We start from the raw sequence: 72,089 nt of genomic DNA, 5'->3' as shown, positions 1-72,089 counted from the left end.
GCTCATGGAGCCCAAATGTTATGACTCTAAGGCAGCCCTACTGATAATGTGCTTTCTTGTTTCTTTTTACCCATATATCCATCCAGTTTTGTTTTGTTACAGCTGAAGCTAGGACATTTAAACTTATGGGTATTGGGTTGTTAGACAAAAATTAGCCAAATACAGTAAGCAAATAATCAACGTTGGTGAAGTTGATGGGACAAACTATCACTTCCGAGGCGATCTGGATGTAGCTATCTTTCCGAAGCGCAGCTGAGGAAAGACAGCGTACACATTCAGATTGCCGAGGAAGTGATAGTTTGTCTCATCGCCTGAAATTAAAAGTTGATTATTTGCTTTATATTCCACATCTAGGGTCCTAGACGTTCCCATTTCATTCTACATCTGAAACCATTTTAGCTGTCTTTAGTTATCCTTAGGCCTTAGGCTATGTAGTTTACTTACCAATCATGTTGTTGCTAAAACGATGTCCAACGTTAGTTGTAAATGTTCACAACGCAGTTGTTAAACTGAAATGTCGCATTTCTGTTCTGGTTCTGAACTTGCACACTTCTGTTCTCAACCGGAGGCTGAGCAACAAACATACTAGTGTTTTCCACTGCAGCTAGCAAACGTTCCACTTGACTGTTTGAAATATCCAAAAAGTCATCGATATCATCATCAATATTACTACTATTATTACTAACTTTAGCAGCTTGTGTTTGGTTTTGTGTGCATCGCTGGTCTTGCTGGCCGTGATGAGATGGACCTGGTTCTTGTTGTGCATGGCCAAGTGCACTAGATATTGCTTCACTCATTTTCATTTTTTGTTGGTCGCTTGTTTGCGTGTAATGTTTGATGCTTGTTTCAGATCTATGCCCTGAAACAGTCATTATGTCCCTTGAAGGAAAACCGGCATGATCAAGAGTGGTAATGGATGTTGCTCTTAAACAATGATTAGTGTAGTCAGTCGAGCATCCTGCTTCCCTGCTAATTGTTTTCATCATACTTCCAAGAGTGTGAATTCCAACTCGAATGTTGTCATACCAAGGTCCATCACCATATCGTCCAGCTCCTTTCGGTTTTTGCGAAAGAAATGGCGATTTGGGATTTAGTTTAGATTTGTATTTCAGGAGTGTTTCCACAGGGCACCTATTACTCCCAGGTATTTCAAACATACATCCTCCTTGGCTGTTCAAGTTGTCAGGGAGATTCCCTGTAGCTTTGTCGACGATGCGAAAATAACGGTGACCATTTTGTTCACTAAGAATAAAGTCATCAGCCTTCATATCATGTCAATTTTTTTCTCCTCGGTTAGCAAAATGGGTCATAATATCCACAAATACTTTACGCTGTAATCCACGCAGAGTGTCCAAGTCCAGACTGTTTTTTAATTTTGTTCATGTCGGTTTCACTAACAGATTTGTGATGTTTTACGCTAGCTTTTCCTTCCATTTTGAGCTTCCGAAGAACAGTTTTGAACACACGACCAGATTTCGCAAAATTGGTGTCCTTAATAATGTCTATGTCTCGCAAGTTCAGAAAATGCTTCTGCAAACCATACCACAAGGCCTGCATTGACTTTTTACTGTACGACTCACCACTATGCAATTTCACACCTGCGTAAAATTTTCCAAGCAGTTGATCCAACGCTTTCAAGTCCATGTCCGCGAGCTGGTCGAAATCGAAGTCCCCTAGTGCAACGCAAAAATCCTTAAATATTCCAAGGCTGAACTTCAGCTGTCGCTTTGTATTTTTGCTTTCACTGTCTTGCAGAAAATCATCAATTTCAGTTTTGCTAAGCAGGTCAAATCTGATTTCTACGGCCATTTTATTGATTGAGCTACGATCGACGCGATGCTAAACAAATTACGTATGTAGCTAGATGTCTATGTGTAGATTAAGGCCTCGTCTACGTTTTACGTCTAGAATCTACACAGTATAACATTACGAGTCAACTTTAGTAGTATGGGCGATACGCGTAGCTGACAAAACAACGAATTTGCATTGCGCACCGCGGCACCGAAGTAAAAGTGCGTTGCATTGTGGACTATCACTTGACCTAGGTCACATGATAGTCCACAGTGCAACGCACTTTTATTTTGTGCGTACTCATCATGCGTTAGGACTGTGTGGACTGAAGAGATCAGCGAAACAAAAGGGCCTATCATCATAGAGTGTAACAAACTTTTCTTCTCAGGTGATGTGATGGGCAAAACTACGCTTCATCACGTGATCAGCTCTTGGCCAATTCTGTTGCAACATTCTTAGTATGTGGAATATAATGAGAAATATTACTTCTCTGTTTAATACATGTATCGTAATGTGTATGGCATGTGCATGTGTATGGCATGTACACAGGCAAAATATGTACATGTATTCAGACCCTCGGATGTTGAACACCCTAACACACACAAGTGAACATTTTGTCACACTCTGAATAATACAGCATTGGTCAAGCATTGTGTCTTACTTGGAATTAGTATCAACACAGCCATCTTCTGGTTTGTTTTGTACTTCTTTTTTATTTCAGTGATAGAGAAGTTGTCTACTACAGACAACCCCTGTTTTTAACAAAGTCATCTGGATCTGTGTTCATGCTCATTATATTAGGAGTTCACAGTGCAAGTCAGCATTGAAGTTATATTTAAATCATTATAAAAGCAAAGTGCAGGGTTACTGCCTATGTTTATCTCATCAAACTGCACATCCTGTTGTATCAACAGCATATCTTCCAACTTTGAGGAAGGAAGATTACTTTCATTTTTATCTTTTCCTGTTAGTTTTGGCTTTCTAACATGGTTCATACGGGCATGTCAAAGTACTTGCAACACTCCATGGCATTCATGTCAGTCACAACACAGGTGCTCGATAACTGTATCCAGTGGTTGATGCTGTATCAAGATGTGATAACAAAATGTAGTGCAATGCTTAAATGGCATGGCAGTGTAGGAATGTCTTTCCAGAGTAAGATCAACAAGTGATATTCATAGATCCTCCTAGCTGACTAGTAGCCTTGAAGTTTCTGAATGAAGTCTAGATTACTGTGAGTGAATTCAAGCATGAGAAAACCAATGGGATGACACAGAAGTGGGTCACATGACCTCCCAGACACTGGCACTGACCCCTTTCAAACAGCGCTTTGCTACAATTGACACGTTTAACTCTCTGATACTACAAAGGTAGTAGACTCATGGATGTCTGTGTATTGATGATGGTGAAGAAGCACAACCAAAGGGCTATTTATTGAAGCAAACATGACAACTCAAATGTGTGCTTAATTTTCAATACTGCCTAAGTTCATGCTTCAAGTCAGTATTGTTTGCAATGTCTTGAAGACAGATTGAGGTTTGATGATGGTAATGATGATGATGATGACAATTGTTATTGATCATTTCATTATTTTTTTTTTTTGGTATGGATATCACTATTATCATTATTGTTATGTTTATGGTGATGATGATGATGATTATGATTACTTAATTGTTATTGTTATTGTTATTCATATCATTATAATCATTATTGTTATTGTCACCATTATGGGAGAAAAATTAAGTGTCTAATTCAGAAGAGGAGGCTGCTTGCGGAGTGGAAACAGCCAACTTAATATATACATATTACCTACAGGTCTTTGTCCACTCTAAACCTACTTAAAAATTCTATACACAAGTAAATGGTTATAACTTGTTTACAAGCAAGCAACCAAATTGAGAAATGACATATGGTCATTTTGTGTAGGTCACTGGTCTTTGATGAGGGTTACGTCAGATGGATTTTACAGAGAGTGTTCATGATGTATAGTAGAATTGTTTCTGTATTTCCTTGATGACTTGGGAACTCTCTTTGGGGGCATTGTGAGTTACCTCATGTTCAGAAGCTTGTATATTGCATTCAAGCTTTACAAATGTATCTTAGGGCATTGTGTAGTTACCTTAAAACACTGCAAGTTCAAGACATTAAAACTCCTTGAGGGTACATTCATGTTTAAATTTACTTCTGATCAACTTCCCTTTTTTGTTCATGTATTTGCCCTAAATTAAAGATACACCCACCACTCCACCAACCATTTTCCGGAAAACTCCAAAATAATCCGCACTCAAAAGTAATTCAGACACCAGTTGGAATTCCTTACTGAACAGAATCAAACAGTGCACCTCACTTCATTCTTTTATGAGGGCATTACTGAAGAAAAAGTAAATATTGTGCCCACAACTAATCACCTCAATTGCAAGCCTGGTACTGTAATTCTCTTCTTATATCTCTGACACAATAAGCTGAAAGGGGAGTCTAAGACATCAATTTGATATGCACAAAGGGCTACAGACATCCTCACCCTATTCTCACATACGTAAAATTTGTTCAAGCATAAATCCAAGTACCTATATTCCAACAAACAAACAAATCAACAACAGAACAGTTTCTATTAAAGTCAGATGTGTGCAACATAATCTGGCTTGTACAGTGTTGGATAAACCGTACATCAAGAGTGGGAATGAACTAACCACGACAGGATCAAAGTCTCATATTTCATAATTGATTTCTGTACCAGCAGGCTGAAAGAGGAAGTGCAGAATAAAATGTGTTTTTTACTCAACTTTGATTATGTTTACATCCTGCTAAACATTGCATTGCAATAAATGGTAGTGATACCAGTCCATGCATGGCATTTGGCTTAGCTAGTAGGATTATTTTAAAAAGAGTATTTAATCCTTCATGTTGCGTCAGTTGTTCTTGCCAAATAGTGCATTGCAGAAGGACAAATGGCGCTCTGTTGTCAATCATGTTTCATGGTGCAATACAAATGAAGCTCTGAATCTGTGAATGTTCCCTTGACTTGTCTTTTCTAGTATAGTGTATGCAAGCTTGCATGTGTGTCATTGGTGTGTGTGTGTGTATATATATAAGTCTGCTTGTGTTGTGTAGAAGATTGTTTCTGTAAAAAACTTCAATGTGGCACATACCGTGCATATACTGTTGCTTATTCTCACAGAACATGCTTTGCTCTGTGTGTGTTTGTGTGTTTGTGTGTGTGTGTGTGTATGTGTGTGTTGGTAGGAAAATGTGTGAATGTGTGTGTATGCGTGTCTCTCTCTGTTTTGATTTGTTTTGTTGTTGTTGGCTTGTACGGTTCTACCTGTTTGAAGGGATGTACGTCCAGGATGTACACTGTATCCCTTGTCACAATCTACCAATGTTTTCAGTACAGTCAGCCATCTCTGCCCCACAAAAAAGGTGATATATTTTACTGACAAACAGAATGTGAATGCTGTGCCCCATGAGCAAATCAGAGATTCAAGCTTTGATTTATGTGTTTAACCATCTCAGTACCACTTTCATCAAACATCTTCAACATCATATACAATCCTTTTTTCTCTCTCTCTCTCTCTCTCTCTCTTCATCAGGATGGGATTTCCCTTAAAATACAGCTGTACCTACTGTTGAGCCAGACTTAAATGGTAATGGTGGTCAGTTAAGTAATACTGTTGATTGGTTAAAAAAAAAAAGAGAGAAAAGTGATGAACACAAGGAATATGAGAATTGTCAAGTAGACCTACTCATTAGTTTCCTAGAATACCATGAATTATTTTTCTATGTCATGTTCATGAAATATGAATGTAGAATTGATATGTTCTTGTCTTCTTCTATGTGTTCCCTGCAGAATCTTTTTTCCCTCCAGATCATTTTTTACACTGGTACAACATTCCCTGCATGAGGAGATTCCAACCTTTGGAGTTTAGATTCAGGACCCCTCCCCCCCAAAAAAACAAACAAACAAACAAACAAACAAACAAACAAACAAACAAACAAAACAAAACAAATCAAAAGACAACAACAACAACAAAACAACAACAATGCTGATGATAACAAACAAAACCAAACAACAGAAAACAACCTACAGCTATGAACAACGCCACCATTACAGGAAGTGACATCAGTGGGAGACATTCCTGTGTAACGGACCATACACAAAGATGTTTGCTTCCATGAATGGTGTCTGTGTTGCTTATTCATACAGGAGCTATTGCTCAATGTGTCTCGATCATACAGATGATATGACAGTGCAGTTTGTATGCACTCTATAATTGGCATTGAAGAGACCACAGTGGGGTTATTTCTGTGTGCACGAGGCCTTACTTCATTCAGTGGAAGTGACATTGTCATATAATTACCTGGCTTCCATGAGCACCAATTAGTACACAGCACCATGCTGTTCATTTCCATTGGTCATGAATATATTATTGATTGCACAGACAGAGAGAAACAGAGACAGACAGACAGACAGACTGACTGACAGAAAGATTGGCCCAATATGGCCAGTTTGGCCAATTTTTTGTTGGTGTATCTATAAATTTATGGCTTAACATTCCTTAACATTAACATGCGAGCGTTTTGTATGTGTGTGTGTGTGTGTGTGTGTGTGTTAGCATGTTTATGTGATTTATTCCTTTTTATTTACATTTTCCATAATATTGATCAAGCTCTTGGAAAACCTCAGATAATATTTTCCAAATGGTTATAATGACAATAAAATTATCATAATGGTAATTTAATTCAGTGCAATTTTTATACATGCAAAACCTATACCTTTTTAGTTTTGTTTTGTTTTGTTTTGTTTGTGCATATATATATATATATATACATATATATATATATATATATATATATATATATATATATATCCCTAGTTGGCACCTTAGGGAGACATATTGGGGGGAAGTGTCTTCATTAGGGAGACAACTGGTCATTAAGGAGACAATTTTCGTGTCTCCATTGCGTAAACTGCCATTGAACATGTAATAATAAATTTGCATATAAAACAAATGGAAATGTCTTCCAAATGACCCATCTAGGAGTATATATATATAGATATATATATATATATATATATATATATATATATATATATATGAAGGGGTCGGTGCATTATAGTGTTAACCCACACTTTGGTGAAAAATGAGTTACATGCATTCACACCATCCTGAATCACTGCTCTATAATCCCTAAAAATGTCATCTTGAAATTTAAACAATAAATGGGTTTTAAATGCAGGCATCTTTTTGCCTCGAAAATTAATCACATCTTATAGGCAGGAATATAATGCTAAGCCACACTTTTCAAGATGGCGACCTCCATGGTAGCAGACAGAAGGGTGCCATAAAAATATCTAAATCTGAACAGTGAGGAAAATTTTTCATCTACAAAAATGAGTGATTCTGATTCATAACATAACTTGTACTCTTCTGCCAGTTATGAAAATGGAGATGAGATAAACATTAATGAAATTTTAAGCATTTAATGAGTATTTTTTGTTAATTTTTGTACTGTTGGGGTTAGCACTATTTTCATGCTAATTCTACTGATCATGACATTTTTCACCAGTTTTTTATTTTTGTTGAACTTATCAGGAAAATACCACAATCACTGGTTTTAGGAGTATTTTAGCATTGTGCAGTATGACCTATAAGAAAATTAATCAACATTCATGGTCTGTCCCAGCACCTTAAAGTTTCATTAGTGGGTTAGCACTTTATTCATGCTGACATTTCGCTTCAAAAGGAAAGCTTCCTCAAAATTAATCAGTAGTTAAATAATTGATGAAATATATTCAAAATATAAATCTTCATTTGTTATGTGTGTTTTTTTTTTCATCGTAATGGCTTATTGTAATAAGTGTATTGTCTCTAAATTTATAATTTTTTTCCCGATGCAAGTGTGATCTGAAAACATTCATATGGGTAAAAAAAAAAAAAATGTACGGATAGCTGGATGTTTGGACATGTGCCTTATATGTTGGTAATTCTTACAGAGTTAGATCTCTAGTGAAACAACATTTGAAATTGTCATTGATTAATTTGTAACTTCTTTTGAATAAAATGCAACTTTGCTATGCTTTCACAGCCATATTTAGGGGGATTAGCTATAGACAGTAGAAAATGGATGAAAACAAAATGCATTTTTAATATCGATTAATTTACCTCAAATTTTCAAAAAAAAAAATCCTGCCGCTCTCAATACAGCTGTGCTTCCCTGTGTTTTCTTACATAACCGAGACACGATACTTACATGTTTAACATCCTTTGAAATGATGTTACATTTATGATATAACTGCAAACATTATTTTTCAAATCTAACGCTGTCGTATAAAATTCATAGTTCCACGTTGTTGATACCTCTATACGGTTTCTCAATTTAAATCAATAAACGTTGAAAGCAATCAAAGCGGAATTTAAAGCATCAATGCTGATAGTATAGTGTTTTTAAACGTAATTTTATTGTGAGTCAATAGCTCCCTTTTTTCCACTACTGAATTTACCCTTTAAACTCGGTATTTATCATGCATTTTTATGAAGAAGTCTCCATGTTGGAAAGAAAATGTATTTGAGGTATTCTGTTACAAATTTCAGAGTTATTTTCGTTTTCACATAAAGCAGGGTTGTTCTCAAGATTAATTTACAAAAAAAGAAAGTTTCCTTCAAATTAATTTGGAGATTTGTGATTGATAAAACTATTGAAAGCATATAGATTTTTCACTTTTTCGTGTATGTTTTTGTCACCGTAACAGCTTTGACATGAGAACATTTTTTTTTTCTTGTTCCTAAATGATCTGCATGATCCAAATGTAGTCTGAAAACGTGCATATGGGGTAAAATGTATGTGTATAAACACACCAACTTGGTATAGTACGTAGACTATTTTGGTCTTATTCGGCACATTGTATTTCAGCATGTATAGTCTGTCCGAATATTCGAAATCTATAAGTGTTCAGACTTCCAAAGATATTTTTCCCAATTTTTAAAAATGTTCTTTTCATGGATTTTTGGCCATTAAGAGTTAATCATTCATTTTGTGATAAGAACTTTCCTGCATAATTTCACACAGCCTGCATTTACCAACGAACATGGAGGAGGAGGATTCATTGAGGCATGTACAGTCATAATTCTCATGCAACAGTATTTTTTTGGTAAATTTGTTGTCATACAAAGAAGGATTTTAGAGTACTATTGGTGATTTTGATACCCTAAACAAGAAAACCAATATAGCTAAACAAGGCCTTAATGTCTACTTTATGGTATTTTATTCCCTTTAACAAAAGACATGATAATCTCTGGAATAATGTTGATATGTACCATTTTACTTTATTTTCTGTGATCTAGATACTCTAAATTCAAAATGCGTTATATGCATAATGCTGAAGAATGGACTCTTTCCCTGCTTTTAGGTACACGGAAGGTGTAAAATCCTCAATGAGATATACCCCCCCCCCCCCCCGAACAAATCATATTATTATTTTGTATGACACTGAATGCTTTGTCTTTTAAAACTTGAATTGTTGAAATTGTTTAATATCCACATTTCAAGATGTCTTTATGCGTATATGATTGATTCTGTGCGCGTGTGTGCGTCTGAAATATTTGCAAAGTTTGTCTTCATAATTCACACAGATTATACAATACAGACAGTTAAAAACAAGTATATCTTATTTTAATTTCACGTCACAAAGGAGGGAAACTCAAATATTACATTAATTTTCCATTTTTATCGAAGAGATATTGATATTTTGTGAGTTTTCAAAAAATAAAGAGTATTTGTATACACGATGGATTTGGCTGCAATAAAGTGCTAAGCCACAAATTCAAAATGTGACTTGAAAAATCCTCTTGAATCCACCAAAATATCAGTGTAGTAAATTTCCCCAAGACACAATTTAATCTTGAGTATGTAAAGGTTCATATACGAAAAAATTGGCCTTCTCGAGTCATTAACCTGATTTATGGATTTTTTTCAAACTTTCAAAAGCGATTATCTCAAAATGAACATTGTGTGGGTTAGCACTATAATGCACCGACCCCTTCATATATATATATTTACATGCATACATATATATGCCAGACCAAAAAAAACAAAACAAAACAAAGAGCTAGGAGCCACTTAGCTGGATAAATGGCAAATGAATGGATAAATCAACAGGTGAAAAGGCAAATCAATGAATATGAGTAATAAAGTAAATCATTACATTAATGCAACATAAGCAGCAATAAGTGAGTAAGTGTGTAATACAAACTTCCAGATAGAAAAAAAAAAACAGATAAGAGAGAGGGAAAAGAAGAGAAGCAGCGAGAACTTTCAGTCACCACAGTGTGTACCAGTGTCTTTATGAACCCCCCCCCCCCCTTTCTCTCTCTCCCTCTCTGTCTTCACCGTCTCTGGAATATTGTGACACAAACCACATCAAGGAACGAAGTTATATCCGCTATATCCAATCAACAGGTGGGTAACAAATCACAGTCAGTGACTGATAAAACAATGAGGATCAATGATCGTAGTACACGTGCGACAATCTCATTGGTTACCCGTCTGCCGTGCCTTGAAACGTATTACAGTCACAGCAGAGTACATGGTTATTTGGTAAGCTTTGGTACATGGTTCTCAATGTTCAACAGGACGGAATTAGTCGTTAAAATGCTTAAAGTGAAACCTGTTGCTCCTTGTCCTCAATTTCACCTGTCGTTGTCATGCGGCGCAAGCTGACCGGGACAAGAATTAAGGGGGGGGGGGGATGTTCGGAGCACTTCGGGCGTGTTAGAGAAGATTTTTTTTTTCAAGTTTCAAGTTTAAATACTCTGTCTCCAATGCCTTGAGATCGTGTTCTCTGACCCTGTAGAACGATCTTATGTAATAACAAGGATCTTCAAACACTAGCGATCGATATACCCCACAGACGTCTATTGTCTAGCGCTCCCAAGGCTTACAAACTGAGGTCTTCTATGCTTATCATTTCGTTCCCGTCAAGCTTTTACACAACGTCGCGCAATATTGTACGTGCATAATATAAGTCTGTACCATCCTGTTCCAAATGATAAAAGCAATAACTTCGCGTACCGTTTAGCGATAAGGTTGTGGAATATACGTTCCTGGGTTATCAATGAAAGAATGCTCACGTATTCGGGCATATGCTTGATACGTAACCTCCTAAAAAATTATTACCAGCATATTACAGAAAGCTGTTCCAAGTCGCGCGTTTCATACAAGCCATGTAGGGACCTACAGTATGAAATGTTTGCATTGTCATTAGGCTGGAAAATCCTTTCAAATTTAAGGAATGAATGGCACATATTGTAACGTGCTAATAATAATAAAATGAGGAAGTTACGAAATAGAGAGTGTATACGGAAGTTTCATATCATAATCATGGCTCGGGTTGTTGGAGTATAGCCTCATTATACCAAAACAACGATCTTTTTGTTTACAGCCAGTTTGCCCTGCTCGCCTAATGCCTCCTTGGTTTACCTGGATCGAAAGCAAACGAAGCACCCATATTCACAGTGCTAAGGCTTCTTCGGAAGGATCCACAGGATCAGTGGCGGATCCAGGCGGGGCGCACCGATGGAAATGAGCGTCGGGCCCACATATTAGTTTATTAATGCTATAAACAAGTATGATATTGTCAACACCCCCTCCTCCCTCAAGAAATGAGCCGCGTGCTGGGATGTAAGGATTGTTGAATACGAATTATCATTTTGGTCAAACTTAATGGAACTTCGACCGGCGTTAGCCACAAAGACACAACTGTATTAAGTCATTTAAATGCTATACATTCTTTAATAACGCAAGCCCTTGTAAAAAAAAAAAAAATAAAAAAAAAATATATATATATATCTCCACAGAGCCTTAGTAAACTGTTTATGATATATGGTTAATGAGAAGCATACATGAAATTAAGGAATTATCCTAAATAGTCACGTGTTTTCACGGAGCAATGATATCGGTCGCAACATACTGTTTATGCAATCAAGGTGATGATGTAATCGCGTCACATGTTATATTGTTTCGTACATAGATACGAAAAACAAAATGGTCGTTGATTTCACAGACACGCCCTCATCTTTCTTTCTCGAAAGTAAACAATGCAACAACAACAAAAAAATCACGTTAGTTATCATGTATAGGGCTTACTATATATTATCTTTCATTTTATTGAAAAATGATGAAAAATGTAGTGAAGAGCCATGCTTGGCATGACATAAGTGCCTCACCTAATTTGCATGCTATAATTTGCAACATAATTTAACGCTATTTATTAAAGTCCACTGCGTCATTGTATTATCCATTGCGTCATTATGATATTTACGCCCGATAAAACTGAAAGTTCTCAGTTGCTTTGTTTGTTTGATAGGTTTTACTCTACTTGATTTAAATACACTATTATAAGGAGTGGTTGAAAACACATGTACTTAAAATAAAATACAATATTCTACCCGTGTGTCTATGGTGCGTGTGTGTGTACGTGTTTTATATGGGAATGCACTACCAGCAGTTATACATATATATATATATATATATATATATATATATATATATATATATATATATATATATTATAAAACTGCTGGTAGTGCACTACCAGCAGTTATACATACATATAAATATATATATATATATATATATATATATATATATATATATATATATATATATATATATATATGTATATTATAAAACTGCTGGTAGTGCATTCCCATATAAGAAAGGAAGAGAGCAAAAGGAGGGAGGGGGTTCCCATGTTGAGGCAGAACAGAGATCCCCTATAAGTACTTCAAGGATTTCGTATTATCGATACTTGGTAATAAGATACCACTGCCTGCATATTCCAAACATTTTACGACTGGTATAGGGCCTGCCCCTACAGCACAAGACGTTTCGTGTGAGTAAACTGAAAACCTACTCACGCTGAATTATGTAACTGTATATATATTGCGCGTGTTAGATGTGAAACATAAGACATAATACCATAAAAAATTTGTGCTTACCTTTAATGTGGTCTTTATCCCGACGATAGTTATGTTTGTTTGTTTGTTTGTTGCAGTTTTTGGACGGTATTGAGACATACTTTGGAAGATATCTATATTTTTCTCAGATATTTCAAGCAGACCTCAATACCTGTAAGTATGGGTAAACTGGAAAAAAAAAATGCCTATCTCTATCGACTTCATTTTTTATGTTGCTCTAGATTTCCTCATTCTAATAAAGCGTGTTGTTCATTTTGATTTGATGACCCCATGTCTATATGGGCCGGGCCTGATTTTTTTTCTCTTTTTTTTCTCGGCGACGATTCATAGGTTAAAGAGAGAGAGAGAAAAAAAAAACGCAAAACAAAAACACGTAATGCATGAGTTGGTGCACCCGTGACTTGTCCTCACGCGGTTTTTGTCATAGTGGTCAGGGAAGTTGTTCATTGCATCGCTCTCACTTTACACGCCCTCCTGGGTTCTCGATATAGGTAGTGGAATCAATTGGGCGGAAATATGTTTGTGTGACGTCACAAAATATATATCATTCACACTTTTTTTGTTGTTGCTGTTTTGCGTACAACGTTCACGAATTTAACAAAATCAATGCCGAAAGAAATATTCACGAAAATTGCAATTGAAATAGGTTCAACTGCAATACATGATAAGTACCACTGGTATTTGTGTGATTTAAAAAAAAAAATACTTGTGTGTGTGTGTGTGCGTGTGTGTCTGTGTCTGTGTGTGTCTGTGTCTGTGTCTGTGTGTGTGTGTGTGTGTGTCTGTGTGTGTCTGTGTGTGTGTCTGTGCGTGTTTAACAGTCTCAGTTCCTTTGCAGGATGAAGGACAATTACTGATGCCTTGAAAATGTACTCTTGTTATGTTAGCAGCACTTGTGTTTCGGAGAGCGCATGTCAGCAGTTGAAAGTTAGTTTGCTATCGCATCGCGTGACTTTGCTGTGTTTGCAAAAAACATGAAATCTGAGTTTACATGAAAGGATCAGTTCCATTTTTCTGGAAGTGCCATGATAATAGATGTGATTGATATAATTTCTAATGTCTTCAGAAAACTTTAGCCTACAGAGAATATTTACCGGAAATTACCAAGTCGAGGCAAGTTCATTTCAGAGAGTGTCCCTTTAATATCTCATTAGCTTTCAATGAAATTCTGTAAAACATAGAACAAGAAATATTCTAATTTCTTGAACCTTTCAGTGTTTGGACCATTAGTGTAGGCCCGGCTGTATGTCTTCATCGAAATCGTGGTGTGTTATAGAAATTTAGAAGGCTCTAACTGAAAATATACGTTTCATCTTCAATCACTGAGCGTGCATTTTAAATCTGCGTATAACTAGGAATCTACTAAAATATGTGAAAACGCAATAGTGCAATATTTCCAACGAGGGATTAGTAAAATTGACTTATAAAACTGTTCTCTCGAATACGAACTGTATGAAACATTCGTAGTCTCATTTTATTTTACTCAGTTGGATCTGGTGTCAGTTCAAAAGCTGTATAAAGGTGCATCAAACAAACTTTGCCCTCTCAAAGTCTAACAGTATATAGGCCCTTCTACACCATTTTCATGGGCTTTATCTTTACAATAAAAAATGCAGTCACTTTCAAAGCATCTTTATAAGATATTCGACACCCATTTTCTGTCACGTAATCGCTATTAATTTTGAAGCACGTGCCAAAATAAGAGCACTGTGACATTATTAGGCGATTGCACGTTCTCATGCATTGTGTTTTTCGTCGCCTGTGTAAAGACAAGTCAAGTAGGCACTAGAGAATGACGTGACATAAGATTGGCAGCTATTGGCAAGCCGTTAGCTTTGTCATGCTGCTGGTTTAATATGGCCAATCACAAGGTTAAAGTCCATAAAGGTGCGCGCCCGCCCGCCTCGGCGAAGCAAGTTGTTTGGGGTGAATCGACATGATGGCCTTGTTTCTCATAAGAGGATCCAGAGGGGAGCGCCCCGGGCGCGACCCCCCCCCCCCCCCATTTTTTTTTTAAACAAAGGAAATAAAATGAAAAAATGAATTTTGGTTTTTTTGCTTGTCAGCCGATGAAACCCGGAAGTGGCACCAGAAATATTTTTGGCGCCCCCCCCCCTTTCAGAATTCCTGGATCTGCCCCTGTTTCTGTTTTTTTTTTTTCACGTTCTTTTATGGTATCACACCAGCTGAAGTTCGTGCTCGAAACGGCCTGTGTTTTTTACGCCTTTTGTGACAGAAGGTGGATCCTACAGTGTAATGTGAAATAAAATCGGCGCCGCCCCTCGCCCCGCGTACTCGGTATCCCTCCTCCCCCATCGATCGACCGACTGCGAATATCAGTGGTGTGTGCTTTTTACTACGTTTATCTTCTCCTTCTAAAGCTGCACTGATATGTAACATTTTGCTATGCACAGCGAAAATGATTACATCATAGATGCACATCAAACCAATGACTATCAATGGATGTACGCATGCAAGTATTGTATCCTACATAGCATACATTATTACGCAAACATGTACAGTTACATGATTATAACATGTAGGTATATACAGGGTATAGATAGATAGATAGATAGATACAGACTGTAGATAGATAGATAGATAGATAGATAGATAGATAGATAGATAGATAGATAGATAGATAGATAGATACAGACTGTAGATAGATAGATAGATAGATAGATAGATAGATAGATAGATAGATAGAGTATAGACTAGTATTACATCGATACCGCAAGCAAAGTGTCTAGCATCGAGGGATTCCAAAAGCGATATTGGGTCCATATCATATTCGTATATCCTCGAGTACATACATGTATGTACATGCACGAGTGCAAGGACACTGGTGCCACCCTGTGCAATGTGGTTATATAGGTCCATGCTTCAGTGGAATGTTCCGACTGTCGGCCGAGTAAATACCTAGCCAAAGTTCATAGTCTGACTATACGACCGGCTTAAACGTGTTTGGAGCCACTTCATAAAATCCGCCCACAATGTGGGCCCACAATTTAAGCAAGTAAACCCTTTAGCTTAAACTTCAAACCTCGGATTAGGGCACAATGCATGTGAACAAGTATACTTGATATTATAGGCAAGCACACAATGCCATAACATCAGGATGGTTTCACTAGATAAGATTACAGCTTCCATGACGTGACGTCATTCGACCGCTACAGCAACCATTTCCATGGGCGATTTTCTTCACGTGCTGCAAACATGTTACTGGTAGGAGTAACATGTATGACATAGTAACATGTATGACATGAAGGCGACTGGCGTGTGGTACGTGGATAACGTGTGCCTGTCTAGCATTAATCTATGTCATTTTTCTATTACTAACCTTTCACTGCACACATCATGTTATGTGGTAATTGCCACACCGGGGACTTTACACCAACGTCATTGTGTCAGACCAAATTAAAATTTTGGAGACATACAAAGCCAAAACATCGGCCATGTGTTCAGTTTCCTGCTTTTTCTTAATTTTTTTTATATATATATTTTTTTTTTACATGTTTTACCTTCTGGACCCCCAATGTATTTTGGTTAAGTCAATACATGTTGTATACAAGGGACTACTTTCAGTTGTTGTACATGTTCTGCATTTGGAGTCCATGCATTATCTGATCAAAGTGAGATGAGAAGTAATGGGGGGGGGGGGGGGCTGAATTGTAGCACTCCCTCTTGTACATTATACATTCACCCTAGTTACATGTATTGAGTTTCAAAAACTAAATTACCCGTAAATATTGTACAATTGTATTGTCACTTCAATTCTCAATTGTGTGATTTGTTTCTCCTGGACACTTCTCTAAAAATCAATACACGTAATAACCTCTGCAAAAACACAGACCCACATTTTAACCACTTTCCATGAACACATTGACAAACACACACATACATGCACACACACACACACACACAGATTTACTGCTGGGTAAAAAAAAGCAAAGAGAGAGAGGCAAAGTCTAAGGGCTGCAATGACATTGTAAAATATGAAAATAACACACATTACACAGAGCACAAATAAGAATCAGTCCACATGATGTAGTAACTTAGGATCAATAAAAAATTCCTGCGGATGGATACTTTTACTAACTTCCAACAAGTGATGTCCACTATTTGCTTTTTAAAATGGTGACAGGATTTAAATTCAGTGGCAGCCATTTTTGCAAGATTCCCAGACCAACACCAGCTCAAAGCTAGCTAGACCGTACACACGAAAGAATTACAATGCAGCAGAACACAGTCAAGCGGTCATTAATACATGCACCAGTCAATATAGTTAGAGGTCATTAATACCAGTCAATATAGACCCACAGTAAAATGTAAATATGGGCCATAAGGCAAAATCACATACTGGTCATGTGATAGCTCTCAGTGATTTGATTTGGATCCCCATCACCATTTTATAACAGACTACATTTCACATTCAAACACACAACACATCACACAGGCAAATTCCTTACTTCAATAATAAGCATTAATGAATGACACACCATGATGAACAAAAGCATCACTACTGACAATTTTATTTTAATTACGTAACTTTATGTATACAAGCTGTGCAAAAACTGCCAAAAGATCACATACAGCAATTCAAAGGAATAATTTGTATGCTCTTTTTTTTTATTTAAAACAATCTCCAACTTGCATTTTTTTTTCATCATCCAGTCACCAAATAGTTTTATGTCTAGCATAAGATAAAAGCTATTTATCCATTTCTTAAAGATCCCATTCAGATTACTTTATTGTTCTCTATTCCTGTGATACATAAAACAAAATGTAAATCTGTTATGCTGTTTGCACAAAACAAAGGAAGTGTAGATGAAACATGACTTAGAAATATATTATGGTTCCAATAAATTATCTTTAACTAATTTACAAAACCGTAAGCTTGACAAAGATGAGATGCATATACTTCAAGTCGCTTTGACCAATTCACTGGAGTTTAACAAAACATGCTAATGACCACAATATGTATGTTAAAACATTACCAGTAACAAAGAAAAACAGGACATTCAAGCCACAGCAAATGTGGGGTCTGTTGAGCAACCCTTAATTTGAAGCGGTGGTTTGAGAAACATTATGTACACACTGCAGAGCTCTTTCTATTTTTCTCATGGCTGGCCCTGCCCATGACTTGGCGATGCAAGTCTAGGATTAGATGTTGTATGCCATGAAGAAATGATCACTGCTCTGAGGCAGCAACTCGTGTCCAGGCGGCATAGTCTCGAACCCCATGAACTTGAAGGTTCGCATCAGTGCGGCTGGAGACAGCAAGACAGACGGAAAGAAAGGGAGAAAGTAATGATTAGAGAATGGGACTCCAGGGCCCATGGGATCACAATGTTCAAATAAAAACACTGTTTTGACAGGATCTGCCTGAACTCCTCCAAAAATGTTAAAATATGCAAATGTGCAAACTGCAATCTGCATTTGCTAATTCACTTCTGTAAAGTACACATTACAGTGTACTCCCATTATAACGAACATGGTTATGACAAATTCTCATTACAATGAAAAAATCAAGGTCCAAAAATCATCACCTATATGTCTTTATATATATACTTGACTGCACACAAGCATGCAGTGTTTGTGTTAACAGCAGCTAGTTAAATACAGTGAATCCCAACCTATCATTTGAATCAAAAGCTTCTTGCATAAAGCATGCAAGCAGCACTGTTCATTGCATCCTTTTGTGATGAAAAGCAACACTACAAATCAAGCTCTGATTTGGAGAAAAACATTCATAAAGGAGTGTAATTCATGTGAGCTCTCCCACTTGACTCTCTGAAGACTTTGTCCTATATTTCCCATTGCTACATGCTTCACCTAAAGTGCTTCCTCTAAATATATGTCTAATTGATTCAAACAAAAGGGTAATTGCACAGAAAGTGCTCGGCATTAAGATTTGACATTAGGACACCAACAACTCTCTAGAGAAACAAGGAAAAGCATTCTAAACATCTCAAATCCTGTGAACCAAATGTAAAATCAATTTTGCATGGCATGCCGTAAATAAATGGTGACTTACCAACATCCTGCCTGTTCCTGCTGAACATGATGATGACTTGCTTGCATTCCAACTGCTCCTCAGCAATGTCCAACAACTCCACAAGGCTGCAAACAAAACGAGAGAGCATCTTCTCATGAACAGATTGAAATATCACCTTACCTGATCCACAGTTATTGTATGAGGCATGCAGGTGCCTCGGAAATGGCAAACATGACTAAATAATAATAATAAAATCTGCAGTATAGTGCAATCAGAATAAGCATGAGAAAAATTACAAACTGCAGTCTTTTCTTTTTTTCATCATTATTTACTCTTTAATTAAGAGTCCCTTTGAAAAATCATCTTTAGTTCAGTACACTTTTTTAAATTATCAGTCACATCATCAGTTATGGTCCAGCTATTTCTGAATGACAGACATGGTCACAAGTTGCTACCATGGAAAAAGAACCTGTTTCTCTGCTCTGACAATATTTGATATTCCTGCCGTTAGGATGGCTCACCTGTCTCTACTCCCTTGGTGTAGGCTGTCCGTTGGCAACTGGACATAGAGACGCGAGTTGTGCAAGACACTCTCCCACTTTACCAGCAAGTTGTCCGTCAAATGATGCAGGAAGCGCAGGTAGCTTGTGTCACTGGGGCCTCCTGCAGTCGACATGTTCTGTTCATAAAACGCGACAGAGAAGAAGAGATGGGATCAATTTGCCTTTCTCCACACCGTGCATGGCTTTCACACAATATAAATCTTCATTTCTTCTCCTTTTTGTCCATTCACTAAATCATGATCTTCATGCCTATTTTAAACACTTATTTAGTCATAATAAGAATTTCTCCATTTGGTGACACTGGCATGGTCTGCTTTCCAGCTTGCCATTAAAACCAGGGCATTAACTTTCAAAAAGGCACAGATTTGTTTGCCAATGTGATGCCTGTCTTTTATTTAATGTCCTTGTTGTTACATAATAGATTACAACAAAATACATGACTCAATGTAAGTTATGTTACCACTGGCTCCACTTAAAAGAAAAAGAAAGTCATCTTGGCAAGACATAATTGAGAATTCAAATATTTTTCTCACAAAACAAAATTCACATAAACGAATTATAGGTCATCAGAAAATAAATCTTCTGGCATCAACAAGACAGCGTCTTTGGTAAGAAAGTAATGGACACTGCTCTCTGGATACCTTGAAGAACTTTGAGGCCAATATGCCCGACTTTTCATCTTCCTCAGTGACACTTTGAAGGATAAGACCATCCTCTGATCCCGAAGGAACATCAGGAGCACTGCTGAGGCGCCCTTCCAAGCGTGAAGATGTAGTTCTTTCCGGACTCCCTGCATTCAGGAAGAAAGAGAAAATCACTTGTCAGCAAGAATGTGGTACAAACTTGTAAGTAATGAAGCATGTAATTAGTCAGCATCTAGGCCAAATGGGGATCAACAACTACAGTATGTGTATAACTGGCAAAATACCAACCCTACATTGAACTCATCAGACTCTACTCGCTGTAATCATCACTGCATTGTCTACATGAAACTAGCCGGTCACTTGCTATTGTCAAGATATGTTGTTATCTACAATGCTCCTGGAACTGAACTACTGTAAGATAATTGCAGCATTTCCCCTTAGTAAATTATGATTTGTTCTCTCCTTCACCCTCTCTTTTGGAGTGACAAGAGGGGGAGAGAGAAAAAAAAGCATCAAACAATTTAAAAAACACACAAACACAAACCTGGTAACACAACCTTCAAGCAACACATACAAATGTACAATTTTAACAACCCGCCAAGGCCAAGGGTAAATTGATACCAAGCAGAACTGATATTTGTTGCTTTTACATGCACTTGCTCTGCAATATTTATTGGTATAATTCCATTATCTACGGCCAAAGTTGCATGGTAGCAACATAGAAATTGAAATGTGAGAATAGACCTTATGCATTGACGTCATCACTCACTTGACAACCTCGCGCAACGCCATCTTAGAGGGCAAGCGAAGTCCTTGACATCGCAGAGGCGTGCAGCTAGTTACGTGCTTTTCCTATGCGCGCTAGCGGCGATCGCCTCAATCGCCGCCAGTCCCCAGGCTAATGGCAGGGTTTTTTTTTACCATCAAACAAGTTTGACATGACATGACACATTATGCAGCAATATTTGGTTAATTTTCTCACATTGTGCAATCGAAATACTCACAGTAACTACAGAATTCCTAGGTTATATCGCAGAAATTTGTATCCTTAGCGCAACATCGCCGTTCGCTTTATGTATGTCGCCATTTTGAATTTCATTAGCCAATCACATGCGAGGTACGTGTTTTAGTAAAAAACACGTAGAAATCTACCTCGCATGTGATTGGCTAACGGATTCGTAGGTTGATGAGCTGTTACGACCGCTGGTAGTTGCATCTTTTTTCATGAAAATTGTGCCAAAATGTTGGATATATCATTAACCTGGTGAGTGCAATGCATACATCAAATGTCGATTTTGCTATACAAGCTTGAATTTCCCGATCTAGGGCTGTAGATTACATGCAGTAGAAAAGACAGCAAAAGAAACACCGATGTTGTGTGTAAATGCCCATTGCCTCGCGTGTAAAAGCACGCTCTAGTAACGCATCGCTTGCCCTCTGAGGGAGGGCGCCCTTCAGTTAGTAAGACCGTGTGACGTCATATGCATAAGGTCTATACAAAACTGTAACAAAAAGTTGAGTATCAAATGAAAGTCTTTTCACCTTTATGGCCCCTAAATGGAGATAGAAAGAAAAAAAAAAAATCCTTCTCTGGGAAAAACATTGACAGTAAATGACACCTGTACCTGGACCATACACGCATGTCATAAAATAAAATCTTTTTGACGCTTTTTCTTTAAATAGATCTAAATGTGGGTAAGGCGTACACTACAAGTCATACGGAGAGCAGCCCTCCTCCTGATCCTGTATATGTTTACTCTCATAATGCCTGTGCATATTAAATATTAAACAATCATGCAAGTGGGTAATAAACTTTAGGGCCTACAGAGTAAATTTAATATTAGTTTATTAAAATTTACATGTAAAATAGTCATATCGGTATCTAAAATGCCTAAATGATCACACCTATGGAAAACTTTTCTGCTGCCTAACATTAAAAAAGTATGAAAGTTTATGACAATCTTGGTAATCATGTACAAATGCACACCATGCACACCTACCATTTCCTTCCTTAATTTGTCAATGAAAATTTCTTGTGGCTATCAGAAATGTCAAGATGGACCATATCTGACGGTTTCATGAAATTTCATAGTCAATTACAGAAGAAAAGTAGCTAATTTTGACTCGAAAGTACGCCGATCGACGACTGTCTCAGCGTAGCATGATGGATGATCGATTATGTGAAAGAGCGATATAAGGAGAATAATCGATCGTTGTAGTCTGTAATACAGCCGCTTGTTTGGTGTTTAACCACAATAATTACGTCGGCTCGACAGTATAATGTGGAAAAAAGAAAGTGATCTTGATGCGTCTGTTTTTTTTTTTTTATGGTTTTAGTTAATTTTCTCCTGCATGTGACTGTATATCTGGGACGGATAATATGTGTACAAAACAGTAAAAGATATATGAAAAAATGGGAATTATCCATCATGAATATTGCACAATAAAATGGATTTCTGCAAAACAAAAGCAAATACTGGGTTGCTGTTTTTGTATACATAATAAAAAAATGAAATGGAAAAATAAATACTATCATAAAAACAATTACTTTCTACTGTAAGTTGAACTTATCAATCGAAAACATATTACCATTTCAATTTCAATATTCTGTTTCTTTTTAGGTAAAATAAGCACTTTATGAGAAGTCCAGAATAGTAATACATGATTGTATAACATACACTTTTTGTAATACTATTCTCATTAATTTATTAAATTAGACCTATGAATGATGAAAATTACTAGAAACAAATCCCCTTTGAATTCAACTTCCTTCTCATCTTCTTTTCTCTCTCTTTCTCTCTCCCTAATAGCCCAACCTTTTTCTTCCACTTTTCCTTCAACCACATTCTATTCCCTTCAATACTATTCAAATTAAATGATTTAATCTAAATTATTATCAACTTTTTTCATGATAAAATCAATACTTGCCACAATTTTTAAAGAAAGGATCGATGTCTTATAATCCTGGTATGAATAATGGTATCAATAATTTGAACAGTGGTAATCATGATAGTGGCAATGAAAACAAAGAACTATCACAATAGCTCACTTCAGCCTTCGACCAGGGAGGTGGTCCCACGCCTCCATGCTTCGACTCGGGTGAGCTAACAATAAGAAAAAAAAAATACGAAAAAGAAAGTAGGGCCTTGGGGCTACACGTATTGCACGAGTCGAGTTCGATATTGTTAGTAAGCGGCTAATTAGAGACTACTAGAATCGATTATAATCGTTGACATAATTCTCTGCGAAATCGGTGCACTAGTAATACGTCGGAGACTATGGTCGCGACCGACGTACTTTTCAACTCCGATTTCTCATTTTTCTTACCTTTTCGGCCTTCTAATTCCATGAAAACTCTCTGATATGGTTCAATTTAGCATCTCCAATAGCTACACAAAATTTGATTGACAAACAGCGAAGCGAACGGTAGGTGTGCATTTCTACACGATTACCCCAATCTTGATATTGAATTGAAACAGCAGTTTTGTGGATTTATACTGAGACGAGAGACTGAGTGATGCCTCTGCCTTACTTACCAGAAGCTATATAAACCCTGTTTGTGAACGAATTAAATGAAAATAACATAAACAAGTAATTTGTCGACGACGACTGATAGAACCTAGTAACAATAAAATGAATATGACACAGACACACTCGTCACCCATGATAGCTCAACACAACACAGCAACTTCAGAACTTACAACATGGCTGCTCGGTCAGCGGACATCTTGTCGATGCATTGGCCGATGGGGTTGATTGCACCAGATAGGTGGCTACTTTGCGACGTTTTTTCTTCATTTCTACTGAAATTCAGATCCAATTTGGACGTTTTGTCTATTGATAAAACCATCAATGTTGATTTCCTGTACACTTCGTTGGGAAACTTGGTACGCTTCAAGGTAGGATTTCCTCGATCTTTTTGAGGAACCACACGATGATACAACAAAGCAAGGCGCAGCACAACTAGCTCCAAAGCAGAACAGGCGACGTGTAACGCAACGATAAAGTGTTACGTGTGTATGCTATGTGTGTACCGTACATACAAGATCAAGAAGTATCCTTGCGCAGTCGACTGTAGAAGTGCGTTCGTAGTTCGTACATGTACGTACGTACGCAAACAATCGGCGACTGGAAACTCGTGTAGAAGCGCGAGCGCAGAGATATCCCCTGTGCACAGTGTGGGCTACGCTACTGTGACTGGAACTGGATGATTCTGGATTAGTAATCGTGAAGTCAAGAGTCAACAAAATTCTATGATATCGTAGTACAGCGTACGTGTACATGTATTGGTAAATGGAGGAGGTACAGTCTAGTAATCTGCATGCTGCATATTGATAGGTCTTGAATAATATTATGCACAGAGTTGAAGATAATCTAAGATGTGGAGATCTCATTTCGAGAGCGGTAGAATAAGTATAATATCTACAGTTAAAGTAATGTTGATAATTATTGTTATACATGCACTTCCTTTTTATTGATAGTGGAATATGATTATCTCCACCCCCACTAACCAATGGATCAACCTGACTTGCGCAATCTGAACCTCAAGCTGTGCTCCTCAGCTGATCGACGTCAACATCACAGAGGTCATCCGAAAGGATGTGTTCACGCACGCTCGGAAAATTTCGAGAACAAAAAGATAATGCCATCCTGTTTCAACATGCTCCACAGAAAAGAAGTTTGGGTTTTCTTTGAATGTTTCGAGATTATATGGAACATACACATGATGAAATGTTTTCATGAAAAAAGAACAAAACAAATCCATGAGATTGACAAATCTACTCATAAAAAGGTAATGAAGATTATCAACCATGCAGAAATACAACGAATTTATACATTCGAAAAAAAAAAAATGTTCTGTAATGATCAAAATGAATTAAGCATTTCTGTTTTGTCTTCTTAGACATTGCATGGTTATAATACTATACAAATTGCAAGACCAATTCCTTAAATCCCATAGTTTTAAAGCTCATACTGCTTGAAGAAAAAAAAAAAACTTAAATTTCGTGTAAGAAAGAAAATGAGAAACATGTGATTCATTTTCCGGAATGAATTAAGGCTCTCAGTCAAATTCATCACGGGTAACAGATATAGGAACTTTATTTTCGCAGAAAGTAGTCTGGCCAACACTATCATACAGTATCAGGTCTTCTTGCCTCTACGTCAGCTCTTCATGCATTATTTGGGGCATTTTCCTTCTAACTCCCAGTCTTCTCTATGACATCGATTAATCCTTTAAAGTTAATAATATGATCTAGTACTGAAATCATGTAATTAAGAAACATACGTTATTATTTATTCTTCTTATTGCTTTGTCTCCACTTACGTGCAGGCCCTACATGAATCATTGTATTTGCGCATAATTATACGTATATACAACAGAATTTTCCACGTTTCAGATATCCACGACTAGACCCTATAAACATACTAACAAACCCACTGTGATTATATTTACACGGCAATCATCCTTACTTCTTCAATCTTGTATTAACTTCTTAGATACATTCACCGAGGATCATCGTCACTAAAGGTGTTTTGATTTTCACTTGATAGTGATGGAAAGTCTCAAACTTTTATTTCACAGTTCCCTTTTCAACCATCATAATACTAAAAAGATATAGCGGCTACATGCAGCGGCATCAACAAAAGCAGTTAGTATTTCAGTTTTCGATTGATTGTATCTATTTGTGCACTGGACAAAAAGAAAAAAAAACATTGATATTTACATTTTAAACGTTTAATTTGATCCGTGTATTGGCAGTGATAGCAATATAGTAATAGTAATGTCACGATAGAGGAATGTATTAAATGGCAATTGGTTTTTGCTCAAAATCTAAATTTTCGGGGGCCTCCTCCTTCGTATAATATGTTTGTATAAGTTTATATTTATATATATAATACACATCTCCTAAGTTCTCTCCTCCACCTTATAGTCCTTTCCTCTTTCTCTTACTTTCTTCTCCTCTCTCTTTCTCACTCTGTTTTGATGCAAAAATGGTATAGCCTCCAACTTCAGATTGCTATCTTTGCTATAATAACTGTGAACGTGAGAAATAGCAGTGGCGTAACTACGGGGGGGCATGGGGGGGCACGTGCCCCCCCCCCCAATCCGCTGGTAAAAAAAAAAAGAAAAAAAAAGAAGAAAAAAAAAAAGAAAAAAACCCTACCAAAATGGTAATTCAAGGGTTAGTAAACTGCTTTTGAAATCGACATGAAAGGATGATCAAGAAAAAAGATATTTTTCTAAGATTTCTTTTAACCATATAATTAAAGAGGTATTATAGTGAAACATTGTTCAAAAAGCCCGGAGACGACAAAAGATTGTGATTCAGTGTGATTCCTGGTTGGCATTTTGAATACAACAGGATGTGCGCAGTGGACTCAGAACATCGGAATGGCAAAAAGAGTCGCTGCAATGTTGCGCAATGTGATGTTTGATAGGTTGTACACATTATTTTGCTATCAAAGCTTGATCATTGATTTTGATGTGTTGCTTTACATACTAGTCTATATTAAAATGCCTTGCATTGCCAATAATAAGACTTGACCTTGGCTATTTCCTAACTTTTCCATCTATATGAAACACACACACTCACAAACACAAACAAATTAGGGGATGCTCTATATAAAGTGCAGATTTTGGACATCCTTCTCCCGCTTGGTCACTTCGACGCCCCCTCGCTGGTCATACCTCCCCCAATCATGAACATAAACCGACACCCTTGACTACCAGTGGCGGATCCAGGATGCGCACCGGGCGCCCCCTCCCTCCAAAGCGAAAAAATATATATGTAGCTAAAAACGACAGTTTTTGGACTGTAAAATGTCAAAATTTTAAGGCTCGCTCGCTTCGCTCGCTCGCATTTAATCGTTATGCAATTCTCCTGATGCTGCTGTCAGTAATTGCCAGCAGTTGCGCCCGGTGCGTCCCCTCCCCTTAATTTCCAAAGCGAAAAAACATAGCTACAAACGGCAGTTTGGGGACTATAAAATGTCAAAATTTTCAAGCTCGCTTGCTCGCATTTAATCGTTATGCAATTCTCCCGTTGTTGCTGTAAGTAATTGCCAGCAGTTGCGCCCGGTGCGCCCCCTCCCCTTAATTTCCAAAGCGAAAAAAAATATAGCTACAAACGGCAGTTTTGGGACTGTAGAATGTCAAAATTTTCAAGCTCGCTCGCTTTGCTCGCTCGCATTTAATCGTTATGCAATTCTCCTGATGTTGCTGTCAGTAATTGCCAGCAGTTGTGCCCGGTGCGCCCAGGCCCTCTCCTTAATTTCCAAAGCGAAAAAATATAGCTAAAAACGGCAGTTTTGGGACTGTAAAATGTCAAAATTTTCAAGCTCGCTCGCTTCGCTCGCTCGCATTTAATCGCTATGCAATTCTCCTGATGTTGCTGTCAGTAATTGCCAGCAGTTGCGCCCGGTGCGCCCCCTCTCCTTAATTTCCAAAGCGAAAAAAATATACCTAAAAACGGCAGTTTTAGGACTGTAAAATGTCAAAATTTTCAAGCTCGCTCGCTTCGCTCGCTCGTATTTAATCGCTATGCAATTCTCCTGATGTTGCTGTCAGTATTTGCCAGCAGTTGCGCCCGATGCGCCCCCTCCCCTTAATTTCCAAAGCGAAAAAATATACCTAAAAACGGCAGTTTTGGGAACATAAAATGTCAAAATTTTCACGCTCGCTCGCTTCGCTCGCTCGCATTTAACCGTTATATGCCATTCTTCTTATATTACTGCCAGTAATTGCCAGCAGTTGCACCCGGTGCGGCCCCCCCCCCTGAATTTCCAAAGCGAAAAAAATATAGCTACAAACGGCAGTTTGGGGACTGTAAAATGTCAACATTTTCAAGCTCGCTCGCTTCGCTCGTTCGCATTTAATCGTTATGCCATTCTCGTGATGTTACTGCCAGCAACTGCCAGCAGTTGCGCCCGGTGCAACCCCCTGAATTTCCAAAGCAAATATATATATATATATATATATATATATATATATATATATATATATATATTTATATTTATATATATATATATATATATATATATATATATATATATATATATATATATATATATATATACATACATATATTATTATATATAGCTACAAACGGCAGTTTGGGGACTGTAAAATGTCAAAATTTTCAAGCTCGCTCGCTCCGCTCGCTCGCATTTAATTGTTACGTTATGCAATTCTGATGTTGCTGCCATGAGGTGCCCCCCCAATGTCTTGACCCACGGTACGCCGCAGCTATACGAGATACACACGGCAATGCTCACCTGCAATGACACCATTTTCCAAAATAAAGATCATCTCAAGAAAAATATAATTCTGTCTTTGAAATTCATTGCAAGCATAATCAACAGATGGTGGATAAAATCGATGGCTTGTAGATGAGGTGAACAGTCAACTTTATTTTCTCGATTCATTATTATTGCGATCTGCATGTGTAAAGGCCGACAGTGATGGTAAAATGATTTCGGTTTCTCATATCTATCTCTTTGTAAGTAGATTATAGTTAATTTCTGAGATAAATGTACCTCTCTCTAGACCATTTGGAGATTTGCTGCACAAAGGTTTGCATATAGTTTGCCTCAACAAATTAACACCAACGAAATTTATCGTAAGCTATAGTGTGTCGCACAACGCAAAACAAAGTCTTGTGAGTTCTTGGTTTTTTTTTTTAATGGCCATCTTGTCAAAGGGCCAAAGGGTTCATCCAGGAGAATGTAGATAAGGCATTTAAGTCATTAATTTACTTTAATGTATATTCATATTTCGCGTTAATTATTTGTTTGTAGCAAGCTGTCAGTCATTGTTGCACGTTTGAGACCCCCGAACAGTCGGAGTGCAGCGCAAAATAGAGCAAACGGTAGAGGGCGTCATAACACTTGGATATTGTGCTTATGTTGAATGAGAGCAGCACGGCTCTTTTAATCTCTTTCGGTCACAGTCCTGTGTAAAAAAAAAAAAAATGATTTAGGTAATAATTAAATCAACATAGATATCATGTTTTAATACGTGTGTTCCGGAAAGGGCGATGGAACCTGGGTGAAAGACCTGTAGCAATTCATCCTCCCCCACAAAAGGAAAAATCAACATTACAATCAAATTCCTTGAATTGAGTTAAGAGTGTCCTTTTTTGCACCTATATCATTAACGAAATTGTTAATTGTCCTCCGTATACCATTGATTTTTTTTTCCTGAAAGTTGTCATTTGATTCATTGAATAATCTGATTTTCCCTGACGGGAGACGTCCAGTGGGAAGACAACAAGTGGGTACAGTAAAAAAAAAAAACAACAGCAACAAACAAACAAACAAACAAAGCAAAACAAAACAAAACGAAGGGCACATGCCTAGGTAGAACCCAACACTTGAGTGCCCGTATCAGATAGAGCCGACTTTGGAAGGTCTAAAATACTTAGAATGAGTGCCACGTATTATTATTTTTTACAGTATGTAAGGGTGAATTAGGAATTGAACCAATCACTTTGTTTCGTGCAAAAAGAACCTCAAACGCACACACAAGACTTGTCTGTTTTTTATTTATCTATTTATTTATTTATTTATTTATTATTTATCTTTTTTTTCTTTCTTTTTTTTTTTTTTTGGTCCCAGCACATTCACTGCAATATGTTCCGGACTTGTTTTTGTTTTGCTTTATGTCTTAATTTTCCTTTGGAAAATATGAACACTTGACAATTCAAGTAGTAATAACCGTACTACGACTGAAAGGCATATTCTTGTAGAGTATTTGCATGTTATTCTATTTATGATTGCATTAAAGTTAAGAGACAGGCTCATGCAGTATACAACGGAAATCCTGTACTGTTAAATCTAACATAATAATGCTAATATGTTTCTATGTAAAAGGTTCCCTCCACACACAATTTTATTTATCCGTCATGAATGTACCCTTGAGAATAATTTCAATTGATTTTGTGGTATGTAAATGCTTTTTGTATACTGCACTTATAACTTGTAATTTTTGTGTCACTTTACATCGTCATTGATGGATGTTGTAAACACAACACTGTATGATTTGTGTGGAAACCTAATACATGAAATGAAATGAAATGAAATGAAATATGAAAATAAGATGAAGTAATTTGTAAACTTCTATACACCGAGTGCACTGAGTGTGGATTGCCATCTTTTTAACCTTTTCCAAAACATAAATTGAACTGATAAGCCAGTTCAGATTTCCACCTTGCGCCTGAACAGCAAGAAAGTCATTTGTACCAACGGGCATGTTTTCTCTTATTTTTTTTTTATAAATTCACTGAGATCAACATCTGTGATATAATCCTTTAAATTGGTGTCTGCCAGCACATCCACCTGACAGATAGATAGATAGGTAGGTAGGTGGGTAGGTAGATAGATAGATAGATAGATAAATAGATAGGTAGATAGGTAGGTGGGTAGGTAGGTAGGTAGATAGATAGATAGATAGATAGATAGATAGATAAATAGATAGATAGATAGATAGATAGATAGATAGATAGATAGATAGATAGATAGATAGATAGATAGATAGATAGGTAGATAGGTAGGTGGGTAGGTAGGTAGATAGATAGATAGATAGATAGATAGATAGATAGATAGATAGATAGATAGATAGATAGATAGATAGGTACATAGATAGGTCGATTAATTATACACTCTCACATGTTTCTGTAGAGAGTATCACTGATGTAGTTATTCTGGATGAGATCAAGAGAACGTACAGCAGATGGCAGGCTGATATATTCACGTCGTGTACTTGACGTGCGAATCACTTTGGGGCGAATCGTGCGATCACAGGAACTGACTTGTACTTCATCCGTGGCCGCCCATCCCTCCTATCAACATGTCGACAGTAAGTGGAACCACGCACAGACCGAGGTAAGTATTCCATTTCACTTATCATAATATGTGAACATCGTGCTTCCAAGTTTCGTGTGTATCTTGTCTTACCTTCACATGAGAACATTTCTCGAATAAATGCTGAAAATTATCCCCAATATTGAAAGTTTGGCATTACAGTCCCATGTATTGAAATCGAAGTATGTCTGGGATATTGGGTTTAGGGCTATCCATCCTAACCTGGCCGTTTTCGGGGGCTAAATTATTTTAGGCTTCTAACTTCAGCACAGTACTTATCCGAACCCTAACCATAACTCTAACCATATTAATCCCTAAAGCCACCTGAATTTAATCATATTAGAACTTACTTTGATACATGCATATCACTTATTTTTTCCTCTCTCCAGAATTTTTACTACGGTAGACGACCGGTACTTTAGTAGGGGTAGCCTGGAGTATTTCTAAATTGGAATTACATAGATTTCTATGGCTGTGCTGAAGTTAGAAGCCTAAAATAATTTAGCCCCCTGAAACCCAAGATTGAAAGGACTGACATGGCCGTGCGTGGTTTACAGCTCTCCACACGCGTGTTTCTTACCATCCAGCCACGCGCGTGTGATTCTAACTATGGCTCGAGTGGCTGGAGCTGGATATAACCACACACGTGTGACTAGCCTGAATCCATACACAGAGGAGAGATTGAATGCAGGCTGTAGCTGTGTATTTGTAGCCATATCAATCAAAATATGCCCATGTGCGAGTCCTGTGAGTCACGACATCACACACCGCTTTGTGAAGCAATGTCTAAGTTCTAACATACCGAAGGTGCCTACCCCGTACTTGGATACTCTAGTCTATGTTTATTTTCTTACTAATAGTAAAAGACCAAGGTTCGACCTCCCATGCTAAAATCTGATTGCGTGCAAAAGCATAGAACCTATAGGTTTTTACATGTATCCAGCGGTTAAATGTGGGAAGGTTTTTTAATACTGACGAATTGCGATTCGGCCCTCTGGCCCAGATCAGTGACATCATCAGTGGTACCATAACCACTTGGTCAAATTGCAATGCCACTAAAATACAAGAGGACCTAAGTAACAGGTTGGCAGCAGTGTGAGATGCATTTCAGCAGTACCCCTCCCTCCAATTTTAACTGAACATGCATAGCACAGGAATCAGTGGTTACAATGCACTGTGATTTCTGCATGACTATGTCTCCCTGTTGGCATCAGTGTCATCAAATTAATGGGTGAAGTTGGAACTAAACAGTAAACCAGTATGTGAAGCTGCATATATATTTCTGTTATTTACCAAATGTATAATGATTTATTTTGATTTTGATTTCAGCGTCAAGATCGGTGCCGGAGCTGTTGTCTGTGTTGAGGCTGAGCTCAGAGGAGATATCACGATAGGTACGTCTTTTAAGAGCTAGAGCTGGAAATGCTTGTAAACTGTAAACTGTTGGTAATGGTTGTGAAGTGCATGGGGTAGGCCTACAGTTCGTTATGTTTTCCTTTTTGTGAGCTTCAGATATAATCATTGTTACATGGACGGCAAGTCTGTGTGGATGAAGACACATAACCAATTATGTTAATTGTAAAAGTTTACGCCCATGAAACAGTGTGCCAAATCATTAAACTACCATCTTTCATACTCAATAATATGTTTATGTAAATTTCACATTTAATGCTCCTGTGAGTTAAAGACAGGTATCTGTGATGTACACTTTTCCTACCTTGAGTTGCAGTAATACCATACTGTGGTTTTGCAGTGGACTATAGTTTGCCCGATATTGAGGGTTGCATTAGTGAATGTTTCATGCAGTGCTTCTCATTTCTCACCAGTTTCATTAGCCAGTGCCATCACAATATAGTATTTTTAAGTGAAGATTTTCCAGCAATCCCACAGAAGTCACCCTTGGAATCTTGGCCCAGCATGCAATGCATGATGCATACAGTAATACAAGAGCACCTGTGATCAAGTTCCACACCAAAGTACTGGGAGCCAAACTTTAAAACAACATGTCATTTTTTGTAAACACTCATAGAAGCTCACCCATTGGTACTTTTGCAACTATTTCTGCATTTGGAACACTGGCTGGTTCATACACACTATTTGAATACAATAATGTAGGAATGAACAAGGACTTTGTGTAGACCACTTGGTGTATGTGGCCTTGTAGCACTACCGATACAAAAAGAAAATTGTGCTAGAAAATGATGATTTACTTATTGTTAATTTAAACAAAAACAGCGCTCCGATCCAGGTAATTATGTGCTCAGCAACTTGAATTCATGCTCTCAGTTCTTTTCAAGGCCAATGGCCACCCGAAATATAATGGAATATTTCTGTCATGTGGATTCCTTTCCCTAACATATGTAGGTCCAAGGACCGTGATACACCCAAGAGCAAAGGTACTGGCAGAAGGAGGTCCGATCATTATTGGAGAGAGTAACCTTATCGAAGAACAGGTGGTCCTTCACAACAGGTATGTCAGTGGATGTGTTGTAGGCTCCCAGCGAAGAGGAGCTTGATTAATAGTTAATAGTAAAGAGAAGCTTGATCCATTGATTTCCCTGTAGGAATGACAAGTTGACAGGAGAGATACAAGAAATGAATTTATTTCTCTTTCAGATGCATCCTTCAATTGTTGAGTACTAGTACAGTCAACCTTGCCTAAGTCGAATCTATTTGGACTGAAGAAATAGCTTCGACATAGAGAAAATTCGACTTATGAGGGATTGAAATTGACAATAGAATATGATTATAAAGAGAAGAGGACTTAAAAAGTGCTTTGACGTAGGCAATTATTCGACTTATGCGAGGTCGATGTAAGCAAGGTTTACTGTAGTTTATTCATTTGTTGATATCATTGTGATCATGGTTCAAATAGCAGACAGTAAAGTCCAGTGTCTATTGATACTCTGTCACTGCTTTTAGATAAAGATATGTATGGATAATCAAGTCATTCCTAAATTTTGTGAGTTTGGTCTTCCTTGTTTCCAGATAATTTTCTGGTGGTTGATCTCAGCAAAAGTCTTGAGATAGGTGCATGCACCCTTGTGTGAGCTTTAAAGGAGTAAGCATGCCATTTTGTAACCTGTACCTGCATTCATTGTCTTTCACCAAAAGATTTATGGTTCCTTCTTTACCATTCTCTTCATCTTCCTCCACAAGCTGAAAGGAAAGACCACTCTCTACTGATGAGGTGTACTGAAATGCTACCAGCATCTTCTTTGAAAGCAAAAATGAATTTGAAAAAAACAAACAAACAAACAAGTAGAGCTTGATACAATAGATATCCTGTTATTATTATTATTATTATTATTATTATTATTATTATTATTATTATTATTATTATTATTATTATTATTATTATTATTATTATTATTATTATTATTATTATTATTGTTAATATTATTTTTATTGTTGTTGTTGTTGTTATTAATATTGTTATTATTATTATTATTATTATTATTATTTATTCGGCAATTCAACATACATGTACAATACAAGCGGACAAGCAAGCTAGTTATCACTCCAGGTATAGTGAGTATACAGTATGTACTATACATAGAAAACGTTCTTTAGCTCACAAACTATGAAAGTCTCAACAACCAAAGAGTAAACAGTGTAATTGTTAAATGCATCCTGTGACAACAATGCCAGTGATTATCACAGTGATTTGGGGAAAGAAAATGATGATCTTGTCTTTTTTTTCCCCTCTACTATGATGGATAGCCTGTTCGCACTCCTCATCACTTCAGAAGAAAACCTATGAAAGGATATTGGAAGTGCTCATTTGTCACTTTTATGGTTGCATACCTGGTAAAACTGTTTCATGTTTTTGTTTTTGTTTTCCTTCTTTTTTCAGAAAACTTCCTGGCCAAGACACGCCAGTCGCCATGACGATAGGAACAAATAATGTCTTTGAAGTGGGGTCCCGTATCCTTGAAATGTGTAGTGCATTCTGTCGAATGAACTGACTCTCTGCTTCCATGAAAAGTTGGAGAAGATGACATTTCATTCCATTTCTGTTTGCATGGTGTGAGAGGGAGCAATTATATATTAATTGCAAAATACATCTGATATGATCACAAATTTTGATATCTTTATAGAAACTCACCAGTGCATAATGCTCTGTTTATTGTGAACACAAATCTGCCATGGTCAAGATGGATCATAGACTCTAATGATAAATTTGTGCATTCAAATATTTTTTTGTCTTTCATGATACGTGTCTAGAAATCCACTCTGACTGGGGTAAGTTAAAGTACATTTTTTAAAGGAAGACAATAAACTAAAGTATTTGAGTGAGGGTATTCCCTTTATAAATTACAAAAGGCTTATTTGAGTCCATAAATTGATTTATTTATGTATTCAAATACAGTGTTTTTATGCCTCCGCCACGAAGTGGTGCCGGAGGCATTATGTTTTCGGGTTGTCCGTCCGTCCGTCCGTAATGAATTTTGTGGACAGGGTAACTATCAAAACCTTTTGAGGTATCCTAATGAAACTTGGAATGTATGTGTATTAGGGGGTGAAGTTGTGCCTATCAACTTTTGGGTGCACATACTCAAGGTCAAAGGTCAAAAGGTCAAGGTTAAATACATAAAATTTCACTATTTCCATCATATCTATGCAATGCCTGAAGATATTTTCTTGAAACTTAGTGTATGCATGTATTACCCGATTAAGATTCTCTATTGAAAGTTTGGGTCATGAGGTCAAGTAGAAATATTAAAACTTCACCTTTTTTCTCTGTACCTTGGAAATTGTTCAAGGTATCTTCATGGAACAGAGTGTATATACATGTACTGACTGGCAGTGATTATCTAGCGAATTTAGGGTTCATGGCATCAAAGGTCAGGGGTCAAAGGTCAAGGGCAACACTGAAATTTTACTATTTCCCTCATGTTTATGCAATGGCAGCAGGATTATTTTTTTTGTAACACTTGGTGTATGCATGTATAACCTAATAGAGATTCTCTGGAAAGTTTTTTTTTTCCTTTTGTTTTTGCCTCAAAGGTCAAAAGGTCAAAGATCAAGTGAAAGTGCTGAACTAAGTTTTTCCTCCATATCTCGGAAGTAGCTCAAGTTATCTTGAAACGTACTACATATTTATGCATGTTCTGCCTGACAGTGATTATCTTATGAATCTTAGGGTCAAAGGCCAGATGAAAATGGTAACAATTTACTATTCAATACAGAAATTGCACTTATTCTCCATACCATGAAAATTACTCAAATAAACGTATGAATGGGTCAAAGTCAAGTTAAAAGTCCTTAAATCCCAAATACATGCTCTCCTATTCATCCAATTAAACCTAGGTCAAGGAAGGTGAACATTCAACACATTTGTGACAAACTTGTCATTTTAATATTTTGCCAATTTTGTGAAAATGTTATCACACATTGTCCACATGTACTATCTAGAGCTATTAGGAGAATCATGCATTATGGCGGAGGCATATCAGTCGCCATAGCGACATTTCTAGTTTCTCTGTAGGACCTGGCACTGCACATGTCCCATCCCTCTTGCCTTGTAGGACTTGGAATTTAGTTCGCATCCACTTCTCGATGGTATGCTGGGCAAAACTTGAGCAAGCTCTCTGATTGTTTGGAGCAGCCATAGTTTAAAAGATTTACATAATAGTTTAAATGCATTGATAAAAAATGTTACAGTGGTTTAGTGCAATAGTGCAGTTCAGTTTCAGACTGCTGCACCATGTTGCTCATGGTCATGAATTTGAATGGAGAACAAGGACACATGGAATCAGTGGTTGTAGTGATATGCATTGTATGGTATCTTGTTACATAAAGTTAATATTTTATCTGTATGTAATTTTCTTGTCATTTCAGGTGAATGCTTGCTTGAATTACAGCTCAAAAGTAAAGGGTTGATGATTCTTTCTGTTATAATGTGTGTGAACCATCTTCATGACCCCAAAAGATCCCTTGAGTGCAGATGAGTCCATAGTGAGAAACAAGTCATAGATTTCCACATACTAGTATCAAGTCCTTCTTCATTGCAAGATGCCTACTGATGTTTGATGTAAAGGACTTAGGGTGTGGTTGATATCCAGTTCTATAGAGATTCATAGTGATGCAGTGCAAACTGTCATCATAAAAGCAAAATACTCTCAGGGGGTTATGCTCGATAAGATTTTTTTCTTGACAAGCTTTTCAAACAGGATGTGAGGCTATACGTGTGGGCAACAACAACATCGTAGAGTCAAAAGGTGAGTGAAGTGTCTGTAGTAAAGCGTGTAAAACAAAAGCAGGAGTCACAACCCTCCAATGTACGTAAACAATTAATTTTGCACTGCCCTATGATTTTATGCAATAGTTTTAATGTCTGTATTCAGAGGAGAGTACTTCAGCAGCAGGTATTTTGTTCTTTACTTTTTTTCTTTCTTTTGATAGAGTAGTGTTGTTTATAGTCAACCATGTGTTGCATGCCTTTTAATACTTCAAGAAAGAAAGTCTTTTTTGTATGTAATTTTCATTGATAAAAAAATGCTCATCTGGATGTAAAACTATATTGTGTGATTCAAGACCTTCCATGAAAGTTGCTCAGTCATGATCATAAATTTGTATCAGTTGTGAAAATGGCATTAGGTGCTACGATTCAATGTTGTTATCATGTGGTGGGAACCCTGCACCCTGTGTACCTGTTACAATTATTCTTTTAGTGTTATATGCCATGAGATATAATTGTTTGATAAAAAATAATATTTAATGACTTTATAGTCTAATACCAGTCAGGTAATGGATGTCCCAGTATTGGACCATTTGAAATTTCTCCAGTGGTCTTACATCAGCCTTATCCTATTGGCTCCAAAAGTTCCTCTAGTTATAAGAGATAGTGACTTACATTGTTGAAAATGTAAGTAGAATGTTCTAGCCTCAAGGTTGAAAGTGGTATTTGAAGAGGTTCCTAGAACCTTGTTTTTGTCTCAGTACTTTTAACCCACCTTAATAACTTTCAAACTCTTCAGATTCATCAGGGATTGATTATTCTGTATACTCCATCCAATGCCAGTTTTATACATGTAATATGGTGTAAACATAAAGTTACTTGTGTGTGTGTGTTTGCATTTGTGTTAATATTTTGTTGGAATGCTTCGAGATTAACCAAGCCTTTGCTTGGTTCTTGGCAAACTGTCCTCTCAGCACCGTACACTGAATATTCCTTGTTTCACCCCTCCAGCTTCCATTGGCAGGGAGACGGAGCTGAGCAGCGGCTGCGTGATTGGAGCATTCTGCAACATCACCAGTCATGAGACCCTCCCCGAGAACTCCGTCATCTTTGGCGATAACTGCAGGAGGAGATTACAGGCTGACAAACCACAGGTAACCGTAGCAACAGCAAAGTCCCAGCAATCTTTTATTATCTACTATCTATTTACTGTTTTGGTGTATACCATACTGATATGAATTTTGCTGCCTTGATGCATGCATGAAATTCAAAGCAGTATCAAATTTGTGTGAAATATTGCATGAAGTATATTTATTTAAAATGTAACAGTATAATTGTGTGCAGTTGCATTCAAGATTTCTAGAATGTCTACATACATGTGATATTTGTCTGTATTCATATTGCTTTTTATAATACAGCTGTTGTTTGTGAGACCAACATTTTTTTTTTAGTTACAGTTTTCATCAAAACAGAATCAAAAACTTACGCATGCACATAAAAGTCCACCCCAAACTCTCATAGTTGAATGTGAAACAAGCTCAAAATCGTGCCTCTACTTCAGAATTCTTTTTTTTTTTTCACAAGTAGCTTCAGAGCGAAAAAATGAAATAGTTTTCACAGAGTTGATTTACTCACCAAAACATTCATAGAAATGAATGGTTTTCTTCATTCCAATGATCTTCTAATGTGAAAGCGGTATCATGCAATGAGACCACATTCCCACCGATATCCATTGTTTACGCATTTATTGCTTCTCCCCATATCTCTGATGATGTTCATATTTTCAAAAAAGACAAAAAAAAATCAAAGTCCCTGTGCTATGGGGCTCACTGGATCTAATTCTGTGTAGAACTTGGGGCTACTGTAAATGCAGAAATGTTTGCGGTACATTAATTTTTGCATATTTCGTGCTACTTCTGGCTAGCGCAAATTGTAAAACTCACGAAAATATCTTCACAATTTTCTGGGCACATCTTGAACAGTGCTGAGTGGGTTGACGATTGTGCACCACAAATTCTAGAACCCGCAAATATGTTTTTGAGCTGTTTAGCTTGAAAAATTAATCAATCACGCAAAAATATTGACATTTTCAGTACTGTGTTCTTTTCATGTAATCTTTCATGCAATATCATTATCAATATCAATATCATGCGACCTAGGCTACATGCACAATAAAGATCATGTCCTGGCATATCATGGCTTTTTATCCTGTATCCCTCATCCATTAATACAAACTTTTAACATTCCTTTTGTATGATTTTTATTTGTGGAAATTTTGATTCAGCTGATTTCATCACTAGGGAGGGGATTAAGAACTGATACATGGACTTATTCAATAATGTTCCCTTCAGTAATTGAAGATATTGATAATGACAATCATTTTAAACATGACATATTTCCACCACATGTTTCAGGTTACAAATTAATTGTTTTTCTGTCATAATGTAGATATCCTGTGACTTTTCTTTTGGAATGTTTTTCTCTTCGCATTGTATGAAGGATATTCTGTGAATTTCACCTTAACACATGTGGCATAGAAAAAGCAAAATCAGCACAGGCCTAGTAGCTGTGGTAATGTCAGCCAGTCAATGATTGACATCACAGAGCATGAAATTAGGCATTGTCAGATTCTTGCCACACCTTTGTCACTAATTAATATTCGGATGAAAATGTGTTGAGAAGTATTTATTCCATCAAAATTTCTACCTGATGTGACAACTTTCAGTACCTCCTCAGCAAAATTACTTCAAAGAGATGGGAATACAAAACTTAATATATGTACATATGTATATTATATTATACACACACACACACACACACATACACACACTTAAAGTGCGTGTGTAATGAAGAATCCATTGTGTGCATGTGTTTGAAAAGAACATTCCTCATGCTTGATAAATACTTTCAAAAGTCAAAGCAGGAATTATAGCAATTGTGGACAGATGTAAATGTACATATTTGTTGTTGTTGTTGTTTTGTATCTGTTGCCAGTTTTCTTGACTGGTGGGCATCAGCTTTCCAGTCGGCACATATATATAACTATTGAAGAGCTTCCTTCACCAATTGGCACAGATGTGTGGAAATTAACTGTAAATGAATACAGATTACCTAATCCTTATAATCCCTCTAGTTTTATCAAGGCCTTCCTGCTGGACTAATAAGGTATTATTGTCCCTGATTGGACTATCTAATCTAACTAAACTTACCTATCGTAGATTCAACAGATACAATAGTTTTTTTCCTTTTTTTTTAATTGCATAATGTGAGTTGACAAATGTATACTGTGCATTGTGTATTACTTTTTGTTTGATGGAAATAAAACTGAATTGAGTGGAATTAAAATTGAACAGAATGCTTTTAATGAAAAAGCTTGGCAAGCTGTAGCTTTCTAGTGCCTGGGCACGATAAGGGTTGAACAGCATGCCAAGGTACAAGTTTAGAGTTAAGAATGAATTGATTGGATAGCGGATGCTGCTTTTTGTGTTCCCTGCCTGCTGTGTTTGATATTATACGATTTTTTTGTCTTCTTATTTTGTTTTCTTTTGTTGGTTGGATATATCTTTCAGTGAACTCTGCTTGTCTGCAGATGGATATTTGGTGAAGAAATATGCTGTGTAATTTCTTATTATTGTTTTTTAAAAGTGCAGATCTGTTCACCTTATATGTAGAATAAAGTGGGTGGGAAAAGGAGCTGTTGTGATGTCCTTTTGAAGAAAACAACATCCTGTGATATTCTCTAGTCATAAGGTATCAGTAAGGCCACTGTGCAGTGTGTAGGTTGGGCAAGGGAAGTCATAGATGTGTTTTAAAGGCTGTTTGTCTCTTGGGACCTATTGGCAAAACACCATAGATAACTTGCTTCTGCCCATCAGAAACTGCTATTTTCTGTTTGTTCTATAATTATGTCTTATTATAGACTGAAATGCCACTCCCCTGTTTCACTCAGCAGCCAGAGAACATGAGGTTCCATGTACATCATGATGTAAATTCTAAACTCCTTTGACATTTTAGAGTGGCTGAGGTAGTTACCGTCATTGGCTGGATGTTCTAGTCAGTCTCACTCAGAAAGGAGTTTATCGTATCACTAGCAGTGCACTGCATGTTACATGCTTCATCTGTTTTATAATGATCTTGGGAAATTTGACGCTTTTGATTTTTCTGAAGCAACTTTAAAACTTTAAAACATTCAGAAAGTAAATAAAGGAAATTACTGTTTAATAGACCCTTTTATTTGATTTACAGCACAGTTTCAAGCATGCTATTTTGTCATCAAAGATCAAAGATCGCTGATGGTTACAATAAGTGTTTTAAATTCACTTTTGACATTTATCTTCATTTCTCTGTTGTTGTTGTTTTTTCCCTAAGTAATAACTGCTCTCCCGCTGAAGTGATCCCTTACTCAAAGCATGATACTTTATGAACAGTGGCTGCTACTCTAAGAGAGTGGTGTGCTTCAAATATCATGATTGATCTTCTGTACAGTGTGCAATACAAATCATAATGTCTTTTTTTTTTCTATTGAAAGTAGAAGTTCTGAAGGAAACTCACCTATTTTTTTTTTTTCAAACATGCTGATGTTTGCAGCTAAGTAGCCTTCTTTAGCATTGAAGTTGTAGGTAATCTTTTCGAAAAATATATGATTGCCACTTCTCAGTGTGCAAATCTGAAGTATTTCTTTTTTCAAAATCGGGAGGATGGGGTGGGGTAGAGAAATTGCCTGTAAATTGTTCTTTGTCAACAAGGTGTACAATGGAAGTAATGAATTTTCATGGATTTCACTCATTTTTATTCTTTATTTTTTATTTTTATTTTTATTTTTTGCGGGGGTGGGGGGGGGGGGGAAGGGAGTGGATATTGCATTTGCCGTAAAAAACATCTCCTAGCAGACGTGGTATTTGTATTGCAGGGTACCAGTACTTGCATGTTACATAGTGCCATGGAACTTAGCCCTTTCACTCCATGTGTACAAACTTTGTGACTTCTAATCCCTTTGTAAACCAAACAAGGACAGTGTCATGGGACTGCTTAAAATTTACTAAGAATCTTATTTTCTTTCTTGAGATATCTGGAGAGAAAAGGGCAGTTTTATAGTTTTCAAATGGTGTCTTTGACATTTGAATGGATAGGTGTTTGTTTGGTTTGTTTGGTTGTTTGTTTGTTTGTTGTTTGTTTGTTTTTTATACCTACATGATGAATTAACTCAAACCTAAAGGGATGTAAAACATATTATGCAGAAAGGGGAAAATGGGAGTTATGTATTCAAACTGGGATGAGCCCATAATGAGGTCTGCAGAAGAACTATTGTGCAATTGCATGAAAGGTTTAATTAAGTTAAATGTGATTTATCACATTTCTATTTATCAGTTTCAATTTCAGTTTGATTCTTATCTATTTTATATCATCTCTCTATTTATCTGTCTATTTATCTATCTATCCATCTATTACTATGCAATACAATAATTATGTACATATAGCACTCAAGATTACAAAATAACTGCATGTATAAGTTGTTTCATAGTGCTTCACACCACAGCTATAGTACAGCTGCTATATATACATGCCCTCTGCTGCACTGCAGTAAAAAAATGAACTATTTGTCTATTTAATATCTGTCTTTTAGTTGTCTGTTCATTTTTAATCTATCTACCTATCTGTCACATTTATTTTTCCATCTATTATCTCTTTATCTGTCTATCTGTCCATATATTGATTAACCAGGAACTATCTACACCTGAATTGGAGAAGACAGAAATTTTTCTTTACATGCTATTTTTAGAGTAGCACAAGAATTTTCTTCCATATTACTACCAGTAATGAGTAACAACTCTCACCAGAGTAATTAAAAACTGAGAGAGCATTTCCATGCATTTGGGTTAACATAGGATCATGGTCCCCCCCCCCCCCCCCCCCCCATCATGTAGTGAGCATTCTGTTATGCTGCCCTCTTGTGAACATTCCAAGACAATTGTAGAAGTATGGATGTGTTCGCAAGCAACAGGAAATAGAATGTGGAGATATGAAGTATGCATGAACCTGCAGTTTTCAAAGCATCAGTGGCGTGCGCAATCTATTCAAGCATTTCCTCTGACCACACTTTCCACTCATCTCTATCTCTCTCCTTTTCTCTCCCTCTATGTTGATAAAACTTGATCTTTCTTCTTCTTCTTTGTCAAATCATGTTTTTTTTTTTTGTTGTTGCAATTATTACAAATATCTTCTGCTTTTATACATTGTATATAATTTCTCTGTTTATATGATGGAAATGAAAATAAATTTGAATCTTGAAATCTTGAATCTTTAGAATTTTGCCACACATCTCTGCTTGCATTCATCAGCAGAAAGAATAGAGATATGCAAAAGACAAAAACAACAAGTTGTGGCACATGTGGCATATCTTGCATGGCAACTGGCAGTGCCCCAAGTCTTGAATCAAATATCAAATTCTTTATGATTTGTCATCGGAAGTATTGGACATAGAAAGCATGAGGCTTTTTAGCAAGACACCACTCTTTAGCACGTATAATTATTTTAATCATGGGTACAGAGACAGAAAAGTTGTTACAAAATAGAATATTATATTTTTGTAATGCGGAGGGGCTCAGAGCAGGACTTTTGTCTGACAGTCATGATAATTTGCTATGTATCCCTTTTGAATGCCAATATTGTGACATGGTTATAGGAAAAAAAAAAAATGTTTTCACACTGTGATAAGAAAAAAAAAAACATTTTTTTTTTTTTGCTGTTGTCATGTATTTCTTGTGTTTATTTTGTTGGAGTGGTAATGAATCCAACAAGATTCAGTTTTGTCAGTTAAGAGACAAAAAGGCATTACAAAAGGTACATAATTATTGTCATTCTGGTTCTCAAGTTCAAATTTATTTGCCAATAAGACAAAAATATAGCTTCCTATTACGGCAGATATTTGTGCAGTAATATTACCAATTTTTAAGCTTGTGAAAGTATACATTCTTAATATTACAAAAACATATCAACCACAATAATTATTACCCTGGTTATTTAATTCTATCACCAGTGATATTATTACGACTGCTGGTACCTATGCCTCCATCACTCCTTCGATTAATTCCTGATGATAGCTTGTGTTGTAAATGACCCTTATCTCTCCATGTTGTGTTATGTGGTAGCCAGATATGTTATACTCTGCACCAAAACGTAGGACAGATTAACAAAAATCATCATTGTCATCATCATAATGATGATAGTAATACATTCTATTTGTAACACGGTTAATACATTGTTTCTAAGCACCAGAAAAAGGGGGAGAGAAAGGAAAGGAAAGGAAAAATTAGAGATACCAAAGTAACAAGTTAAAAATATCAAATTAATCTACTTTTGAAAGTGATATTTTCATAGATTCTTGGACCTCATCCAAACTTTTGCATAGCCAAGTGATTAGATCTGAGCTTTTGTTTTATTTTCAGTCAATTGCATTTATTAATTTACATGTGCATTGTGTGTATGTATCCTGTTGATATCTACAGGCATTATTTACAATTTGCATGTGAAACAAAAACTCAGCTCTTGTGCTTCAAAATGGTCCTGAAATGTGAGTTAGGGATAGAAAGCATATAAAAATTGTAATCATTATGATCAATGGTAAGTATTGTTAAATATACAAATGTGAACAATAGTTATAATTGTTTCTAGACTAAACCGTCTGTAGTTATGATTTTGTGAGAGAAATATATCTTAGGCTTTATTGCAAAATTTTTACATGGTAGGATGTTTTGTGATACAACTGACCTGCACATGCATCAAATAACATAACTGAAAAAAAAATTAAATCACCACTCTCAGTGGCAAACAATACCTTTAAATCCTTCTCTGTGTTATGCAGTTACAACATTTAAAGGATATTCCTGACAATATGCAAGAATTACTTCATGTGAAAGTTTGTGAATTTATTCAGCAAATAGGCACATTGTGGTTGATTTCATAAAACACACAAATCATTTCGCTTCCATCTCCAAATTTTGAAATTTACGGGGCGAAGCTGTATGAGCAACGTTGTAGGAGGTTGACATTGTCAATCGACAAAGTTTACTTGATCTTGCAACACGACACACGAGCGACAGTGAAATACAAAAACATAGCCAGTGATTACACCTTGGGATGATTTTGCCGTTAAATTTCTATCTGAGGGTGGATACCGAGAACTACACGTTAATGTGCTAAGCATTGGGTTGTTCAAACTGTCAGTCTTCTGAACACCACAGGCACTCACGCTCAGTTGGCATTGTCCAGCCGATACTCTCTGCCTGAGTCTTGCTCAGAGTCAGTATCAATGGAATTCAAAGTGGTCAGTGGAATTGTAGTCTCCCTTCTTCTTTCACAAAGGCTCATATTTGCTTGGGAAGAGGTCATATTTTTTTGGAGAATTTATATACAGCAGTGTCCACAATAAAACATGAGTCAATGTAATGAACATACATGTAGAATATTAATGGATGGAAAATCAGTATTATTTAGGAAATTGTGGCATGTGTTGATACGCTGGTAGTTGTGCTAAAGTGGATGTTTTCCATTGCCACAGAAGTAAATGATATGATTGTTATTCTCCATCAAAATTAACTGTCTATATTTTCACGAATTGAGATGATATTCTGCGTTTCATGTAATTTTTTGACAGATGTAGATGTAAAAGGCTAAAGTGATCCTGAAACTGCAATAAAGACTGTGAATGTTCAATTATGAATAGTGCCCTCTAACATGACTAAGACAAGTAAGGTATTAAGTTCAGCTTTTCTTTTGAACCTTCACAGGAGAAGCATAGTGAGCCTGCTATGTCACATTCGAACAGCATTGTTGGATGCTAATCTGGCCCCAACTTTGTGATTCGTGTTGAAATGGCTAAAATAATGATTTTTATACACCTTCCATTCATGTTTTCAGGGATCAAAACACACCTTTTAATAGTGTTTTATATTCTGTACTTCCATTTGATGCATTCAGTTGTGTTTAACAAATGGGATTTTTTTTTTTTATTTGAAGTGGGGATGTGTGTATGTTTGTGTGTATGTACATTGTATGTGTGTATATATATTTGTGTGTCTTTGTGTTCATCCTTTGTGTACTGGAACCATGTGAGCCATTCATTCACTCTATGGAAAATTGGAATATTTAAGAGGCAACAGTTTAAGAATGCAAGATATAGAAATCTTTATTACTGCTGAGTATGATATACAAATGAAGTGAAGTTTAGCATGGTATTGGTAGACATGGGAAACAGACTTAAAATGCAGACAGGGACGTCTTTGTGCCCCATATGTGTGTATAATATCATGGCTGGAATAAATGCATCGCTTCGGAAAAGTCTCCCCATCATTAGTGAGATCTACGAGATCCTCTGTGGGAAGACCTTAAGAAGGATTCTATGGCTACTATAATGATCAGCCAGGGATGGGGCAGGGGAGGAAATCTCTTTGACGTGGCGCTCTGCGAGAGGCAGAGAGCTGGGTAATTATGCAAGGCGGTGATGAATAGTATTCGGTCTGTTCTCCTTTGCCGGAGAGATGCGCAGTTCCTAATCCTTCAGAGGAATTTGTGCTCCCTAACTGCTACAATACTGGCCTCCTCCTAAAGCCCCAACTCTTTTTCCTTGTTCACCAGAGGCTGCTAGAGTAGTGTGCATTCGTTATCAAGCTTTTTTTCTCTCTCTTTTTTTTTTTTTTTTTTTGGTCACATGGCTTCCCCCTTGAGAATTCAGTTTTGTTTTGTGCAGACTCCAGGTTTGCAAATAAGTTTTATTGCTGACATTGATCACCGACTGCCACAAGGAGAAAGAAAGAAAAAAAGTGGCGGCCATGCTTAAGTATTGCTTTTGCTTCATCTGCTCCCAGCTAGTTTGTGTCATCCAGGGACCTGTGGTATCGTGTATCATTCTAGTCCACTGCTCTGCCAGCAGTACTGTCAGTGTCTGTGACCAGAGGACAATTGCACTTCTATCAATTCAAAGAAGAATCATATCCCTTTAAGACTGCTTTACCTTGCAGAATTTAAGATAATGATATGCCTTTTTAAGGTTGCTACATATGTATGATTTATTCCATACTCAGATGATATAAAGGTGGTCTGTCCATCTCACATCCGTTTTATTAAACACCCTTTATAGAGAGGTTTTGTTTTGAGTTGTTCCCGTATTCTCCAATGGAAAGTCAGAAGATAACTGTCGCTATTTACAGACTGTTTCTTCCTAGTTTGACTGCTCAGTTGAATTTAATCAGAAGACAAGCAGAGAAGATATATCGAAGACACGGTCATCATATGACTACATCTCTGGTTTTCACTTTCAGCTCACATAATTTGAAGTTTCATAAGTTGATACGATGTTAGAATAGCACGTAAAGTTTTTCTTTCATTCTTTTTAGTGTTCTAAAGATTAACTACAAGGAGACGTGGTGATTGATATTGATGTTTATCTTTTAGTGATGATGAATTCTGTAATCTCATTGGTCAATCAACCACTGAATATACCCCGTATTCCGTGATAAGGTCATATTGTGTGCATGTGCTAAATCCACCACTGAATATATTCCGTATTCCGTGATATGACGTCATGATATTACACAGCTAGCTGCGCGTGTACCAAAGACGCTTATAGGAAAGTGCGCGCTAATCCTGTACAAAACAAATGGACAGCGCGCGGTCCTCAAGCGTATTACGCACATAACCTGAGACCACTAGACGCTTGATAAAGGACAATGGCAACTTACGTATATCTGGCTACTGCAGTATCTTATGGCGTGTACGTATTTGTATGCGCGCATACAGTAATCAGCTCGCGAGACGTAGGCCTAAGTCAACATGGTCATGGCTGACAGCCGGCGATTTCAACATCATTCACGAGAGGAAATCAGCGAGAAGAAGGTTAGCACTTACACTAAAAGATAAAATCATTACCCCCTGCTTGTTCTTACAAAATATGGGAAATATCTACGGTCTGGTGCCATATTCCATTCGGCCTCCGGCCTCATGGAATATGGCACCAGACCGTAGATATTTGCCCGTATTTCGTGAACAAGCAGGGGGTAACTAATAGTATCACACAGAAACAGTGCACGACATGAAATGAAATGATTTGTGATCAGATGTAACACAACAGTGTACTATTAATGCCAGTGCGCAGTAACTCTGAATGATGATAAACTGGATCATAAATTCCCCTGAAATAAAAATCTAATTTATGCACCCATCACGGGTAGTTCTGATACTGAGACCATGTATACCATCTGAGATCCAAGCCACATTAGTTTTGCTCTCTTTCTCTCTTAAAAAGAAAAGAAAAGAAAAGAAAGAAGGCATATGTGTAATTAATTACTAAAGCTCTGCATTTAGGTATTGCTGTAGTTTGTATTTTCTGTCTTTCATATGTTCAACGATGAACTATGAACTGTGTTTCTTCTTGGAAAAGTGTTCTTGCCCATGAACACTTCAACTGGCCAACAAAGTCACTTGCTGGCATTTTGATTACTGAATGGCAGTTGTCACACACATGCAATAAGAGCTGGACACCACAGTTCATTCTGCGATAGAGCAGTATGCAAGTACACATGTTTTAATACTACATGTATAAAGTACATTGTCGATAGTGCCACCATACAACATTCTATTGCATGGTGTGGTGTTTCATGTTTGAAGATCTTGATTAGAGATCCTGAGATTTCATAAATCAAATGTTTAAGCAAATTTTATCAAGTTTTCAGTGGTGTATAGATATAGTACTGTATGACCGGTCACACGTAGTCGACCAGTGTTGTGATCATTGTATAACTTGGTTTGTGTGGTAAACATATTGCCACAATGATGTACAGTCTATTGAAGCACAAAGTTGGCATGGTGCTGGGTTTTGAATTCACCCACTTGAGTGGTTATCATACAGTGACAATGCTTTCACTTTTTACAGAACCATGGATGCATCTTGAATAGAATATAATGAAGAGAAAAACAAAAACATTAAACATAGCTGAAGTGTCACCTTCAAGTGATACAGATAATAATTCAATGCCATTAGTAACTCTTGGAAAGAAGCCCTGTCTTTCAGTTTCTGTGAAGAAAATAATTTAACAAGTGCCCATGTATCAAGTTTAATGCTGTGAATGTTCTCCCTCTTTTCGTCTTCAAAACACTAGTGAAGATTTATTCATTTTGGGGTTAGTTGTGTTTGGTTTTTTGTCTTTCTGGCAGGGCGAGCCACTGAGAGATGATCCAACAGCCCTGACACTCGCACGCAACATTGTTTTTGTCATTTGCGATTTGGCTTGCCATTGTTGTAGACTGATATATCCTCTGAAAGTTAGGGTTGAGGTGGGGTTGGGGGAGTGGGGGAGGGGGAAGTAAGGAGGGAGAGATGTCTGGGACCAGAGATGCAACAATTATTTCAAAAGTTCTTGCCTATTTTTACATGAAAAGATGTACAAGCATTGTAAAAAGTGTCTCAGCCTCAGTTTTTTGCCATTTTTTGAAACCGTTAATCAGGATTCAGATGTACCATAAGGTGGACAGGTAAACCTTTGTGACAGAACATTACACTGTTTTTCCCATTTATCTGGGTGCTTACAAGTACATGCAGCAAGAAGGCAACATGCTGCAAATTAAAACAAGAATTATTTAAAGACTGTTCAAACATATACTGTATACGCCATATATTTCGCGAGTCTAAATTTTCGCGAATCGGGAATTCCCGACGATGTCACGAGTGGTTAAATTCGCAGTTGTGGAGGCCTGTACTGAACGGAGAAGTGTACAGGCGTACGTCATATTCACTTCAAGATCAGAGTCAATATTTTCACGTGTCTTTAATTTCGCAAATAGCATCTGACTCGCGAAATTCGCGAAAATAAAAACCTCGCGAAATATTCGGCGTATACAATACTTTGAGGTAGTCCGCACAAATGTATTGAATACATATTCCAGAAAAAATGCAAAAAGTACCAACGATTTTGCCACTCATGTAGAAATGATCGGTACCATGCTCTGTGCACATTGCAATCTAAATGTAATGTCCAGTTTACATGCAGTATGCACATTAACAAATTATGCATCTTTCTCGGTGCTAGGGTAGCTCTCATACGATTCCTTACAGTGATTTGATATCTTGAGATCTATCAAAATGGCAATGAAGCTAGAAATGAAAATATGTGCAGACTAGAATTTGAGATAAAACTTACAGTGGTTGAATGGAACAGGTTTATTTGTTTTGTTTTGTTTTGTTTTCTTTTGTTTTCATTTTTGTTTTTTACAGTAGAGTTGTAATTTCATTTTGGGGAATTGAAGTGACATTGAGCATGTTGTTGATTTCTTTTTTTTTTTCAGTTTTCTCGTACACTATACATTGCTGTCAGTCATAGGTAGGCAAATAACTCTATCCTCGCCTTCAGCAAGCATGATGCATTCAAAATCAGTGTCATGTTGAGATGCTGGTCTTGATTTGATTTGATTTGATTTGATTTGATTTGATTTGATTTGATTTGATTTATTTCTGCATTCAATCATATACAAATTGAATACAAATTTCAAAAGCACAAAGACAAAGAATAACAAGTGCAGTCAAATAAAATAACAGTACACAAATAGATACACATAAGTGATTGCATTGAGCAGTATACATACACAGAAACACAAAATAAAATATACAGTATTTTTCAGTAAATAACAGAAGTAATTGAATGCAGGAGACTGCCATCATGAGCGATTAAGCTTGAAATGGATGGGGCCTCATAAAAAGACTATCCGGCAACACAACTCCCTTGGAAGGAATTATGTGATCAGGTGGGTGCAGTCAGCCAGTACAGTTGCAGGTGTGGGTGCAAAATGCAGTTAAAACAAGAAAATAGAGATTGAATAAAAATAACAGAGATTGAATAATTTTAGAGAGAAATGAGGCACAATCATTCATAGTGATCAGTTTGCATCCGTGCAATCATTTTTGATATCTTTTTGTTTGTTTGTTTGTTTGTTTTCCTCAAAGGGCTACCAGAAATAATAGGTGTTGACACAATGCCAATAGATATATAGTACATTCTAATAATATATTAATAAACCTCTTACGTGTATGAAAAATTTGCAGTCAAATACATAATGTTGTGTATGACCTTCGCTTGCCACTCTCATTTGCACTAGATATATCACAGCTTGTAAATGCAGCAGTCACACAAACAAATTACACTGTTGAGATGTATAATGCATTATGATACTGAAATGCTTACATCACTGTCTTCCCTAATACGGCAAGAACATAGTTATGATCTTGTTCGTTTCTTTCTAGTGGTTCTGTGATAGCAACGAGGACATAGTTAATTATGACACCCGATAGTGAAAGTGGTCTGTTAAATCATTCTGCCATAGATAGTGTCAGCATAGATAATAAATATACAATCAAATTTTTGATTTCTTATTGTTTGTCTTTTGGGTGCCTTGTAAAGAAATTCACTGATTATTATTATTTTTTTTTATAGTAGTGTCATGTGTACTTTCCATGAGTATATGCCTAAGAATGAAAAGCCAAACTCCTCCCACCCCATCCCCCCCCCCCCCGAAAGATTAATATCCCAAAGTGCTGTCTACAAAGCATTTACTGCTAGTCGTAGTACTGCCACGGAAGTAAAATTCCATCGTTTGTGAATGTCTAACGCAACCAAATTGATGCTGCCGGCTTTGTTTATTCGCCAAAGATGTCATTTTGGGTCCAAATTATTTCTCTTGATATATTTCCTGACAAAGGGAGAAATTCAACAACATCTCAGAAAGTGACGAGTCTTTCATTAGATTCCTGCGTGTCATTTACGCCCAGTCAGGCTTGAGAGTATCAGGCGCTCAGTCAGCGTGCATAATCCATAAGTGGATTTTGGTGGAGGGAGAAGTTGGAAGGAAGAAAGAAAAGAGAAAAGAAAGAGAGAATGGAAAGAAAGAACGAAAGAAGAGAGATGGAGAAACGGATATCAAAAGGGAGGTTCTTTTTAACTGACATTGGAATAGGGGGCCAATGTCATTGGCCATTATATGTGGGAAGACTAGGAGGAAACAACATTTTAACTTCTTATGGTGCAGGGAGTTGAGGTCATTCACAGCCCAAGTCAGCCAAAATGCCGTGCCATGCTGCAAAACCTGCATGCGGCTGAAGTCTCCCATGCTTGCAAATACTGTGAGTGTCTGTAGACATGCGTGCCCAGCTGAATGTGAGCCCAGTGTACTGTAGAGACAAGGCAAGCTTTTTGCAGTGTTATCATCAAAGCATACTGCAGTGGGAAGGCAGTGAGATTCATTAGACAGATCTTGCATGTTTTTTTTTTAACAAACCTGATAAAACTTGACTTTCCCAAAAACCCAGCAAAGCTGAAGGACTAGTTTTAGGCTGAATTATAGAAATCATTATTGCTTGTTGACACTGATGCTTACTTCAATGTTTTACATGGACCTGTCATCCTTACAAAGCCGGATAAAGTTATTGGTTGAGTTGAGTAATGTTTATTTGACCATAAGAGAGAGAGAAAAAAAAAACCACTTAAACAGACAAACGGAACAACAGAATACATAATCATGACAAATGCTATGTGAGCAGGACCCCATAACAAAAAAATAAATAAATGAATAAAAAAATTAAAATCTGATTATAACAAGGACCCTTGTTACAATTAAACAAATTATGTACAATCTAATAAATCATGAGTAAACTTAGAATAAAGCTAAATCTAAAGCTAAAGCTAAAACTAAATAAAGAAATCATACAGACATGCAAGCAAAGCACACACATATCCAGGAAGAATTAGTGTTAAAAGGGGAAGGAAAGAAGATAAGGAAATAAAGCTTTAGATGAGTTAAGTTGGAGATAAGAATACATGATTTCTAAAATCTATTTCTTACATTCATTTTTTATTCTTTACTTTGAATATTTGTAAGCCTCCACAGAGTATGCTTTCTGCTTATAAAATGTCTGACAATGTTCATTAGAATCTCTCCGAGTGTATCCAGGGTTTTCAGCCAAACGCCTTTATAGTGGTGATGCTGTAATATTGACTGCAATGGAAATTTTCAAGTTGAAGCTGTGTATTTTCAGAAGTACTATGAGAAACTCATACAATGTAGCAGATTGTGACTATTGCTGTGGGGAATATGAATGTTTAAATTTAAATGTGAACCCACTAAAGAGGCATTTTGAAGGGGACGTCATGCATATACCACATCATCTCGGAGGACTCCCCACCCTCAAAAATACAGATTTTTCCACAAAGCTGTGCTCTTGAAGAAGTAGTCACTTGGCTTGACAGGACAATTGAACCATATGACAGAACGATTAACATGTAGACACCATGATGAAAAAGAACATCAATTATTTCATGGAAAAGTACAGACATTGCATCTCATAGCTCAGTGCTACAGCGAGGGGAGCACAGGAGTTATTGAAATTAAAATTTGTCAACCTAGGAGGACTGACATGGCTGAAATACAAGATTTTTATTTATTTTCTTTTTTTTTTAAGGAGGTAGGGAGGGGACAAATAATAGGGATATCACTTTGTTCCATGTTTCTTCAGTCTTATTCAAATTTTCTCCTAATACTTGTCTCAGGGTAATGTATATGCCAGAATATTTGTTGAGAAAGATTAAATTGCAAATTTATTTATTTACTCAGTTAGTTAAATAGTTAGATATTTGTTCATGTATGTATGTAGGTATTTATTCATTTATTTATTTATTTATTCATTTATTTATTCATTTATTTATTCATTTATTTATTCATTCATTTTTTCATTTGTATATTTATCTATTAATTGATTAATTGATTGATTGATTGATTGATTGATTGATTCATTCATTCATTCATTCATATATTTATTCATTCATTCATTTAATCATTATTTGTTTGACTCTCTGCAAGCATTATCTAGTGGTTTCTTTTCTCGTGTAGTACCTCTACATTTCTCACTGAGGCTGGTACATGTGTCCAGGCAAGGTGTTGCCATTGTCTTTTCCATGTACAAGAATTCTAGGAAAAGATGTGCAGGGGGAAAAAGATTATTTCATTTTCCACATCATTGGCCTGATATCTTTATTTTATATGTAAATTTTAGCTCTTGTCTATTGCTGTATGGCAAGCATTCTTTTATGAAACATGTGATTAAGAAATCTTCAAAGATTTTTTTTTTTTTTACAAAATTATCATGTTGTGCATGATGAAATTTAAAGCATATTACTACAAGTAGTTTACTCACTGCATTATTGCAACGTAACAGATTACCGTAAAGCAAAAGCATTCCTTACATTGTGTACAGTTTGTCCATTTTACAGAAACTGTTGATCTTTGCTCAAACATGTGCACATATGCATGAGAAATTCGTGAACTAATGCTTTGGTAACACAATTTCATGTGGGTAATGATGGAAATGCGAAATATTAGCCAAATGGGTAGGCTAACAGTATAGCAATCTGAGAACATTGAGGTTGCTATGTAATTTTTTGATAAGCAATAGGCAATAATGGACAAATCTGGCCATAGCAGTATCCATCGATCTTCCATGTGAGAGTAAATTGCATGCAGCTTGTTGGGAAATATCATTGATAGGGCTCGATGGATCATCACGTAGCATTCTACCTACCCACTACAGATTGAGGAGAGAATTTAGGAATAATAGTTGTATTAGTAAAGCATACGATCAAAACTAGTTTACAAGTTTCTGTTCTGAAAATACTCTGGAACAACTCATTCTCCTGGCAAATCTCTTCTGCTGGACAAGTTCCTTGGTAGACCGTTTTGATGTATTGCAAGCAAATTCCAAATGGTGGAAGATGAATTTGAGCCCTTCTGAGAGCTTTGTTTTGCCTATTAATCCAGTCATTTTATTTCTTTATCAGGCAGTCCTGAATACACTAAGGAAAAGGAGAACGGAACCTGATTTCACTGTCTATAGTAACCTAAGTTTGTGTATGCATACAGTTGGTACAATGTTTGTGTGTGTGTATGTGTGTGTCTTTTGTATGTTGTGTTAACCACTGACAACATTGTCAGGAGATGTTGTGAATTTAATCATGATACAATTGCAGTTCTGTATAAATGAAAATGTGAATATTCAAAAAGAGCATTTCTTTTGATTACAATCGCAGTTGATATACAGGGGAAAGCCCTCACATACATTCATTACATTATCAAAGCATGGATTAAGTTTTAAGTTACATGAAGATTTGGTAATTATCATTTTCTTCAAAAATTAGCATTCTCTTTCCTTGCTTCTCAAAACTGCATTGAAGGCCCCCTCGCTGAAATGCAAATCTGGAATCTGTCATTGACATTATCCAGCAATATGAATATCTTGCAGATGAAATACAAATACAATTAAACCTATGAATACAATGAAGTATATTATTTTTCTTTCTTTTTTTCTTGTGATATATTTATCCCCCAGGGTATGGCTGTATTGAGTTTGTAACTTTGACAGAGTTATGTTTGTCACAATCAAATCCTCCCACTTTTCAGTTAGTTTGCAATGTGGAAGCATTAAGGGGGATTTGATGATGAAATATGCAGAAGTTGGTATAAGAGAAAAGAAACTAGGTACTATAACCCTGCTGGTGGCTACAGAGAGTGCATGTACTTTGTGAATTGACCAGTCGAAGGAACTGAAATCTATTCTTTATGGCAAAGTGCACCACTCACAATTTCACACCAGTGATAATTTATAAATTCAGTTCAGGATGTCCATTTATTTAGGTGCATTATTATGTGGGTTTCCTGACAGTCTTAACTCACCCACTGACTGCAGATTTAGTGTTCAGATTGCCACAGTTCTCCTACAGAGTGATTACCCAGGGAGTTTTCAAGCTGAAAATGTTAACGATTAAAAGATCAGTTCTTGGATTTTTAGTGTACATGTACTTTCACTGCATTACTTGCTTAACAATATATTACACAATCATTGTAGATTTGTGTACTGGGAGTTTAATAGGCTATTTGGGTTTGTGTTTCTGATAGTGAATAAGATATGTATACTGTATACGCCATATATTTTGCGAGTCTAAATTTTTGTGAATTGGCAATTCCCAATGATTTCACAAGTGGTTAAATTTGCGATCATGGAGTCCTGTACTGAACGGAGAAGTGTACACACGTACATCACATTCACATCGGGATCAGAGTCAAAATTTTCGCGTGACTGTCTTTAATTTCGTGAATAGCACCTGACAAAATTTGCAAAAACAAAAACCTCATGAAATATCTGGCGTATACAGTAAGTGTGTAGTTTATACAAAAGGATTGATATCTTTTCCTTAAAGAGATCGTATAGTTGTGGGTGAGACCTAACTTCAAGTTTCTAACATTTTTGGTGAGATAATGAGAAACCTCTTTGAAATATGAAAGAGAATGTAATTCCAAGAGGGATTCAATGTTTATATGATGAAAATTGGTTTTGAAATGGCTGAGACATCTAAAACAGAGCTATCCTGATAAAAGGTAGGACCCACTTTTTATTAGAATCATTTTTTTTTTTTTTTAGTTTGTTTTTGGGCGTCTCAGCCATTCCAAAACCGATTTTCATCACAGACTTTGAATTCATAGAATGGTATGCTCTGTATTTTATCATAAGTGGTTTCTCGGTATCTCGCAAAAAGTTTTAAGCCCAATCCCTCATCTCCACCAATACTATACCATCCCTTTAAACTAAGTGAGATTGCTCCTCTATGGAACTGCTTGAATCTAATACCATTAGCAATATTTAAGTCACCAGTTTATACTGGGGGTATTATTATTATTATTGGTGTTATAATTATTATTATTATTATAATTATCATTATTTTTATTATTATTACTTTTTTTTTCATTTTAGATTTTCTGAAGCAAAATCTAATGTGTTAGGTTTGTATCATTGCTTAAAGATATATTATAAAGTGTTCAAATCAATATCATTTTAAAACTTCCAAATTTATCAGCTTAGATAAAAATGCCATCATGGAAAGCATTTCTATTTCTAGCAATGGGAACATGCAATTGCCAACACACAAAAGTGTGCTTGCCAATATATTCTTGTAACAAATCAACATACAACAGCTTTCAGAGTGCTTTGCTAGAGACCATGAAACAGTATGTGTATATTTTTTACTCATTTTACACAGAATCATGTATGACAAGATAGTTGTTGCGAAGATGCTACTTTTGGTATTTGCAGGATATTTTGCATTTGATCCAGTGATATCGTCAGTTTCCACACATACTCTAAACAACATCTTGTTCTCTTCCCACCCCCTCTCTCTCTCTCTCTCGTTCTCTCTCTCCACTTGCTTGTCAAAATAAAACTCTATAAATTCATGCACGCACCTTCCTACGTGGGGGAAAAAACCCAAACCTTCGATACAGCAGGGTCTAAAGGCAAGTCATCTCCGATTCTAATCCTCACTAGAGCTTTTGGATGGAAAAATCTCATCTCTTCATCCTGCAACTTCTCCTGAAACTAATCTGATTTATTCATGAGAAAAATTGTGCCATCATTATTTTTTCCTTTCTTCTGGCTTGATATCAATCTTTCTTTTTTTTCAATTTTCTCTCTATATGACATCTTGCTTTGCCATGCTAGATGTGTGTCGTTGGATAAGGTATTTGCAGTTAATATTTGTGTCATTGCTTTCTTTTACTTTGTTTTTGGCTCAATCCTCAGGGAGTAAGGATTCACCCATGCTCTATTTCTCTTGCTGCTTATTTTCTGAATGTGCAACATGAAGGGCTTTTCTGTTGTGTGCACGTTGATGCTGTTGAAGTTATCTCATTGTGCTAAATGGTTATTATCTGCTCATCTTGTCTGCCTGAACTTGTTTAGATCTTTGCTTCACGACATGAACACCGTGACATCATGACGCCACCTCAAGACCAGAGTTTTTTGGTTTGTCTGTTTGTTTGTTTGTTTGTTTGTTTAGGTGAACATAGAGTCCTTAGACACGTTCTACATCGTCATACTGGACATGCTAAAGGGAGCATGTGCAGTTCGGTTTGCCCTCCCAGGTCCACCAGTGTACAATCGTATTGACCTTTATGTCTAAACACTGGGCAGATGAGACTGAAGGAGTTTATAATCCTTGCGATCCCAAAGCAGTCCGCTGTGAGAACATGCAAATTGAAAAGCCCTTGTCCATAGCAATACCACATGTCACCATGCCAACAGTTTTACATACAGCAATGTTTGTGTAACTGACGATAAGAGTCTCATCTGCAGCAGAAATTTTATGTGCAATAATTACTGCACAGCTAGACTTACTGTATGTCTGCACAATCATGGGCTTAGCTGCAATTTGTACCTGCACAATGGCAATGTGAGCAAGAATCGTTTGGTAATGCTGCCACTGCACCCCTACAGCGTCACTGAAGTTGCCCCCATGTTGCTCTCTTATTTGTTGCCCCACCTTTTCTCTTGTCGCTGATGTGAGCCATGGTTCCTTTGTTGCTTGTTTCTGTGTCCAGCACCAGTGTATTAATGGAGAGGTTACCACCATGGTTTAACAGGTGTTTTTACACCTGAGTTCGTTCACCCATCTCGACTAGGTCACACAGTTACGTTCAGACGGTGATCCTTAACCTTGAGGATAGCTATCTTTGAGGATAAGCTCTGGCCGAAACTACGGTTCACACAACAAAGCTTACCCTCAAAGGTACGTGTAGCTATCTATCCTTAATAATGGGCTCACTGCCCCCCGTAACTATACTTATCTACAAGTTCCTATCAACAAGTTCTGTCCACACGATGCTTAATTACGAGTGGGGACTCCCTGCAGCTTGTTGATAGAGCGCCAACCCTGAGATGTCTTGTGGATAGCTATCTTCGAGTTAACTTTAAGTTATCTATCAACAAGTGGGTCTACATGGTGCTTTAACTACAAGCTTATCCTCAAAGATAGCTATCCTCAAGGTTAAGGATCACTGTCTGTCTGAATGTAACTAGTATGAATGTAGTGTCTGTATGCTTCATGGTCTGTAGATCTTTTTGATTCCTGTATTTGTCAAGGAATTATGCATGCATGCCACCAGGATTTTGGACTAAGGTGTCATACAATTGTTTTCTTCAGAAACTGTTTATATGGAAGTGACATTCAAAAGCGACAGAATTTTATCTTGCCTGAGCCAAGGGCTCAAGTGAGCTCATGCGTTTGCTTTTTGTCTGTCATGCGTTGTCTGTTGTGTGATGTCAGTAAAGTTTGAGCATTTTTGTCTTTTTCTTCACATGTCATGATCTGATTTTAACCAACCAATGTAGGCATCATTAGTAAGGGTATGGGATTCAAGGTTGTTAAATGGTTTTGGTGTTCCTGTTGGGCCCTCTGTGGACTCCCAAACACCAATTATGAATAAATTTCAATAATCTTCTTAACTCCGTTGCATGGAGTTTCTTGGTGGATGTAACCACATCATGTTGCTTTTTATACTTTGAGATGGAGCATACCCATGAGTTGTTTTTGCAGCTACAGGGCTGGTCCACTTGGGTACCTGGGGAGGATATTAAACAGGTTGAGGCATGGTCCAAGGGATAGAATTTATTTGTTTGCCAAACTTAGCAGGAATCATGCAGGGATAAGGGGGGGGGGGGGAGGGGGTACAATATTGTCCATATAGTTCATGTGGCCAACATAGGGCTCAGAAGCAAGGCCTCTAAGGCCCAAAAGTGAGTAAATTGTACAAGATCTTCCTATCAACATCCGCAAATGAATATGTCCCCCCCCCCCTTGTTCATGCTATTGGTGGTATTATAGTATTAGTAACGACAATGGAAAGTGTGTATGGATTTATTCAAAGTGGTTACTATGGCTGTAGAAGCACTGACATGCTTGTGAGCAACCTACCATTGGACCAACATCTTCAAGTCTACGGATGAGGGATTAGGTAATGAGGATAGAGTGCCTCTCCTAGGGGCACAACTTGCTAGTACTGCCAGCAGACTGGAACCAGGAATCTCCTGATGTAGAGGGAGTGGTCTTAACCACTAAACCACAATTTGGTGTGAAGTAGTGATGGAGACAGACTTGAAGAACAGTAAGCAGTGAATCACCCATCTTGGCAGGAGAGGCACAAACAAAATGTCAAGCCTATCACCGATGCAAGCAGATGCTATTCAGGAACTTGGCTTGCTTGCACATTACAACATGCCTGTTCATGCCTGCTTGTAGAAACGGCCAAGCACTTGACCTTCAGAATCCCAAGCCACGAGAGAATCTCCAGAAGAAATAAACGAAATTGTTCTAGGAGACAGGGAAGAATAAAAGAATTCAGCTGCCTCAGCCCATAATTATGATCTCATAAGATGGAAGTCACAGCGCAAGTGTGTTTTCGCATTGGAGCACAAATGTAGGATGATTATGTGGGAATGACATTGACCAGTCAGCTAATTGACAAAGCTCGTCAATGAAGTACACATACCTTCAATAATGTAGGGGCTTTTTCTGTGTGATCTGATTAATCTTGGTGCATGTGTGTGATTCCAGGCCAGGCACTCAGTTTCTCACAGTGTTCTTGGCTGTGTGTCATCCATCCAACTCTTCCCACATGTGTGTACACATGATTTATGAATAGGAAGTTTAACCATATGATATTTTAAACATTGGTCAGTGTCAAATGCAGTGTAGCTACAATGTACAGTATCTATAGGAGCAGGCTAATGTCTTGTACATTCTCTCAGCGTTATTAACAAACCTAAACATTTAGTTAGAATTTGCTTCAAATAAGCAGTTTGCAACACGCCATCCCTTGAAAGTAAGCCACAGAGAGAGGTTAAATGTTCCTCATCCATAATAATTTGACTGTATTGGAAATTTAAAAAAAAAAAAAAAGTTTTAGCCCAACATAAATTTTTGAACACATGATAAAACCTTATAGCAGAAGTGAGGAAAGGTATCCAGCCTCAGGACAGCAATTCCTATGGACACTGCCAAATAGTGAAAGAATTATGACATAATGACAGTGTGTCGAGAAACACAAGTGTATGATATGTATTTTTTTCCTCAGGAAAAAAATAATATATATATATGCATCTGCACAGTGGGAAAAAAAGTTTGTAGGGTTCCATTTTATCTAAGTGAAATGAAGTAACCTATATAGCTGCAATAGTCAATGTTTGTAATGTATAGAGGCTTCTATATATGTCTTTGTCAAAGAAGCAAGCATGGTTGGGGTGCGTGAAAGTTGTCTCACCACCATAATTTGTTTCACTTTCTGTCACAGAGAAAAGTATCCATAAAGAGGGACATGATACCACTTATCAACTGTCGTTGATTGTGCAAGCTCTACAGAGTGTCTCATGAAGCTCAGAGACAGATAAATCATACATTAAAGGGGTTGCCACATATTAGAAGTATCACCTCTTCCACATGCCTATCTGGTCAAAGTAGGTGACTAAATTCACGTCTGTAAAAACCAGACAAAGTACCACCCCCCCCCCCCCCCCCGTTTAAAAAAATAAATAAATAAATGAGGGAAAAGAGAAATTTAACTTTATTTTTTTCTTTGATGCTTCTGCAAGGCTCATCAATGTCACTGCCATATGCTCCTCCAACTCACCTGTGTTATACCTCTGCACCTATAGTTTCTATGCATCCTACATTTTTAACCTCATCATTGTCACTCCTTTGGTGTGATAATCAATCATTTGATTGATATGCAATTTATCATTTACCTAATCAAAACCTCTGCAAAAAAAGTGTACCACATGATCATTCTTATATAATTGCTTCCCTGTCATCAATATTGAGATTTCTCATCTTGTGGTATTTGTTCACCCCCTCCCCCATCCCCCAGGCTAATCAGGGAAGTGTATTTGTGACTGTGCATCACAAAATGAACAAAAAGTCGAACGCATTGATTTTGTGTGAGGACTGAAAATAGGTGAAATAGGTCAACCTAACCAATCGTGAGTTTTACATGATTTCTGAAAGAGCAAGTCTTCTTCTACAGTATGTGAAAGTTTGGGATCATAAAACAAACAGGAACTTGTGTTTTCAGCAGTTTCTCTTGAACGCTTTTTTGGCGGAATTGTGTGATCAGGTGTTTCTCATAGAGCCCTCTCTTCATTTCTTAAAAACCCTGTCGATACTCTTCACTTTCAACTCCAGTAACTTTGGAAAGAATGATGCTGCTGCATTGAAAGTTGGCATTAATAATGTACAGAATGTGTTAATGAAGCATGCTCAATTTCAGCTAAATCTGATCATTCTTTCATTGTCTTTCATTGTTGTTGCTCCAGTGGTCAACATCCTGCTTTTTGTTCCATTCATCACACAGCTAGCATAGCTTGGTAAAGATTAATTGCTTGAATAGACCCTGTACTTCAAAGTCTGTTTTCTCAGTTCACACTTTCCAGAGTGTGTCCTTTCTTTCCAATATTTAGATAGGTTAGGAGAGTCCATTTGAATTGAGTCATACATCATTTTAAAGCTTAGAGTCTGCTCTTCCAGAATCTGCTCTCAACTAAAAATCCATGTCTGGCGACTTTTTGTTGGTTTTGTGATGCAGGGTCACATTTATTGTGTCCTGAGTAGATACTGAGATGAAATATTTACCATTACTCCTTAGAACCTGATTGTACTCTTATTTGTTTCAATACAACAAATCACAACCTGTGTGTAAGATAGACAGGTCCGTAAAACTACATACTACATGTATTTCCTGTGCATCAAATCAGCTAGGCCGGCACCACGTTTTCAAAAGGGGGGGGGGGGCACTTTCGGGTTTCAGGGGGGGAAAAAGGTCTTCAGTGCGTCTTCTTATTCCACTTCCGGGTTTCTTCAGCTGACAAGCAAAAAAAAAAAAAAAGGTCTTCAGCCCAACATCAAAGGCCTTACGGCACTCAAAGGTTTCATTCTATTTTATTCTATTTTTTCTAGTGCCACTTCCGGGGGAAAAGTGGGGGGGCCAAAGTGATCTATGTGGGGGAAGGGGCCCGAGCCCCCTGGCATCCACCCCCCTTTTAATTGTTACAGTATTGCTGTAATGACAGTAGTATTTATGGCATGATATGTGGAGTAATTGATAACAACAGCAATGATAATGATAATGACTGAATATTTGATTACCCAAGATTGTAACATGATGCAATTTAGTACACAATCATTATACAGCAGTACATGTAAGATTGAATATTGATGACTGCGACATTCACCAGTAACAAGGAAAAACTCTGCTCTTGCTTCTGATAGAAAAGTGTCTCTAATTTTCAATGGAAGTGAAAGGCAATTTGAGGAATGTAACACCAATTTGCATATATATGTTGATCTGAAACTGGAGAGCAATATGAAGTATACCACAGTTCACAGGTACTGGAGAAAGTGTGCATATAATGAAGTGTTTTTTACTGTGGGGCTGAAACAAGTCGAAACATGTCATATTCCAAAAAAGCAGGTATATATTGGCCTCAAAATTCAGGACAGCAAGTCGTTTGCTGTTCAGTCTTACATTTGCCCTGCTTGTCAGCCTGAGAAGCGTTTACTCAGGGGCCTCTTAGCTCAGGTTGTGTTTAAGAGAGCGGAGTGGGGCAATTACCATAGAGATGGACTTGTTATGTCGATGTAAAATTGTTAGCTGTGAATAGCAGATAGCAGTTTTATATTGACTGAGTTGAAAATGTCAGAAGGTACTTGTGTCAGAGGTAAAAATGGCAGCCACGATAAAGTAATAGGTTACAGATCGGTGAAAAGAGAGTCGTTACTGTCTCTCCTCACATTTGACATTTTAATTCTGATATTCATTCTTTTAAACTTGGAACCTTTTTACCAAAGATAGTAAAGTACAAGATAGGAAGGCGCGTGATGATAATGGAAACAAAATGGCTACCCTACATGACGATACAAAAGAGAGCTAAGTGCAAACTCAGTACACCTAGAAACATCATTCATTCCCGAAGGTAGTGATATTTTTATTATCTTAAACAGATTTAAAAATTATAGTCGTAGCTTTTTTTCGATTAAGGGGATTATTTTGAAGAGCGAGATTTTAAAGTAATAAGGATTATTTCGTGGAGGTAAAAATTTGCAACAACATGATCTAAAAACAATCAAAGATGCTTGATAAACAACAACTTTAAAGACAGCGCGTCTCAGACAAAGACGCACATCACCTGAGACGCGCTGTCTTTGAAGTTGATGTTGTTGTTTATCAAGTGTCTTTGAGTGGTCTCGGGTGATGTGCATAATACGCTTGAGGACCGCGCACTGTCCACTTGTTTTGTACAGGATTAGTGCACACTTTCCTGTCTTTTCAGTTAAGCGTCTCTGCTTTTTACATATGATATGTCTCCTAACATTAAAGGGGAAATCCAGTCCAAATATAAGTTAGTTTGATAAGAAAGAGTAAAATATTACGAGTTCAGGGGTTTAATTTTGATCGAAATTGGATGAAGAAATAAAGGAAGTTATGACATTTTGAAGTTTGCCTATTTTTTCGGGAAACAGTTCTTGAACAGTCAATATGAATATGCAAATGGCAAAGTGAGCTCTTCATCCCCTCACAACTTGCCATATAGTTTGTCCATAGAATTTTGAAATTTCAAGTTTTTCATTGAAATGCAATTATGCCCAAGGCTCAAATCGTCCTATATCTGAATGATCAATATTCTGAAGTTATTCAACCCGGAATAACACCTTGTTTTAGACTTCAATGACAGAAACATTGAATTTTCGTCATTTTTTTTTTGTACACGATCAATGGAAAATTGTGAGGTTATGACATGTTAGCTCACTCATTTGCATATTCATATCCACTGTACAAGAACTATTTTGCAGAAATTAGCAGACTTCAAAATGTCATAACTTCCGTATTTTTCATCCGATTTCAGTCAAATTTTGACCATTGAATTCGTAAGATTTTACTCTTTTTTATCAGACTAACTTATATTTTGATTAAATTTCCCCTTTGACACAATTTTCCTTTCAACTCTGACATCCTATCTCCATAAATGTTTTTCATGCCCCTACTGCCTACATGTTCATCTTTACTGCATCATTTACCTTTGTGCATCATTTCATCAATTATGAAATTCATCTTGACACCAGACCCCACTATTTTTTCCCTCTAGTAACTAACTGAACAATATGCTATACCTTTCTCCCCCCCCCCCCCACACACACTTCTATGCATATCTATTATCTATTCTTGGTAAACATAAACTTAACGTGTTGAGGACAGGCTGATTTTGCTACAACACACATTTCCCAAGGACAGTTGCCTGAGTATACTCAGGACTCATCCTCAACAGGTTAAAAAAAAGTGGTGTGGATTATCTGTGTTTTGCAAGAGTGATACTGCTCAGATCTCCAGATACCAAATGAGACAAATTAAACATGAGATGGCCATCATTTAGACCCCATCAATGCAGTGGTGCCAGCTGAGTGATGATACGCTACCTCCCCCCCCCCCAAAAAAAAAAAGAAGTAAAAAATGATAAATAAAACAAACATTCCCATTCATTAACAAACATCACCACTGTCCAAGTCTGGAGAAATTCCATGCTCATGAATGAATACGTCGGTAGCTGCTCTGTGATGTAAAAGACCTCAGGCTGACGTTCTTAAAATATATACACTATATTTTTTTCATATTTTTGTCGTAATAACTTAAAGTTTTAAATCACAGCCCAATGCGGGGGGGGGGGGGGGGGGGGATGAGTTGCATAAAACTTGTTTTCTTGCTTTGTGTTGTCCTCTTTCTTGGTGAGTTGGTTGTGTGTATTGATAGAGAGGATGGATAGAAGCCATACCAGTCTGCCTTATTTTTGAAGAAAAAAACAAAAAGGGGGAGAGTTTACATCGTTAGGTGGGCGATGCCCGGTAAGAAGCCATGCCATTCCTTCGGCTCTGTAATGAGCATCGTCCTTGCTTCCTTCCTTCCTTCGTGCTGTCCATGTTGGAGTGTTTGTGTCCGTCGTTACATAAGTTGGGATGGAGGGCAAACAGGAGATAGCCATCAGCGGAACGCTCCTGCCAAGTGAAAGGTTTCAATCTCCACCTTGTTTTTGTTTTGCTCTTGTCTCTTGTAGAGCCTCTGCATAAAATTGTGGCATTATAAGAAAAAAAAAAATAGATGATAATGATAATTTCACCACACAGGGCAATTATTGTCCTAACTGCTCTAATGGCGCTTTGCTGTGGTTCTTTGTTTTCTTGTTTCTTCAATTATTTTTTGGTTGTTTGTTTCTTGTCTATGGCATGTACCTTTTTTGTCTTTTTTTCTTCTGCTCGTGCCTTAGTGTACTCGTCTTAATTCTGGTTGATTCCTTGTGCATTTCATTGTGATGGTGGAATGAACGTTAGGAGGAGGAAATGGTCATTGTGTTTGTGTGAGCGGCAACTTGGCACATCAATTTGCAGATCAGGGAATGAGCTTTAATGGGTGGCAGGAGACACATGTATTTTGTGCTATAGAGTGTATTGTGTGTGTGTGGTTTGTCCTCCATGATACTGCATCCCACAGTTGCAATGCGATGTAGTGGCATTTAAGGGTATTTGCTTCCGTCGGCATATCAATATTTTTGAGGGAGCCGACACCTTGTGAACATTGTGCGATCTAGGCTGCATAATTAAGTGTAGGGAATGCTTTTTACCCATATTTCTATGTACGACAATGCTGACTGAAGCAATGATGCGTCACGTTTGTGTAAAACAAAGAAGCATAATCTTAGATACTGTAGAAGCTGTTCTTTTTGTGAGGTTTTAATTTTCACATATTTCACAAATCACTATGGGACAATGAATTAAAGAACATGCAAAAATATTGCCATGTACGGTACAGTGTCATGCACTTTCGATGGCCTTGGTGTCAAATCGCAAAAACAACAATTTGCAAAAATGTCTGTGACCTCATTCCCTAAAATATCTGTATGCAAAAATAACAGACTTTTACAGTAGATCCTTTTGACTCCTTGGTCAGAGAAAATGTTTTGCTGGAGTTTGAACTGCAGATTACCATCATGGATGAAAACACTCATTTACCAACCCAGAAACACACAATCAACCTTCTTAAAAGCATCTCTTGAGAGTGGGGGGGGGGGGGGGGATAAGTAGTACATTGCATGTGTAATTACTTCTGCCAAGGAGATTATGCTTTGCTCGGTTTGATTGTTTGCTTGTTTGTTGGTCTGAGAGCATTATTTCTCAAAAAGGTAGTAACAAACTTTGATGAAATTTTAAGCATACATGTACATCCACTGTGGTCTTAAAAGAAAACAGGTGATTAGTCTTGGAGCTGATATGGCTCATGAGCCAGATCCTGGATTTTTTAAAATTTATTTTCTATTATTATTTTTTTTTAGGGAAGTGGGCACTGTTCAATGATGTTATAGTGGCCCCGTGGTCTCAGCAGATTTTTGTAATCTCCTTAGTGCTTCTAGTGTATGATAGAATTGAAGGGAAATTAAACAGAGGAATATCACCACATTCAACATGTTGTGAAGCGGAGTACATTTAATATCACTCTATATATCATCTGTACATGACATGCATGCTCGCGACATTAACAAACACAAACATGCACACACACAAAAAAAACAAAACAAAACACCCAAACTGTATCTTAGTTAATAACTGTTGATGTTCATGCTACCAAGTTCCAGAGGGTACGTGATGTATCTACTTGAAGTTTTCTTGAAGAAGTGAAAATACTTCGTACGATTAAGAGGATTGCTGTTGTGTATTACTGTGCATCTGCATATATGTGCATTTTAAAACAATCTGTGCACCCTAACATTGTTTCATGTCCTTTGGTAGCCAACAACACCACACCTGCACCCACACAAACACATACCACAAGATGGGACCATAAGCTGTGTCATCTCTGAGACTCTCCAAATATGGCCAACCAAGTCCAATTGTTTTGTTCTGTTTATAAGAAGCAAATTTATGTGAGAGCTACTTGTAACTGGACGATGTAATTTGCCTTCACCACTAGCTTATTAAAGTTCTTTCCTGTTTGTTTTTTTCTCTTCCTTATCTTTGTATTTTTGTTTATTTTTCGTTGCTGTACTTTTTGTTTGGTCAAGGCGCAGACTCTGCAGCTGGATTTTCTCACCAAGATTCTGCCCAACTACCACCACCTCAAGAAGTCCACGAAGACCAAGTCTGTGGAGAAGTCCTGAGGACCGAAGTTGGGGCCGGGGGCCGGGGGTCGGGCCAGGCGGGGGCACTCGATCTGTACCTCACCAGATAACAGGACAGAAGTCGTGCACTGTGGATTGAAATCACATGGATTGAAATGTGCTATGGTACAACCTATTCCATTAGTTTCCATGTAAACTGTACCTCTTCCCCCCCCCCCCCCACCCCCTTGTTGCAGGCATGACCATATAGCACATGCATGTGTATCCTTGTACAGTGGAAGATAGCTACAGCTTGCTTGCCTCTTTGTTGCTGAAAGTCCTCCTACATGTGACCGATCGCTGCATCTTGTGTCACGGACAGATTTTAAAGGAAGATGCCCCTTAGTGTGGGTGTGTATGTGTGAGGTTGTGTGTGTGTGTGCCAATGGTCAACCAGAGAAAATGTCATCCGCTAGTTGGTTAAATTTATTTCCATGAGAGTTGATTGAATATCATGAACATTTTGCAAAGTGGGAGAAATTCCACTACCCATTTTCCTCTTGCATAAGACCACAGTAAGATAATAGTAACTCCTAATGTCAGAACTGTTTTTCAAGGGAGTTTAGGTCAAGTCTGAAGCTTTTTGTGTAATGAAGTGTTGGTGCTTGCATATAGCTGCAGTTACAAATATCGCTGAACCAGCAGACATGTTGCTTATCACTATCACTGTGACATTGTTGTGAGTACAGAGCTGTGTTCACTCCAGGTTTGCTCCGCGATGCAAGAATCCAAGATATCTCAGACGAATTTTCTTAGAGTTTGTGCGTCTAAATATCAAGCGGCATTCAGATTGTAATTGTCAGAATCTTTTGACTCCTGCGGTGGTTGCTCAAGGTCCTTTTAAAATTTTCTCTCTGTTTTTTATTTTTTTTCAAATGGAAACCAAAAGTGCATTTTGAATGGAAGTCTCCCTCCTCCCCAAGGCTGTATAGAATCAATAAGCCTTTACTGGCATTTATGCGGTCTTTGCAGGGGTCAAGGGCTCTCTTTGACTTCTACTTCGTACTTTCTCAATGGGGGGTGACATCTTTGATTCCATACAATTTACTGCAAAAGCCACAAAAGCTAGCAGGGTAACCAAACCAACAGATTGATAGAAGATTGAAAATGAAGAAACATATAGTGATGAATAAGTGTATGTATAGGTGAATATTAATATGTAGGTAAATAAGTGTATATGCATAAGTAAATATGTAGATAAATAAGTGTATGCATTTGTTAATATGTAGATAGATACACATATAGATTATGATACAAAAATACTCCTCAGAAAGTGTTTGATGCGTTATCATAAGGCGTGACCTTTCATGTATGTTGTGGGATTTCTCGTGTCTCGTACATTAAGACCCGAATATACGAATGTGGTACAAATGAAACCATGGTTTAAACCATGGACAAAAACCATGGAGCGCCAAGTGTCGCATGGAATATTTCGTTACAAATTTAGTCATTTTGTCGATGAAATGATTATTTTGTAACAAAACGACAACATTTTGTAACTAAATGAAGATTTCGTCCACAAAATGATAATCTCGTTAACAAAACGGTCATTTTGTCGACGAAATGACCAATTTCGTAACAAAATATTCCGTGCGACACTTGGCGCTCCATGGTTTAAACCATGGTTTCATTTGTACCACCTTTGTGAATTCGGGCCATAGTGTTTACACAGCCATGAGATGAGAGAGTGGCTGTGTACTGTAATTTTGGCTCATAGATTTCCTACAGTCAGTCTTGGTGAAATGTTCTGATATCATTGAATAGGATTGGAATTGCTCTTGCTGTCTGCGGTTTATGAGATGAGTGCTTTACCCTGTCGCTACTAATAATAGCCATGATGGGTCTATAGGATACTTGATAGTATTCTAAGAGTAGTGGTGTTGTAAGAATTGCAGTGCAGTTGGATCTGCATTGTGTTCAACTTAACTGTAATAAATGAATTGAGTGTAAAGTAAAGTTGGAAAAAATGCCACAGATTTCATCAAAACCTGACCTACAACTGTAATATGAAAAATGTTGTGGAATTTTAGAGTTTCACATGTTTTCATAGGACACTGTTAAATATAGTCACAACCTCATACGCTACGTAGCTGACACAATATCAGTCATCACCTTACAACACTCCCACTTGTTGAATGCAAAAGTAAAATTTCAGGGGGAAAATGTTTTCTTTTCCCCTTTCTTTTAGGTCATGAAATGATCAACCAAACCCTATTCCCTGAAACAAGTCATGACAAGAAATTCATTACGAGACTTCACTAATTTGATACAAAAAATATAACTTATTCTCATTGATTTCTTGTTGAGGAAGAAACTTTGGTGAAGATTTGCATACAGGTGAGTAGAAGTCTTGTGATGTGATGGCATCATGACAACCTCTAGTTTGCATTGTTGTCGTGGCTTATATCACTGTTTTTTTGAAAACATGCAAAAGTCTAAAAATTCCACAATTGCCTTATTTTAAGTCCAGTAATGGTGAGACCTCTACCATTTTGTGTATCTAATTTTCAGTACTCCACATCTTTTTAAGCCAGTGTGAGCTTGATGTGGAATAAGCCAGTTCGTAATTAGCTCATGTACACCTTGGTACAGATGACCTTTCTTTTTTCTCAGTTGGTTAGGCACTTCACTCGTTTTCAAAGCGGTATAATGCATAAGCTTACCCGACATAACAATTTATGGGAATTTGTGTTCAAACAAATTATGAACTTGAGTTTAGACCACGTGACCAGAATAGTCCGTCAGTTGACACTTTAGCAGGCATCTAATTCATTGTTTCGTATTGAATGCAATAGCAACCTTTTTCTTTTGATGTTGCCAAATACTAGGTTTGCTGTCAGGTGGATGTGCTGGCAAGCACTATTTAGATAAGGATCTCATGAATAATCATCACATCACAGATGCTTATCTCAGTGAATTAATAAACCAGAACGTCTGTTGGTACAAATTACCTTTTTTCTGCTCATGCGCAAAGTGAAATTACGAACTGGCCTATTGTGCTTCCTTCTGACCCCTAGTAAAAATGAGAGCTGTGTAAGCATAGTCTGACGAGAGGTTTCTGTAATGTCTCAAAGAGGAGTAAATTGATTCAAGTAAAATTGCATGTTGTAATGAAAAACATGTAATCAATACTAGTTTAACCATGTATCCAGTTGGTCATTTTCAAAATGCATTCAAATTTCATGCATATTTCTGCAAGAAAGGTCATAGGTGACAACCCAAAATCCAGCTGGAGGCTTGCCCAACATAGCAAGAGAGAGATTCCAATAATGAAGACTACCTGTAGAGAACCTCAATTGCATGTAATGGTTAGAAAATAGATTTTGACTAAGGTCAGGATGAAATGTGCATGCACTGGAATACATTATGAAACTTGTGTAGTGCGACAACAATTAGCAACAAAAATTATGTATGTTTGTATTCTCCCTATGAAGCTGATTTTGGAGGGGATATTGCCCCATTGTCAAGAGAAATTGAGTGTGGTTGCAACATTGTTGTGTGATCTGCTGTGCAAAATGATGTGAACACACTCACACCATTAGTCGCCATCCATACCAAGTCATTAGAGGTGACACAAAAGACCTGGGCATGCAATGATTCATGGAGACAAGTGGGGTTTAGTTTTGATTTCTTTCTTTGTGTATTAAACTATGCGGGTCAAATCTTTGCTTACTTAAAGTGCAGTTTACCTTTGGGAGCAGTGATTTCAAAAATGTTCAAGATATCACATTTGATGCATATATGTAGGTCTATTGTATCACAAAACATCCTACGATACAAAATGTTCACAATAAAGCCTAAAATATAAGGAGATATCAGTGTTTTTCTCAATAAACCGTAACTGTAGACGGTTTGGTCTGGAAACATTTTTATTATAACTATTGTTCACATTTTGTGTATTTAACAACACTTACCATTGATTAAATGGATTCAAAATTTTACAGTGGTTGTTTCTATCCCTAACT

The 72,089-nt window shown here is 37.1% G+C and overlaps 2 protein-coding genes across 3 annotated transcripts; one reads left to right on the top strand and one right to left on the bottom strand.

Moving 5' to 3' along the window:
• Positions 1 to 16,822: 16,822 nt before the first annotated feature.
• On the bottom strand, positions 16,823 to 24,099 carry LOC140237478 (ornithine decarboxylase antizyme 1-like). The gene is made up of 5 exons (XM_072317402.1): positions 23,674 to 24,099; positions 19,970 to 20,118; positions 19,287 to 19,444; positions 18,805 to 18,890; positions 16,823 to 18,037 (listed from the first exon to the last, which is right to left on the bottom strand). The coding sequence occupies exons 1-5, from the start codon at positions 23,768 to 23,770 to the stop codon at positions 17,931 to 17,933; spliced, it is 597 nt and encodes a 198-aa protein (XP_072173503.1). The 5' UTR covers positions 23,771 to 24,099; the 3' UTR covers positions 16,823 to 17,930.
• Positions 24,100 to 30,759: 6,660 nt separating this feature from the next.
• Positions 30,760 to 69,439, top strand: LOC140237565 (dynactin subunit 6-like). Of its 2 annotated transcripts, none has more exons than XM_072317500.1 (7): positions 30,760 to 30,856; positions 32,165 to 32,229; positions 33,200 to 33,305; positions 34,692 to 34,762; positions 37,012 to 37,059; positions 38,031 to 38,173; positions 68,035 to 69,439. In XM_072317500.1, the coding sequence occupies exons 1-7, from the start codon at positions 30,822 to 30,824 to the stop codon at positions 68,122 to 68,124; spliced, it is 558 nt and encodes a 185-aa protein (XP_072173601.1). In that variant the 5' UTR covers positions 30,760 to 30,821; the 3' UTR covers positions 68,125 to 69,439. The 2 variants fall into 2 exon arrangements, with proteins under 2 accessions (XP_072173601.1, XP_072173600.1); XM_072317499.1 differs by having other exon boundaries at positions 68,029 to 69,439.
• The last annotated feature ends 2,650 nt before the right edge of the window (positions 69,440 to 72,089 follow it).

The sequence above is a fragment of the Diadema setosum genome, chromosome 14 (genome assembly GCF_964275005.1).
Source record: "Diadema setosum chromosome 14, eeDiaSeto1, whole genome shotgun sequence".
In the NCBI taxonomy this organism is placed as follows: domain Eukaryota; kingdom Metazoa; phylum Echinodermata; class Echinoidea; order Diadematoida; family Diadematidae; genus Diadema; species Diadema setosum.
This window is presented reverse-complemented; position numbering and strand designations above follow the sequence as displayed.

Bases quoted from the DNA above. Each gene is read 5' to 3' on its own strand.
- LOC140237478 (XM_072317402.1), bottom strand. From the start codon at position 23,770: ATGAAGAAAAAACGTCGCAAAGTAGCCACCTATCTGGTGCAATCAACC. The intron at 19,445-19,969 runs GTATCCAGAGAG...TTTTATGAACAG, and splicing joins TGGCCTCAAAGTTCTTCAAG to AACATGTCGACTGCAGGAGG. The intron at 18,891-19,286 runs GTGAGCCATCCT...TTTTGTTTGCAG, and splicing joins CACCAAGGGAGTAGAGACAG to CCTTGTGGAGTTGTTGGACA.
- LOC140237565 (XM_072317499.1), top strand. From the start codon at position 30,822: ATGTCGACAGTAAGTGGAACCACGCACAGACCGAG. The intron at 32,230-33,199 runs GTACGTCTTTTA...TAACATATGTAG, and splicing joins CAGAGGAGATATCACGATAG to GTCCAAGGACCGTGATACAC. The intron at 37,060-38,030 runs GTGAGTGAAGTG...TCACCCCTCCAG, and splicing joins CAACATCGTAGAGTCAAAAG to CTTCCATTGGCAGGGAGACG.